Source organism: Nicotiana tabacum, chromosome 4, assembly GCF_000715075.1.
Source record: "Nicotiana tabacum cultivar K326 chromosome 4, ASM71507v2, whole genome shotgun sequence".
In the NCBI taxonomy this organism is placed as follows: Eukaryota; Viridiplantae; Streptophyta; class Magnoliopsida; order Solanales; family Solanaceae; genus Nicotiana; species Nicotiana tabacum.
The window spans coordinates 56383847-56455935 of record NC_134083.1 but is presented as its reverse complement, the minus strand read 5'-3'; the positions used below and the strand labels follow the sequence as shown (position 1 = coordinate 56455935).

The window sequence follows — 72089 nt, the reverse complement described above, 5'->3', positions numbered from 1 at the left end:
GAATCCACATGGAGCGTAGATGAGATTAGCGGTATGTATTTGGTCTAAGCACGTAAATTGTCTAAGTTGCACTTCCACAAACTTTGTTTTGATTTTACTTCTAAATTTATACTAAGGATTGCAATTAAAATATATGAAACTAGAGAATAATGTTTTTGTTGTTGTTTTTCAAATGTGTAAAATGTTTAGGGCTGTGGCTTCCACCTAGGTATTTTCCTAACGGGTTGTGGGATTTAGAGCGAGTTTTCATTAGTCGGGGTGTATTATAGCAATCAACACTCAAATAACTACTCAATACCTCTCGGTAAGTGAGTGGTTTTGTCCAATTTGGCTTTCTCAAGTCCAAATGGGTATTGAACTAAACAGTTGACAAATTTTTCAAGTCGGGTTTTACTATCTCTAGGTTCAACCCTTTAATTAGGACTATCAATCTCTTGATTTCATCCCAAACTCTTGTTAGCCAGGTTTTCCTAGACTAAGTCTCTCTTTCTCAAGTAGAGACCAAATCAAATAGGCTTGAGCTAATGTTTGCAACCATTAATTCTATAATTATAGCAAGAACTAGGCTAAATAATATACACACAACCATAAACAAGCCCTAAATCAAATACCCATTAGGTTCCCACACTAGGGTTGGGTCATAACCCTAGCTAGAAATTTAGCTACTCATAGTGGGTAATGAAGAAAAAAAAGAAGAAAAGATGATAAAACTCATATTGAAAGATAAAAAGATGAAAATCCAATGTAAAATCAACAAGATGAGCTAAAGTTGCCTAAAATAGTAAAGAAAAATGGCTATAGAATTTCTGGTATTCAAAACTTGACCTAATTTTATGAAAGTAGTCTATTTATACAAAGCTGGAATTTTCGGACAAAATTGTCCTTTCGAAGGTTCTGCGGTCGCACAATTCTGTGTGCGGTCTGCACTTTACTTCAGCCCTTGACAAGAGTTGGATCTACAGCTGCACAATTCTGCACTGCGGCTGCGTCTTCTTGAGTTCTGCGGACCGTACAATTCTGGGTGCGGCCGCACAATTATAGTGCGGTCCGCAGTTCTTGCTAGGCTTGGAGTTGGAACTCTCTGAATCTTGACTTCTGCGGACGCATAATTATTGTGAGGTCCACACCTTACATTGCAGATCTGTTAATTCTTCTTCATGTTCTGCGGCCGCACACAAAATTCTACGGTCCGCACTTTAGCTTTTTGTGCTTGATTTTTGTCCTTGTTCAAAAGCACTCCTCTTAAGTTTGATTTCATCGTAATGGCTCATTTTTCAATACTCCTGCAAGTAAGCATATTTCATCAGTTTTCAGGAATACCTTTAAACATTTTTGAACTAAAACAACAGTCAAAAAGCTCAAATAAGTGGTCAAAATCCCCACTTATCAACGGCCGCCTGCCTTCGATGCTTGTGCGAGGAGACTAGAGAAGAGATAACCTTAGCTCATATGATGAATCTCTATTCTCCCAAAATCTTCCGCGGGGGAATGATAAATCTCTGATAGTATGGCCACTATGCTTTGCTGTATAGCATGGATTATGATAACGACCGTGGGCAAATGGAATGGTTCGTTGCAGCCGCCACCAATGACATCATTCTGGCAACGGCTTCATCCTTTTCGGTCTCTTGAAACCGCACTCGTAAGCTCTTTGTTTAGTATTTCCTTTTACTAAATATTTTTCTATAGCTGTATTGATCCTCCATCCTTCATTTGTTTCAGTAACTCGATGGATCCCACCGGTGATGGAAGGCTTGGACCGGTGGGTTCAAAAGATCTTGGACGTCACGACATCTAAAACTTGTTTGTGGAAAGAACTGGCCCTTAAATACGGGTGGAAGGCCAAAAATCATGATAATTTTAACTTACCTTGCTTTCATTTTTTTTGTATATGGAGAACTTGGTTGAACCCTTCTGACTTGTTCACGAAATTAGGTCTACATGCGGGCTCTGTTGCTGTCCCCGAGGAGGATGTCTTGGCTGATCCTACTTCAGGAGGCACTTACTCGAACAGGTATCTCCGAGCCTGTTTCAGGCAGAAACACTTCTTTACGGAGTCCCTGGAAGGAGGATAAACAACCGAAGAGAAGACGTTCCTCCGCGGTCGGGGAAAAGAATAAGAGGGCAAAGATTGATGCCCCCGAGTCATCTCCGGTGGCGATGGTGATTGATCCTCCTTCTGGGCCAGTCATAGACATCGTGATGACTGATGATGATGAAGAAGCTAGTGATGAGGGAGCTTCTCTACATAGAAGACAATGATCCTCATTATCTCAACAGGATGCTCGACCTGTTGAGAGAGTTACACCAACTGAGGACGATGCCTCGGCACTTTGGGGAGAGTTCGATTTGGTAGATAATGCCAACTCCCGTTTTCGGTCCCCAATTGTTGTGCCCGGTACTGTGTTACTGAGTACCGGGTTCTTGACGTCTTTGGTTGGCGAGCATCCAACAACCAACACTGCATTTGATGTAGCTGCTTCTCACTCTTCAACTCCATCAGCTTCATCTCCATCTTCACCAATACCAACAACTGCTACATCACTTCCATCTTTATCCACTCTTCCACCAGCAGTTTTTACATCGCCTCTACCGACCGTACCTGACCATAAAGAGGGTGTTCCTCTTCCACAGTCCCTAGTTCATTGGAATTTAGGGCAAAATTCTGATGCCCCTTCTGAAGATCCACAAAGGAGGAGGAACGTTACTCTTTCGGTCTCGACCATATGCAACTTGCTATCCCAACCGGTGGAGCTTACTAATTATTTGAAGTATTTGGTTTCAAAGAAAGACTGGAAAAGATTCAGGCACTCTCGGGAGAGTGTTTGTTGAACAATGCCATGCGTAACACCGCAACGATACGTTCCTTTCTTCCCTTTTTATTTCTTCTACTTTTGTATGAATGTATTCTAAGTTTTACTTCTTCTTGTTTTGTAGGCCAACTTTCTTGCTTCTGAGGGCCTTCAGAGGTTGATTCGTGAGAAAGAGAAACTTACTTCTGAACGAAATCAGCTTTTGGTGGAACGGGACTGAATTGTTCTCCGCCTCTCGGAACTGGAAACCAAAGTTATTGAGGATATTGTTTTGGAATCTCATTTGCAGCAAAGCGAGCAAGAAATGGTAACCTTTAGCCAAGAAATTGCCCCGTTGAGGGTTAGATTTAATGAAGCCAAGGACAAATGGGCTGAAGTCCAGGACACCGTTCTTGCTGTAATCGAACGCGAGGCTGCCTCCTCTAAAAGAGTGATTAACTTAGAAGCATCCTTGAACTCTAACATTGAAGAGCTTGCTATTGTGGGGGCGAAACATGCCCAGCTAGAAGAGAAGTACAGAAAAACTATCGAGCATAATAGGCTCTTTAGTTCAATTGTCTGCGATCTTGATGTCAGCCTCAAATCTGCTAGGTCCGCACGGGAAAACCTTTATGCCGAGGTAACCCAACTCAAAGAAGAACTCAAGCACCGAGAGGCTTCCCTCTTTGTTGAAAAAACTTACGCCATGTACAGCATGAGGAGAAAAACCTTAGAAGAGGTCAAAGCTGGTGTCATTGACTTTGATGCCGAAATTGTTAAGGCACACGAGCTTGAGTTAGCTACTAAAAGTAGACTCCCATCAAGGTCTGATGTACCTGGCCCTTCTGGTTCTGGTTCCGAGTTTTCGGAAACTGAAGAAGAATAAAAAAATGATGATGTCGAAGGCCAAACTGATGAAAATGTTGAGCCACCAGTGGACCCACCTACTTCTCCTGGGGATGCAGACACTTCTCTTCCTCCTGGTTCCGGAGGCACTGCAGCTTAGATTTTCTTTTCTTTTTCCCATTTTGTACTTGTACCGTTTTGGCACGTTCTTGTAAATAAAGATATATTTTTGCTCAAGTATTGTTTGAGTATTACTTTCGTTTGAATATCCATGCAAGTCTTTAACCTTTGCATTTGCTTAAGAATTCCGCGCACGTTTTTTTGTTCGTGCTTTACTATGTGTAGTCTTGGATGCATTTTCCTCAAAGCACTTTGGTTCCGAGCATTATCCCTTTTACGTGAGGGTTTCTATAAGTATTTGCGTAAGTTTACTTTTTGCGTCTTTTCGTGTATGTCTTTGGGTGCATTTTTCCTCGAAGGCATTTTGATTTCGGGCATAAATTCTTCCAAAACCAACCCTTTAATGTGAGGGTTTTCATAAGAGAGGGCCCTTTTATGTTTACGGTGCTCTTAAAGAGGACGTCTCTTGTTCATTACGACACTAACATTTGAAGTACTTGTTTAACTTTCAAATGACAAAGTTAGTTCATCGTTCAGACAAGAAACAAGATAAAAATAAAAGGATTTCTTTTCATACAATTCCTTCTATTTTCAAAAGTACCCAAGCATTTATTATGCTAAGAAATTGCCATTACTTGTGGCTAGTATTTATTATGCTAAAAAGAAATTGTCATTACTTGTGGCTATCTTTGTAGAACTTATTTTTACGGGGCTGGCTACACAGTCCCCGGTCTCGATGATGCATTTGGTTTTCGGATTTTCATTTCCCAGTTGATGTGGCAGTCAATGTTTCCGTATCCTCATATCATTCCCCCCCTCCAGTGTTCGAATGCGAAGAATGCGAATTGGAACACTGGAAGTCTTGTGCCTTCAAAGATCCTACCAATGAATTGCTAGATAATCCTTAACTTGAAAACATACCTTACTTCCCCTTAGGAATCACTGCTATCGAGCGAAAGAATATCCAACAATCCTCTAGAGGTTTGTGCTCGTGAACGGCCGGGTAACTCCTGTTCGGTAGCAAACTTAACTTCCCAGTGGGAATTTGCTATCGAACCAAAGATTATCTAACTGTCCCAAAGTGGAAGCTTGTTTGTTTGCCTTTCTATCAAACGTCTTATTGCTATTGTCTTCATAGTATGTTTTCTATCGCAGCCTCATTAAAAACCTTGCTAGAAAAATCCAATAGGGACAAAAACTGAACGAAGAGAAAAATAGTGCAACACATACTTTCCGCTTGAGTAATGTTCATCAGCAATAATATCTTTTGAGGTGTGCCACGTTCCAGTTGCTAGGCAACTTGTCTCCATTCTGGTTCTCCAACTCGTATGACCTTTCCCAGTGATAGCTGAAATCTGGTAAGGACCTTCCCACGTTAGACCTTGCTTCCCCGCGTTGAGCTCCCGGGTATTTTGGGTTACTTCCCTCATAACCAAATCTCCTACTTTGAAATAACGGAGGTTGTCTCTTCTATTATAATGCTCCATTCTCTGCTTTTGAGATGCCATTCTTACACGTGCCAAGTCCCTGCGTTCCTCGAGCAGTTCAGAGTTGATTAACATTGCTTCGTTATTCGATTATTCATCTACCCGAAAATATCTCAAAATGGGTTCACCCACTTCCACCGGGATTAGGGCTTCAACACCGTACACAAGGGAAAAAGGAGTTTTTCCTGTGCTCGATTTGGCCGTTGTTCGGTAGGCCCATAGAACTCCGGGTAATTTTTCGGGCCATTTGCCTTTTGCTGCTTCCAACCTTTTCTTGAGGTTTTGTATAATCATTTTGTTTGTTGACTCCACTTGACCGTTTGCGCTCGGATGATACGGAGAAGATGTGATCCTCTTTATCTTCAAATTTTGGAGGAACTTTGTAACTTTTGCACTGATAATTGTGGCCCATTATCACATGCTATATATTTTTGGTATTCTGAACCTGCAAATTATATTTTCCCATAGGAAATTCACCACTTCGCATTCTCCGATCTTCTGATAAGGAACTGCTTCCTCCCATTTAGAAAAATAGTTAATCAGAATTAAAAGAAACCTTACCTTTCAGGGAGCCGGTGGTAGCGGCCCGACGATGTCCATCCCCCATTTTATGAACAGACATGGGGACGGAACCGAATGTAAGGGTTCTGCCAGTTGGTGTACTAGTGGTGCGTAACGTTGGCACTTATTACATTTTCATACAAAGTCTTTGGCGTCTTGTTCCATGCAAGGCCAGTAATATCATGCCCGTACCAACTTCAGCACCAAAGAATCTGCACCTGAGTGATTGTCGCATATCCCTTCGTGGACTTCTCTCATGACATAATTAGGTTCTGACGCTCCTAAGCACCGGGCCATCGGGCCTTGGAAAGATTTTCTATATAATTGGCCCCTCTTGAAGCTATAACGTGCAGCTTTGGCGCGTAACGCCGGTGCTGCTTTGGGGTCTTTGGGCAACTTCCCGTGCTCAAGATAGTCCATTATTTCATTTCTCCAGTCCCAGACCAGACTAGTCAAATTTACCTCATAGTAACCATCCGTATCCAGGACTGAGTTCATCAGTTGCACTACCATCCCGGACTCCGATACCTTTATTTCCGTCGACGATCCTAAGTTTGCTAATGCATCCGCTTCTGCGTTATACTCCCTCGGGATATGAGTAATTGACCATTCCTGTAATCGTGTCAAAAGAACCTGGACCTTTACCACGTATTGTTGTATTTGTTCTTATTTGGTATCAAAGTTCCTGTAGACCTAATTTACCACCAGCTGCGAGTCACATTTGATTTCAATAACCTCAGAATCAAGTCCCCGGGCTAATTCGAGTCGTGCAATCAAAGCTTCGTACTCTGCTTCATTGTTAGTTAAAGGGATCGTTCTGATTGCTTGCCTTAAGGTTTCCCCCGAAGGCGTGATTAAGACTATTCTGAGTTCGGACACTTTTATGTTGGAAGCTCCGTCTGTAATTAAGTTCCAAATCCCTAATATCGATTCCGACACCATTACTACCTCCATGGTTGCCATAGGCAGTAGTGCCGGACTGAAATCGGCCACGAAGTCAGCCAAGACTTGTGACTTAATTTCAATCCTTGGTTTATATTCTATGTCAAACTCACTCATTTCGACGGCCCATTTGGCCAATCTACCCGAGAGCTCGGGTTTATGGAGGATGTTCCGCAAAGGAAAAGTAGTCACTACAGCTATCGGGTGGCATTGAAAGTAGGGCCTCAGCTTTCGAGCGGCGACTACGAGAGCTAAAGCCAGTTTTTCCAAATGTGGGTAGCGAGTTTCTGCTCCCGTTAAAATTTTGCTAATGTAATAAATGGAAAATTGCGTACCTTCGTCCTCCTGGACTAAAACTTCACTTACCGCAACTTCTGAAATCGCGAGGTAGACTAGCAACGTTTCACCTTCTTTTGGTTTTGAAAGCAATTTAGGGCTTGATAAGTACTTCTGCAGGCCCCTCGGAGCATGCTGGCACTCCGGTGTCCATTCGAAATTATTTTTCTTTTTGAGCAGTGTCATGAAGCGATAATACTTTTTTGACGACCGGGAAATGAACCTGCTTAAAGCTGCTAATCTTCCTGTGAGCCTTTGGACTTCTTTTACGTTCGACAACTGATCCGGGATATCCTCTATGGCCTTGATTTTGTCGGGGTTCACCTCAATTCCCCTTTGTGAGACCATAAATCCAAGAAACTTACTAGAACTGATCCCGAACGTGCACTTCTCGGGATTAAGTTTCATGTTATGCTTTCTCAGGATGTCGAATGTTTCTTGCAAAACTTTAAGGTGGTCACCTGTATTAAAAGACTTAACGAGCATATCGTCTATATAAACTTCCATAGTCTTTCCTATTTACTTTTCAAACATCTTATTTACGAGCCGTTGATAAGTGGCTCTAGCATTTTTCAACCCGAAGGGCATCACATTGTAACAATATGTACCAAAATTCATTATAAACGAAGTCTTTTCCCGATCTTCTAGGTTCATCTTGATTTGGTTATACCTGGAATAATCATTGAGAAAACTCATCAACTCGTGCCCGGCCGTGATATCAATCATGTGATCGATATTTGGCACTGAGAACGAGTATTTTGGCCATGCCTTATTAAGGTCTTTATAGTCTACACACATGCGAAATTTATTGTTCTTCTTAGGAACTACTACTACATTGGCTAGCCAGTCCGGATATCTTACCTCTCGGATCGAGCTGATATTAAGCAAGCGGGTTACCTTTTCTTTGACGAATTTATTCCTGGCCTCGGCAATAGGGTGTTTCTGTCTTACCAGAGGTACGTTGGGATCCAAACTCAGCTTGTTCACGGCTACTTCTGTCGGGATACCTGTCATATCCTCGTGCGACCATGCAAAACAATCGGCATTAAATTTAAGAAATTCAATAAAACTAGACCTGAGCTCCGGGTGCAGTCCTATCCCCAAATAAAATTTTCTTTCTAGGAATTCTTCGAACAATGCAACTTGCTCCAGTTCCTCCACCGTGGACTTCGTTGTGTTGGTCTCTTCTAGAACATGGAAATATCTCGACACCTGATAATGTTCTGAAGACTCTGCTCCTGGGCTAACTTCTTCTAGCTCGGGAATATGTGTCGGTTCCTGTAATTGCTATGTCATGTGCTCCTACCCTTTGCTATTGAAAACCGAAATTGCATTCATCTTTTGTTCCCGGTTGATCACCTCTTATCTGCTTGATTCCTTCGGCGTTGGAAACTCCAGCAATTGGTGATATGTTGAGGGTACAACTTTCATCTCGTGTAACCATGGCCTTCCCAGGATGATATTGTGTCCCATGTCACCATCTACTACTTCGAAGAGAGTTGTTTTCATTACTCCTTCAGCGTTTGTGAGCAGCAAAATCTCTCCTCGGGTCGTTACACTTGCAAGGTTGAATCCAGCGAGGAGCTTTGTTGACGGAATAATGCTTCTGGTGAGTTTTGCTTGCTCCAATACTCTCCATTGTATGATATTAGCCGAACTTCCTAGATCTACTAGAACATGCTTAATCTTAAAATCCAACACATTTAAGGAAATTACTAGTGCTTCATTGTGTGGTAATAGCAACCCGTCTGCGTCCTCCTCCGTGAAAGTGATATCGTCTTCCCAGAGTTTTTTACTATGAGTTATTGATACTTTTGTCTTCTTCGCTGCCGAAAAGGTGACCCAGTTAATCTCACTCCCTCCAAAGATCATATTGATCATTTAGCATGGGGGTTTTTCTCCTGCTTTTGAAGGTTTCACGCTGTCTCTGTTACGACCATAATTGTTCTTAGCTCGGTCACTCAAGAATCCTCTAAGGTAACCATTCTTCAATAGTATTGCCGCCTCTTCCCGGAGGTGTCGGCAGTCCCATGTTCGGTAGTCGTTCGTCCCATAGTATTCACACTATAAGTTGGGATCCCTCTGGATGGAATCAAATCTCATAGGTTTCAGGAATCGTGCTTCTTTAATATTTCTCATGGCTGACACCAACTCCACTATATTGACGTTGAAGTTATATTCCGATAACTTAGGGTAAGAAGGATCCCGAGACCTCGACGTCTTTTTTATCCTGAAATGATCTATTGTTTCGACCACGATCTGTCCCTCTGTCAACGATGAACTTGTTTGCTACCCAGAAGTTTCTGCCACGGCCTTTGGTCTGCTCGTAAGGCAAAAACCGACCCCTCGAAGTCCGTCTGTCCGCATCGTAGTTATCCTTTGATTTTTCTCTACTCTTCTCATGTCCCTTGGCTGATGATATAGAACCGACCTGGTCATCTTCGATCCTTATCTTTGACTCGTACCGGTTGTGGACATCTGCCCTAAGTTGTTGCTTTAAACTCAAACAAGCTCTCCTTCAGCTTCCGGGAAGTATCTGAGGTTCTTGGATTCAATTTTTTGGTGAATGCTTCAGCTGCCCATTCATCCGGGATAGCCGGGAGCAACATTCTTTCTTTCTAAAATCGGGTAAAGAACTCTCATAACAATTCGGATTCTCCCTGTGAGATCCTGAATATGTCGGCCTTCCGGGCTTGTACTTTTCTGGCCCCGGCATGAGCCTTGATGAAAGAAGACGCATCTCAAAGGAATCTATGGAATACTCGGGTAATAATGAATACCACGTTAGAGATCCCCTCGAAAGAGTTTCTCCAAATTTCTTCAACACAAATTCAATTTCGTGAGGAGCTAAATCATTTCCTTTTACCGCCGTTGTGTAGGTGGTAATATGCTCCTGTGGGTCTGACGTTACTTTGGCATTTCAGGCATTTTGAATCGCTTTGGGATTAGTTCTGGTGCCTCACCCGGCTTGTATGATAATTGAGTATACTTCTTCGAGTCCAGGCCTTTTAATACTGGTGGTGCACCCGGGATCTGGTCTATGCGGGCGTTTACTTCCCTCAAAAATCGTAAAAGTTCATTCTTGAACGGGTCGTTCTCATTGTTGAGATCAAGTCTGTTCCCCTAGCCCCGTCGGAGCCAGCTTCACCCCTGGGAGTGTTGTTGTCGACTCTCTACGTTGTTTGATTTGCGGGAACACCGGGAGGAATTGAATCTCGTCTGTTTGCATTATTCGAAGCCCTCGATAGCGTCTTCTTCAGCTCCGTCATAACCTTATCCTGCCGCGTGAGATGGCCTAAAATGATCACATGTTGCTCTTGCAGGACCTTCACCGCATCCACGACATGCTCTTCATCAGCATCATCGGGAGTTGTCTCCCGAACCTGTCGAGGGTTCTGCCTGTCATGCACCGGCATGGCGTCATTTTCCTCATTGCGGGTGTCACTGATTGAACCCTCGAAATGAGGCTGATCCCCTCGAATTTCAGGGTTGTACGTGTTGTTAACAATGTTATGTGCCATTTTTGTGATTTTTTCTAAGACAAAATAATCAAATCACGTTAGTAAAAAAGGCAAGGATTAATTTAATTACACGACTGTCTAGGCCCCACGGTGGGCGCCAAACTGTTTACCCGTAAAATGGTACAGTTGAATTTATACGTGGTTTCTAGACAAGTGAGCTAATTTGATCCTGAAATAATGCAATAATTGAAGAAATGTATAATACTTAGCCTTAAAATGTAGATAAAACAACAAAGATGATAGTTCCGGGAACAAGCTTTCCGGGCACAATAATGATGAGATCAAAAAGCGAAAAAGTAAGATTGTATTAAGTTTTGTATAGAATGCGGTGTAAGTTTTGCCAGAAATTTTGTATCATTTACAATGATAACTGGGCTCACTATTTATAGTTGTGTCTAGGGAAGGAGGTCCTAGGATCGTGCCCTCCTTTAATGTCAATAATGAGGGTCATTGATGAAGATGTAACGGTGAACATAAATGTCAAATTCTCTCTAACGGGCCCGTCACTCTTAATAGTGCAGAATATTCCTTATTAAATGCTACCGGTAGCAGAGCATTTAATACACCTTTATGAATGTTATCCCTCCCGGTGGCAAGCGGAATGACTGCGTTCGGTATTCGGTCATCCCCATCTAGGGTTCCACGTGTCTTTCCTTTAGATGATCACATGTCATATCATATTTCACCCTATACAATCATAAAATTTAAATTATAGATCCGACTCTCTTTGTAAGCATATCTTCTCTCCCTCTCAATCTTTGTAAGCATATCTTCTCTCCCTCTCAATATATGTGTCGCTTTATCTTTTCAGGTTATTCTAAAATATTGACACTCTTCTTATTATGACTCTTGCATAAAATTTACTATTTTATTAAATAATTATATAAAATTTAGAAGATAGGGTAAAACGTGTCAAATTACATGAATTTTGGCATCTTCGCCGGGTGAAAGAAGAGAAGTTTAGGGCAGCATGGTAATTTAAAAAAATAAAACGAAATCAAATAGAGTACAGAAACAGATAATCCAAAATTCGAGCACTATTAGCTTTGGGAGGAGTAAAGAGCAAGACCGAGAGAAAAGACTCTCCGCTGCCTCTCTCGCTCTCCTTCTGCCTCTGACTTTTACTGGGTATGTTCTCTTTTCTCTTTTATTAATCCTTGATTTTCGATTCGCGTTTTCGATATTGTTGTTTGTTTTTTTAGAATTGTTAGACTAATTAAAGTTGTTTCTGGGTTTTGAATTTTGATCAGTGGATTGAAGTATTGTTTTGAGATGATGGGTTTAGGGTCTTTGGGTAATGGAGGATCTTCATCCTCCTTCTCCAATTTATCACCTTTAGCCCCTCCTTTTACTGTTGATCGCTCTAATTCCAAGCCCACTTCAAACCCACTGTTGAATTCCTCATTTGGACAGTCTTGGCAATATGCTGCTGCTGATCCTTCACCATCTGGATACATTTTTTTCTCAAAGCATGAAATTGTTACTGATTCTGTGCCCACAACTTGCTTGCCCGAGTTTTCCCCTTCTGATTCTGTTATTAAACCACACAACAGTAACAACCTTTGGTCAACTTCAAACCCTACTGCTAATACTTCGACTGACCCGTATTCTTCGTTTGGCTGTGAGGGATATTATGCCCCTTATGTGCCTAATTCAGTAGTGAGTAATGACACCCCCTCGGCATCATTCAATGAAACTTCATTCGATGTCTTGCCTAATTCTGGTGGTAATATCCCTGTTAATGTATCCTCTCAAGTTGATTATAGCCAGAGCTTGTCTGGTTTGGAGTACCCGGTACCCCATTGGAACTCTGTTTGGAGTCAAATGACTGATGGGAAACAAGATGAGAGGAAAGTTAATGCTAGTGCTTCATTTGGTTACAGGAATTGCATTTCTCAAGGTAATTTCCTTTTGTTTCTTATCGGTAGTCTCATTGTTCCACATTGCAAAGTAATTCCTTATATTGATTTAACAATGATGTGAATTTTTAACCGAGGTGTATGAATTCGTGGTACATCTGTGTGAATTTGCTTTCTGAGTAATTGACTACTGTGATGATTGAACTTATGTAAGTGTATCAAACTTTTGTTTTATTTTCCCTGTTTATCAACTTGTTATGTCAATGACAAATTATACATATGTGGAGTTAAACTCTTTATGTACTTCTACGTGTCTGATTCATGTGATTTACTAGTTCAAAATTGGAGCTTTAAAAAAGCATCTATCATTTGTTCCATTGTCTGAACCCGTTGTGCTGACGCAATCAGAGAGGGTTTTTTAATATGTGTCATTTTGTAGGTAATTCATTTGAAGGTGTGAACATAGCTGGAGAAGATACTCGTGCTCTCTCTGGAAATTTTACTGATGGAATGTACATTGGGCCCTCAAGTATGGGACATATGGATGACAAATCATATCTTGCTCAAGAACCAGTCTACCCATCTTTTAACCCCAAAACAGCTTGTACGAGTTCAATTCCTTCTGCATCTTGCCAAGCGGGACTTTCTTTAGGATCATCTAACAATTACCTGAACTATGAGAACCCTTTTACTCCACATGAGAAATTCTTCCAACCCCTTGATTCTTGTCTCCGTGATACTACATCCACATCAAAATCTTCTCCAGTAGTGGTTATCAGACCAGCACCTTCTGCACCTTCTGGAAGCCGTTTCTTGGCACAGAAAACAGACTTGAACAGAACTGTTGATATTTGCAAAACTGGAGCTAGTAAGAGCGAGAAATCAGATGTCTATGACCTCTTAAAAGGTGAGGAAACTCGCCTACCAATAGGTTTTCCGGTCAAAGGGTTTTCCTTGGAAACAAGCCTGCTGAACTTTGGTAAGGATCTCAAGGACAATATTGTTTTTGCATCGTCATCAATTAGCAATCAGCATCCTTGTGGTAGCAATACCGTAGAGATTACAGTTAAAGAAAGATCTGGATTTCAAGCTCCTTATGGTAGTGCACCACCTGTGACTTTTTCTGAGAAATGTTCAGATGCTTTAGATCTTCATAACTCAAATGAAGATTCACCCTGCTGGAAAGGTGCTCCTGCTTTTCGTATTTCTCTCTGCGACTCTGTTGAAGCTCCAAGTCCATGCCACTTCAAAAGCAAACTAGAATGCTCTGATTTTGGTCAAAGCAATCCTTTGTTCCCTCCAGCGGAACATTCAGGGAGAACTGACGATCTACATAAACATAACGTATGTGCAGCAGGAATTGGTCTGTCAGTTCCTTCACAAGGCACTGGAACTAATAACTACATTACAGAAGAACACAGGAACAATGATGTCACAAAAGAAACATTTGAGCATATGAATCTGTCCAGCGGCAGTAGGGTGCTTAAGTTTTCTGAAGATCTGAACAAGCCTAGCAAAGGATATGATCTACCTCAGTACTCTGAAAATGATTCTCAACTACAACCGCACCTTACTGTTGATGAACACAAATATGAACCCACAAATCATAGTTTGATAGAGGGTTTTATTTATTCTGGTCTGAACCTCAATGACTCATTAGAAGGTGGAGTAGTTGCACTTGATGCTGCAGAGAATGTTTTACGTTCACCAGCTTCTCAAGAAGATGCCAAGCAGGCCCAACCATATCAAATCGGGTCAAGTCCAAAATTGGATGTTCAAACACTTGTTCGTGCAATTCATAACCTTTCGGAACTGCTTAAAACTCAATGTTTAACTAACGAATGTCTACTGGAGGAACAAGACCATGACGCCCTTAAGCATGCAATTACTAATCTTGGTGCATGTACCTCTAAGAAGATTGAAACAAAAGAAACAATGTTTTCCCAGCATGACACTTTTGAAAAGTCTGGAGAATCTTGCCGCTCTTATATGGTATGCCTTCTCAAACTAGCCAGTCTTATTTTTAGGTGTGATCAATGTGTTCAAATTGTGGAAGCAGATGCAGTATTACCATTATTGGTTTGGAATTCAGACCTAAATTCTTGTGTGGTCCTGGACCACCTCTTCTCTGCATTGTGGATAATTGGATATATAGTGGATTCCAAAGATCTAATGGTCCAGATATAATGGACCATAGAAGAGGAGCTAGCAGATGCTCTTTGTCTATGTGGCAATTATTGTGTTAACATAATTTGACTTATTTTGTTTGTTAATCAACCTACTTTATCATGTAAGTGTGCTTGAAATGGATATGCTTCCCTTGCTTGCTTTACTCTATAAGCCTAATAGCGAAGAATAATCATAAAGATGAGATGTGTAACAATGTTATTGTTGCTGTTATTTTACTACTATTTGAATCTTTGTCGTCTCATTCTTCATATATACTTAAGAATGGATGTCTTATGTCCAAAAAATTTACAGTTAAATAAGAGAATATCAATCATTAAGCTACCTTTTGGCCATTGACTGGGTCAGTCCTGTTTTTGTTTGACCTTTGAATATTTTTATTATCATGCATTTCTGTTTTGTGTGCAAGAATATGAAACTAAGTTTTAATATTCCTTTTTTGTATCGACTTAATAGGCTTGTTTTTGTCAGCTTGAGACTTTTGATTGTGTTCCTTTGGCCATTGACTGGGTCAGTCCAGTTTTTCTTATGAACTTTGGGTATTTTCATGATTGTCATTCTGTTTTGTATGCGAGCCTATGGATCTAAGTTTTAAGTTCTCCTTTTGCATATCAACTTGATAGGCCGTGTTTGTTAGCGTAATTTTTGTAGATAACAGTAATTTTCTCATTCAGGGCACTGGGACAGGCCATCCCCAGTTTATGGAAGAAGTTGCTTGGGATGCTTGTGGACTTGGTTATCCGCCTATGCATGAAGATAAGAGCAAGAATGATGGTAAGAAAGTTGGTAGTTCATCCCTTCTAACTCCTTCTGCGGATGAGTTAAGGGATTCCAAGGAAGAACAAGTAGCCCAGGTTTGCTCTATGTGTACTTCGTGAAATTGCTATTTAAATTTCATTGAAAATGACTATTTTAGGGAGTTGTATCCTATTAGTGGCATGCTAATATGGCAGGCTTGCAGGCTATAAAGAAAGTCCTCAATGAGAACTTTCTCTGTGATGAAGCAATGCCGCCCCTAGCCCTTCTTTTCAAAAATCTATGGCTTGAAGCTGAAGCAAAATTATGTTCCCTAAGCTATAAAGCTCGTTTTGACCGTATGAAGATTGAAATGGAGAAGCATAAAGTGACCCAAGGAAAAAGTAAAAGTTGTTTGTTTTGATATCTGTGCTCCGACTGTGTTACAGTTGTGGTCTTTTCTCTATTCTGTTTCAGACATTTCAGTAGATGTGACTTCTGCGACTAAGATTTTGTGCTTCAAATTTTCTTCAGACTTAAACCTCAATTCCTCAGTGGCACCTGAAGCTGAAAATGACTTAGCGTCAAAGACTTCCACCCAGAGTCCGTCTACTTCAAGCAAACGTGTCCACATTGACGATTCTGAGGATTCTGTAATGGAGAGATTCAATATCTTAAATAGAAGGGAAGAGAAATTGAGTTCATCATTCATGAAAGAGGAAAATGATTCTGCTGTGGTTGCCGGTGATGCTGGGGATTCTGTTACGATGAGACTAAATATCTTGAGGCAACAGGGAAACAACATCAGTTCATCTTTCTTGGAAGAGAATAAAGATCAGGATGTGGTTGCAAATGATGCTGAGGATTCTGTTATGGGGAGACTCAATATCCTAAGACAACGAGGAGACGGCTTGAAATCATCTTTTGTGGAAGAGAAAAAAGATCAGGATGTGGTTGCCAATGATGCTGAGGATTCTGTTTTGGCAAGACTCAATATCCTAAGACAGCGAGGAGACAACTTGAATTCATCTTTCATGGAAGAGAAAAAGTATCCAGATATTGTTGCCAATGATGCTGAGGATTCTGTTTTGGCAAGACTCAATATCCTAAGACAGCGAGGAGACAACTTGAATTCATCTTTCTTGGAAGAGAAAAAGTATCCAGATTTGGTTGCCAATGATGCTGAAGATTCTGTTATGGCAAGATTCAATGTATTAACACACCGGGGAGACAACCTGAATTTACCGTATATGGAGGTTAAAAAAGATTCGGATATGGTTGCTGCTGGTATGGAGAAGCTTGGGTTATCAAAAGGTGAAGTATCAGAAGATCAGAGAGCAAATCTGGTCATAGAACCTTACTTTTACCATCACAATGTAAATGTGAGCGAAGGTAAATTTGGGTCTTATGTGGATGATTCTGGATATGACTCCATGAAACAGTTTCTTCTCTCTGTTGCGGATGATCCAGTTGTCCATTCGAATTGGAAGGCCAGACCGGGAAATCAAAACTCTTCAGGATTGTATGATAATTCTTCTTCAGATTGGGAGCATGTAGCAAAGGATGAGTTTGTGTGACAGAGTTGATGAAATGTTGGTTCAAAGATACTTTGATGTTTATGTTTAGTTCAAGCATGAAAACACTGTATATATTGTAGAGTGAACTTAATACTTATGCTTGTGTCTATTTTCTGATACTGCAATATGCGTATTTGGTTGTGCACAAAGTTCAATTTCTAGCTTAGTTGTATAGTAATTACTTGTATCGTGGTAACACATTTGTTGCAGCTTTGTTAGAACTTCGTCAGGTGAAAAAAAGGACAACCTTGTTAGGTTGTTTTTATCAAGTACAGTCAAATAATCAATTTCTAGTATGCCTCTGATTATCAGAACAACTTTGATTTTTCGTGTGATACATTCAAGTTTCAAAAGAATTCACGGTTCGCTAAGTAGCCGACCTGACTCGACAGTTATCTATATTATTATATCTATATTAATCTTTATCTATATTATTATAAAAACACAATATTTCATGCTAAATGTTGAACGATTAAAATATCCTCGTAACATTGATTGACTTTATTGCCTTTAAATATTTATATAATTTAAGAATATAATTGTAAATTATCCGGTGATAGAAATGGCTGACCCTTTCAAAATTGATATCGGGTATAATTCGTGGACCGCTAATCACCGCCACATCAAACTAACCCTTGTCTTACACGGCTGAACAAGACCAAGGAATCTTTCTTATTAATTCACTTGGTGATAGAAATTGTGTAGTTTGAAAACGGTAAGGAAATACTAAGTTATAGAGTAATTTAATTAGACATCTATGCAACTTTTGATTAAAGAGAACATAGACCCTAAGAAATCTGACGAAATCAACATATATTATTCCGTCAAATTATATAGCACGAAAGTTAATAATTTTTTCAATCTTCTTATATTTGCATATTTATATAGATATAGAGACGATTGCATCATCGCTGGTAATCATGCATTGTTTCGACTACCTTTGATCTATTAATTATTAGTTTTTTGGTGTTGGCCTTTTCTATAATGCAGCTAGACCCATGGACGTTCTTGCAACCACGTCAAGCGGCACACATTCTTGGAATGTTGGAGTACAAAATTGAAAATATTTTTGTTTCTTTTGGAGAAATTGAGGTATATTAAGGAATTAATATTTTATGTTATTTTACAGTTTTTATCTTTAATAGGAAAAAATAAGATATGGAAGGGAGTGCTTATCTCTTTGGAGATCAACTTAGAAAAATAGAATCGATTTGCAATTTTTGATTTCCTTCTTGCTTTAATTTTTATGTTGATTGTGTTTAGTTTCTTATGTATTAGATACCACCTGAAGGTGGTTTTCTTTGTTTTATTCTTTTGGTTTTGTCTATTTAATCTTTTGTTTAGTTCTTTTCTAAATGGTTATTAATGTTATGTTGTCTTAGTGTAGGTCAGAACTTTGGTTATAAGATTTTGCAAGATTGAGTTGACTCCGGGTATCAATATTATAAAAAATAGCTATATTATTTTAATCACACATTTTATTTTTTATATAAAATATTTTTTCATCGAATAAAATAGATGCACTTTAAATTTCCCATTGCTCAAAAACCAATGCCGCACTTAACAAGGCTAAAAGGATATTCTATGATTATTTGCCTGTCCAAATATTAGGTTTCTTCCCGAAAAATGAATTCCTTCAGTAATTCAGATTTATCTTTTGTAGTGCAAATTTGCTTGAGTTCATGTTTCTATATCTTTTTAGTTAACACGACTGAAATTATTAGATTTTATCACATAAAGCTTACTTTTCTTTTAACATAGAAAGCTTTACTTCATACTTATTAGAAGAGAAGTAATTAGAGGTTTGAGTTAATCATTCAATCCAACTAAAATAAAGATTACAGGTTACAACAACGAGTACAAAATTTGAATCATGCACAGGTATGGGTCAATCCTTATACATGGTATCTTATACTGTCTTAATGATAAAATTTCATTAACTACCATACATATGTAGTTGAATGTTTAATATTTTTGGTAAGATATTTCGTGCATCGCACGAACATAGAGACTAGTATTATTATAAAAGCATGAATACAATATCGATTTACAAAAATACCCTTATAATATTAAGCATAATAACTCATAATAAAAGGACATAACTGAAATTCTAGATATTAGCCTTATAGTCCTATTAGTTTTAGGACATAATACTACACGTTAGAAATCCTACATGATTACATTTAGGAATCCTATTAGTATAATTACTTTCGGGCTGTCTAATTTATATAAAATTAAACAAGTAAATATCTTTAGTCATGTAATCCTATTACGTTTAGGATATACTTCTTAAAAATTCCTATTACTAATTTAATTTGAAAACATAATATAATGTCCTATAACTAATTTAATTTGAGAATGTATTATTGTTCAAATCCATTTAGAAAAAGGAGAGTATATATTATTATAAAAGCATAAATACAATATTAATATACCCAAATAGCCCTAAAATATTAAACGGAAGAACTCATAGAGAAAGGACATGACTGTAATAACCTATCTTTTGGACGACAATACCTTATATGCTAATTTTTAATATTTAAATTTTTAAAATTAATAAATTTTTGTCTATTAAATTCTTATTAAAAATATGTATGAAAGTTTAACAAAATCAATTTCATAAGAACCCTCCGTATTGGCAATACATTACCACTTCATAATATCCAACACCATTGCATAAAGAGTTGAAATTGAGGGAAAAAATATCCCCACGATAATACATTTTTATATTATATTTAAACTATTTTTCTACTCAAATAATATTTTTAATCAATTTTTCGTGTAATAGTAAAAAATACCCAATTATTAAACAACAACTAAGAAAATATTTAAGAATATAAATGTGTGAGAAAGAGGAAAAAAATGATTGGTAAGAGTCAATACTACTAATGATTCTACAAACATAAAGATCTAAAAGTAAAATGTCATATCAACCGTTTACTCTTTGAAAATATAATTTATGGTGGAAATAATATAATTAAGATTAAATATTCAAAATAAGAGATGAACTAATATTAAGATCTGAGTTAACATAGAATAAATTATTTTTTATATTAAAATCAAATAATTAAATCTTTTAATTAATTATTTAGCAAGAGAATCCAATCCAATTATTTTTTAAATTTATCATATGAGTAAAATTCTTATTCAAGTTAAAAAATAATCTTAGGGTACGTACTTGTCACGACCCGAAATTTCCACCTTTGGGACCGTGATGGCGTCTAACATTTCACTTGCTAGGCAAGCCAACGTTAGAATATGATTAGCCATTTTAACATAATTTTAAATTAATTAATAACAAAGAAACAAATGCGGAAATAAAGTCTGAAATAAAGTGAATAATCCATAACAAACGCGATATCTAAATAGCATCCCAGAACTGGAGTCACAAGTGCACGAACTTCTAGAATAATACAAATAAGGGTCTGAATAAAATAAAGTTGTCTGAAAGAAAACACACAGCTAAAATAAAGTAGACGGGGACTTCAGAACTGCGGACGCTGTGCAGTTATACCTCAAGTCTCCTCTGGGTAGCTAAAATCCGAGCAAGTTTATGGTACGCCGCTGGGACCAATTCCAAAATCTGCACAAGAAGTATAGAGTGTAATATGAGTATAACCGACCCTATATACTCTGTAAGTGCCGAGCCTAACCTCGACGAAGTAGTGACGAGGCTAAGGCAGGTCGCTTACATTAACATGTAATAATAATAATAATAATAATAATAATAATAATAATAATAATAATAATAATAATAATAATAATAATAATAATAATAATAATAATAATAATAATAACAAGAATAGTAGTAAGACCGGTAAATAATATCAATAATTAAAGTCAATTCAGCAGTCTTAATCCCTCAACTTGTTTTCATTGCGGCGTGCAACCCGCTCCAACAATATAAACTTAGAATAAATTTGTTGCGGCGTGCAACCCGATCCCCCAATATGAACTTTAAATAAATCTGTTGTGGCGTGCAACCCGATCCCCCAATATATTTATTTTCATTTCCGTTGCGGCGTGCAATCCGATCCCCCCATATATTTTAACAACTCTTAAATGTAATAAACATACTCCAATAAATACCACGTTCAATGATAAACTATTAAACATCAAGGCGTACAATAATTATAATTTATTTATGAAACAAACAATGACAAGTAGCAATTAATTGTGGAAATCAGGGAGAAAATAGGCAGTTTAATTTTTAATATGCTAAATGTCAAGTAGCAATTAAGACACATAAATCAAATAAGCATGTAACAATTATTGCAGGAATTCAAGAATTAATATTTGACAAGGAATAGGAGAGAAACAATTATTATAATAATTAATTCGTGTCTTCAAATAATTTAAGATGTTTAAATAATTAAGACAATAATTAATTTGACAAAGTATAGGCACTCGTTACCTTGCCTATACATCGTTACACATGAAATTCACATAGCAAGTAATTCAAGGGTTCTATTCCCTCAAGTCAAAGTTAACCACGACACTTACCTCGCTTTGCAACCAAGTTCAAGAATCCAATAAACCTTTGCCTCGCAAATTCGTGTCCAAAATTCTCAAATCTACTCATAAACAATTCAATATACTCAATACAAATTGTAGGAATTAATTCCATATGAATTTACTAATTTTCCGAATTAAAATCCGAAATTCATCTCAAAAATCAACAGTGGGGCCCACGTCTCGAATCTCGAAATTTACGAAATCCGAACACCCGTTCCGAGACGAGTCCAACCATACAAAAATTATCAAATTCCGATGTCAAATGGACCTTCAAATCTCAATTTTTCGTTTTTAGAAAGTTTTACAAAAAAATCAATTTCTTCCATTTAAATCTGAGTTAAATGATGAATATAGACATGGATTCATGAAATATAATCATTATGGGATAAGGAACACTTACCGAATTCGAACCTTTGAAAAACTCCTTCAAATCGCCCAAAAACCGAGGTTTAAAAGTCTAAATGAAATGAAGAAAAATGATCATTTTCGACCCCTTAATGTTCTGTCAATTTTCGCTTCTGCGATGAAATGGCCGCATCTGCGGCATCGCTTTTGGGACTCAAAATGCCGCTTCTGCGCTGCCCCTCGCTTCTGCGGACTCGCAAGAGCGTCCATCTTTTCGCTTCTACGGCTTCTTTCCCAGCTCATCTACTTCCGCTTCTGCGACGCAATTCATGCTTCTGCGGAGCCGCTTCGCAAAAGCGAAGGCACCAGAAGCAGCAAAATTTCAGATTTTGCTTAAGTTCAATTTTTGTTCCGATTTCGATTCACACTCGGGGTACTCGAGACCCTGTCCGAGTATACTAATAAGTCCCATAACATAATACAGACCTACTCAGGGTCTCGTATTATGTCAAACAACAACGCTGAAATTACAATTCACATCTCGATTCGAACTTGAGTTTCAAACTTTTCAATTTACAAATCTTGTGCTGAAACATGTTAAATGAATCCGGAATAACTTCAAATTTGGCACACAAGTCATAAATGACATAATAGAGGTATTTCAATTTTCAGAATCGGATTCCGGTCCCGATATAAAAAAGTCAAATCCGTGGTCAAACTTTGAAAATCTTTAGCCTTTAAATTTTTAGTTTCCGTTAAATAGCCATAACTTGAGCTAGGGACCTCCAAATTAAATTTCGGACATATGCCCAAGTCCCAAATCACGAGACGGACCTACCGGAACTGTCAAAATATGGATCCATATCCATTTGCTAAATATATTGACCAAAGTTAACTTAATTGAGTTTTAAGGCTATATTTTATATTTTAATCAATTTTTCACATAAATATTTTTCGAAAAATTATACGGACTGCGCACGCAAATCGAAAAATAATAAATAATATTTTTTGAGGTCTTAGAACACATAATTAATTATTAAATTTAAAGATGACCTTTTGGGTCATCACATTCTCCACCTCTAAAACAAACATTCGTCCTCGAATAGAATTAGAAAAGTACCTGAGCTGGTAAAAAGGTATGGATATTTACTTTGCATGTCCGACTCAGACTCTCAGGTAGCTGTTTCTACCGGCTGACCCATCCATTACACTCGAACTGAAGGATAACTCTTAGACCTCAACTGTCGGACCTGCCGGGCTAGAATAGCTAACGACTCCTCTTCGTAAGTCAAATTCTTGTCCAATTGGACTAAGCTGAAATCTAATACATGGGACGGACCACCATAATATTTCTGGAGCATAGACACATGGAACACCAGATGAACCGCTGATAAACTAGGTGGTAATGCAAGCCTGTAGGCTACTTCGCCCACCCTTTTTTCAAGAATTTCGAAGGGTCCTATATACCTAGGGCTCAACTTGCCCTTCTTTCCGAACCTCATTACACCTTTCATAGGTGAAACCCGGATCAATACTCTTTCTCCAACCATGAATGCAATATCACGAACTTTACGGTCGGCATAATTCTTTTGCCTAGACTGAGCTGTGCGAAATCGATCCTGAATAATTTTGACCTTATCCAAGGCATCCTGTACCAAATCGGTACCCAACAACTGAGCCTCTCCCGGTTCAAACCAGCCAACTGGCGATCGGCATCGCCTTCCGTATAATGCCTCATATGGAGCCATCTGTATGCTCGACTGGTAGCTATTATTATAAGCAAACTCCGCAAGTGGGAAGAACTGATCCCAAGAACCTCCAAAGTCTATAACACAAGCGCGAAGCATATCTTCCAGTATCTGAATAGTGCGCTCTGACTGTCCGTCTGTCTGTGGATGAAATGCTGTACTCAACTCAACCCGCGTGCCTCGATCAAAACTGATAGACATGGGAATACCGTGAAGGCGGACAATCTCACGAATATAAATTTTAGCTAACCGCTCTGAAGAATAGGTAATTGCCACTGGAATGAAATATGCTGACTTGGTCAATATGTCCACAATGACCCAAACTGCATCGAATTTTCTCTGAGTCCGTGGAAGTCCAAAAACAAAATCCATAGTGATACGCTCCCACTTCCACTCAGGAATTTCTAACTTCAGAAGCAAACCACCAGGTCTTTGATGCTCGTACTTAACTTACTGACTATTCAGACACCAAGCTACATATGTAACTATATCCTTCTTCCTTCTCCTACACCAATAATGTTGCCGCAAATCTTGATACATTTTGGCGGTACCTGGATGAATAGAATATCTGGAACTCTGTGCTTCTTCAAGAATTAATTCACGAAGCCCGTCAACATTAGGCACACAAATACGACCCTGCATTCGCAGAACTCCATCTTCCCCCACAAGAACCTGTTTGGCATCACCGTACCGCACCGTGTCCTTAAGGACAAGTAAATGAGGATCATCATATTGCCGCTCTCTGATGCACTCATATAAAGAAGACCGAGCGACTGTGCAAGCTAGAACCTGACTGGGTTCTGAAACATCTAACCTCACGAATTGATTGGCCAAAGTCTGGACATCTACAACTAATGGTCTCTCACCAACCGGAATATAAGCAAGGTTGCCCATACTCACAGCCTTTCTACTCAAAGCATCGGCCACCACATTAGCCTTTCCGGGGTGATACAAAATAGTGATTTCATAGTCTTTCAACAACTCCAACCATATTCTCTGCCTCAAATTAAGATCTTTTTGTTTGAACAGATACTGAAGGCTACGATGATCAGTAAATACCTCACACGGGACACCGTAAAGGTAATGCCTCCAAATCTTCAATGCATGAACAATGGATGCAAATTCTAAGTCATGGACATGATAATTCTTCTCATGAACTTTTAACTGTCGCGACGCATATGCAATTACCCTACCATCTTGCATCAATACTGCACCAAGCCCAATGCGAGATGCATCACAATACACTGTATAAGATCCTGAACTTGTGGGTAATACCAACACTGGCGTCGTAGTTAAAGCAGTCTTGAGCTTCTAAAAGCTCAACTCACACCCGTCTGGCCATCCGAATGGAACACTTTTCTGGGTCAGTCTGGTCAATATGCTTGCTATGGATGAAAACCCCTCCACGAACCGGCGATAATAACCTGCCAAACCCAGGAAACTCCGGATATTTGTAACTGAAGTAGGTCTAGGCCAATTCTAAACAACCTCAATCTTCTTAGGATCCACTTTTATGCCTTCTGCCGATACAACATGCCCCAAAAAGGCAACTAAGTTTAACCAAAACTCGCATTTTGAAAATTTAGCATATAACTGATTATTCTTCAAAGTCTGAAGCACACTCCGAAGATGCTGCTCATGCTCCTCTCGACTGCTAGAGTAAATCAAGATATCATCAATGAATACAACCATAAAAGAATCCAAATAGGGCTTGAACACCCGATTTATCAAATTCATAAATGTTGCTGGGGAATTTGTCAACCTAAATGACATCACTAGGAATTTGTAATGCCCATACCTAGTCCAAAAAGTTGTCTTAGGGACATCAGATGCCCTAATCTTCAACTGATGGTAACCAGACCTCAAGTCGATCTTTGAAAACAGCTTGGCACCCTGAAGCTGATCGAATAAGTCATCAATTCTTGGCAGTGGATACTTGTTCTTGATTGCTGATAAACACATTTGCATTGAATCATCTTTCTTCTTTACAAATAACACTGGTGCACCCCAGGGCGAGACACTAGGTCTAATGAATCCCTGATCAAGCAAGTCTTGTAACTACTCCTTCAATTCTTTCAATTCCGGCGGGGCCATACGGTATGGTAGAATAAAAATGGGCTGAGTGCCCGAAACTAAATCAATACAGAAGTCAATATCTCTGTCGGGTTGCATCCCCGACAGATCTAAAGGAAATACATCTAGAAATTCACGGATAACTGGAACTGAATCCATAGAAGGAACTTCCGCGCTGGGATCGCGAATATAAGCCAAATAAGCTAGACACCCCTTCTCGACCATACGTCGAGCTTTCACAAAAGAGATAACCCTACTGGTGGAATGGCCAAGAGTCCCTTTCCACTCTAGTCGAGGTAACCCTGACATGGCTAAGGTCACCATTTTGGCGTGACAATCCAATATAGCATGATAAGGGGACAGCTAATCCATACCCAAGATGACATCAAAATCTACCATATCAAGAAGTAGAAGATCCACACTAGTCTCAAGACTACCAATAGTAACCACACACGAATGATAGACATGGTCTACTACAACAGAGTATCCCACCGGTGTAGATACATACTGTGATGACCCAAAATATCATCTTTAAATTTAATAAGTAATTTTGTGTTCTAAGACCTCAAAAAATACCATTTATTATTCCTCGACTTGCGTGCATAGTCCGTACAATTTTTTGAAAAGTTTTTATGTGAAAAATGGATTAAAATGTGTAATAGAGCTTTAAAACTTAACTGAGTTGACTTTGGTCAACATTTTAAGTAAACGGACCTGGATCAGTATTTTGATAGTTCCAGTAGCTCCGTATCATGATTTGGGACTTGGGAGTATTCCCGGAATTTAATTTGGAGGTCCCTAGCTCAAGTTATGATCATTTAACGGAAACTAGTAATTTAAATGCTAAAGAATTCCAAGTTTGACCACGGGATTGATTTTTTGATATCGGAGCCGGAATCCGATTCTGGAAATTTGAACATCTCCATTATGTCATTTATGACTTGTGTTTCAAATTTGAAGTCATTCCGGATTCATTTAATATATTTTGGCACAAGATTTGCAAATTGAAAAGTTTAAAACTCAAAGTTCAAATCAGGGTGTGAATTGTAATTTCAGTGTTGTTTGATGTGATACGAGACCCCGAGTAAGTCCGTATTATGTTATTGGACTTGTTGGTATATTCGTACGGGGTCCCGAATATCCCGAGAGTGATACGGATTGAAATTGGATCAAGAATTGAACTTAAGCAAAATCTGAAATTTTTGCCTTCTGTTGTAATCGCACCTGCAAATGTTTGACTGCAGGTGCGAGCTTGCAGAAGCGAGCCTTAGATCGCAGATACGCCCGGGCGTGGCTGTGCAAAATTCCATAGGTGCAGAAACCTGCACGCACACGCGCGTCCGCAAAAGCGGACCAAATGATCGCAGAAGCGAAGGCAGCGCAGGTGCGCATTTTTCCTCCGCAGGTGCGAGGCCTCGCCTGGCAGCCCCATTTCGCAGATGCGAGCTCTCATGTGCGAGCCCAGGCACCGCAGGTGCGGAAATGCCTGGGCAGTGTATATATCGAAGAGTCCGACATTTTTACTCATTTTGGTCATTTTGAGCTCGATTAAGGCGAAATTTTGGTCGATTTTCACAGAAAATATTGGGGTAAGTGTTCCTTATCCTATATTGATTATATTTCATAATTTCATACTCGTTTATATCATGAATCCGTGAATTTATGGAAGAAAAACTAGATTTTTCTAAAATCTTCCAAAAATTAGAAATTTAGATTTGAAGGTCCATTTGATATCGGAATTGGACAATTTTTATATGGTTGAACTCGTATCGGAACGGGTGTTCGGATTTCACGAGTTTTTTCGGGATTTGAGACGTGGGTCCCACTGTCAAATATTTAAATAAATTTTAGATTTTTATCCGAAAAATTTGTAAATTCATATGGAATTAATTCCTATGATTAGTATTGAATATATCGAATTGTTTGGGAATAGATTTGAAGCTTTCGGAGTCAAATTTAAAAAGAAAAGCTGTGGTTGAATAATTGATTAGAATTTGAAAACCGAGGTAAGTATCGTGGTTAACCTTGACTTGAGGTAATAGAACCCTTAAATTATTTGTTATGAGAAATACATGTGAACGACGTATAGGCAAGGTGACGAGTGTCTATACGTCGTGAAATTAATTATTTGTCTGCTTACTTGAAAAATCATAAATTATTTTAAATCATAAATTAATTATTATAATAATTGTTTCTCTCCTATTCTGTGTCAAATATTAATTCTATTCCTGCATAAATTGTTACATGCTATTTGAATTATGTGTTTTAATTTTCATTTGACATTTAGCTTATTAAATATTAAACTGCCTATTTTCTCCCTGATTTCCATAATAATTTTCTATTTGTCATTGTTTGTTTCATAATTAAATCATAATTAAATCATAATTATTGTATGCTTGTTGTCTTATAATTTTATATTAATTGTTGCATTTATTGGGGAAATTTTTTCTATAAGAATTGGTAAATGGATATATTGGAGGATCGGGTTGCACGTCGCAACAAAATTGATTGAAATGGATATATTGGAGGATCTGGTTGCACGCCGCAACAGACTTATTAAAAAGTCCATATTGGAGGATCGGGTTGCACGCCGCAACAGACTTATTAAAAGTTAATATTGGGGGATCAGATTGCACGCCGCAACAGACTTATTTAAAAGTCTATATATATACTTGATTGAAATAAATATATGACAGACTTATTAAAAAGTCCATATTGGAGGATCCACGCGCAACTGACTTATTAAAAGTCAATATTGGGGGATCGGATTGCACGCCGCAACAGACTTGTTTAAAAGTCTATATATATACTTGATTGAAATAAACATATGACAGACTTGATTAAAAGAAATATATTGGGAGAGCGGGTTACACGCTGCAACATAATTGAATATGAATATATTGTGAGAGCGGGTTGCACGCTGCAACAGAATTGGTTGAAATAATAATAGATTATGACTGTTGAGTTGGCTTCAATTATTATAAATGAGTTACCTGAATTATTTCTATTATTTGTTGTTATTATTAATATTGCGTACAGGTTAATGTCAGTGAACCGCCTTAGCCTCGTCACCACTTCGTCGAGGTTAGGCTCAGCACATACCAGTACATGGGGTCAAAAGTTGTACTGATACTACACTCTGCACTTCTTGTACATATTTTGGAGTTAGTCCCAGCGGCGTACCATAGACTTGCTCGGATTTCAGCTTACAGGGGAGACTTGAGGTATAACTGCATAGCGTCCGCAGTTCTGAAGTCCCCGTCTATTTTTCTTTAGCTGTGTGTTTATTTTCGGACAACTTTATTTTATTCAGACCTTTAATTATATTTATTCTAGAAGCTCGTGCACTTATGACACCAATTCTGGGATGGTATTTAGACACCATTATTTTTTTTGGATTATTCACTATATTTCAAACTTTGCTTCCACATTTGTTTCTTTTATTATTAATAATTTAAAAATTATTTAAAAATTAGTTAATATTATTCTAACGTTGGCTTGCCTAGCAAGTGAAATGTTAGGCGTCATCACGGTCCGAAGGTGGGAAATTTCGGGTTGTGATAGTTGGTATCAGAGCACTAGGTTACATAGGTCTCACGAGTCACGAGCAAGCTTAGTAGAGTCTGAAGGATCGGTACGGAGATGTCTGTATTTATCTCTCAGAGGCTATGAAGTTTAGGAACAATATCACTTCTTTCTTATTCTTTCATGCGAATTTATTCTATCATCGATTATTGAACCATTCTACTCTTATTCTCTCGCAGATGGTGAGAACACGTAATACATCTACCGATGGACAGGGACCAAAGCTCCGGTGGCAACTATGGCCAGGGGTAGAGGTCGAGGCCGAGGTCGTGCTAGAGGCCGAGGCAGAGGCCGAGGTAGAGCTCAGTCCAGAGCTTGAGCAGCTGCACCTATTGAAGAACCTCAGGTGGACCTTCAGGAGGAGGTTCCAGTTCAGAATGTACCAGTTGGAACAGTTCAGGTCCCGGAAGGATTCATAGCCACTCTAGTACTTTAGGACGCTCTAGTCCGTTTGGTAAGTCTTATGGAGGGCGTGGCCCAGAATGGTACATTTCCAGTGGCACCAGCCACCTCACAGGCTGGGGGAGGAGCATAAACTCCCACTACTCCCGCTCTAGAGCAGATGGTTCCCCAGAATCAGGCTCCACCAGCCCCGCCAGTTGGGGTAGTTCAGCCAGTTGTTGCGGCACAGACCGGTGATAGGCCCGCCATGTCTTTTGAGGCCTTATTGAGACTGGATAATTTCACTAAGCTCTTTCCAGTTCACTTCAGTGGTACACCTTCTGAGGACCCACAGGATTATCTTGAACGCTGCCATGAGGTGTTGCGGAACATGGGTATAGTTGAGACCAATGGGGTTGATTTTGCTATATTTCATATGACGGATTCTGCCAAGAGGTGGTGAAGAGATTATATATTGACCCAACTAGTTGGGTCGCCTGCACTTACATGGAAGCAGTTCTCTTAGCTATTTCTGGAAAAGTTCCTCCCTATCACACTAAGAGAGGAATTCGGCAAGCAATTTGAGCGTCTACAGCAGGGCAGTATGACTGTTACTCAGTATGAGTCCCATTTTGTGGATTTGGCCCATCATGCTCTCCTTTTACTACCTACGGAGGGAGAGAGAGTGAGGAGGTTTATTGAGGGACTCACTCACCCTATCAGACTTCAGATGGCGAAGGTGATCAGAAGTGAGATTTATTTTCAGGCGGTTGCTAATGTCGCAAGGAGGATCAAGATGGTTCTTGTACAGGAGAGAGGGTAGAGGTCCGATAAGGGGCCTCATCAGTTCGGTGGTTTCAGTGGTGCCTCGTCTGGAGGCAGAGGTAATTTTGGTAGGGGTCATCCTCCCAGACCATTTCATTTAGCACTTCATGTATCTCCCGGTACTTCAGGGAGTCACGGTCCTATTATGCCTTACTCTGGGCAGCCAGCATTCAGTGCACATTCAGTTCCTATCCGTGCACCACCACTTCAGAGTTACTATAGCGATTATCCGGCCCATTTGGGTCAGCTTCAGCTTCAGCAGCCACGACATCAAGATGGGTGCTATGAGTCTGGGAACATTGGTCACATCAGGAGGTATTGCCCTAGATTGGCGAGTAACAGATCTCGGCAATATTCTCGTTCCATCATACCGGCACCGGTTGCTTCACCGACTGCTCAGCCAACTAGAGGTAATGGTCAGGCAGCTAGAGGTGGAGGTCAGGCTATTAGAGGTGGAGGTCAGGACATTAGAGGTGGAGGTCAGACCGTTAGAGGTGGAGGCCAGCCAGTCAGAGGCCGTCCCAGGGACGCAGTTCAGAGTGGTGGGGCCCAACCCCGATTTTATGCTTTTCCAGCTAGGCCTGAGGCCGAGTCATCTGATGCTGTGATCATAAGTATTATTCCAGTTTTCCATAGAGATGCTTCAGTTCTATTTGATCCAGGATCTACTTATTCCTATGTGTCCTCCTATTTTGCTTCATATTTGGTTGTGCCTTGTGATTCTCTGAGTGCTTCTGTGTGTGTATCTACACCGGTGGGAGACTCTGTTGTATTAGATCATGTCTATCGTTCATGTGTGGTTACCATTGGTAATCTTGAGACTAGTGTGGATCTTCTACTACTTGATATGGTAGATTTTGATGTCATCTTGGGTACGGATTGGTTGTCCCCTTATCATGCTATATTGGATTGTCATGCCAAGACAGTGACCCTAGCTATGCTGGGGTTACCTCGGTTAGAGTAGAAAGGAACTCCTGGTCATTCTGCCAGCAGGGTTATTTCTTATATGAAAGCTCGACATATGGTAGAGAAAGGGTGTCTAGCCTATTTGGCTTATATTCACGATCCTAGTGCGAATATTCCTTCTATGGACTCAGTACCAGTTGTTCGTGACTTTCCAGAAGTATTTCTTGCAGATTTGCCGGGGATGCCACCCGACAGAGGTATTGACTTCTGTATTGATTTGGCTCCGGGCACTCAGCCCATTTCTATTCCACCATACCGTATGGCCCCGCCAGAGTTGAAAGAATTGAAAGAGCAGTTACAAGACTTGCTTGATCAGAGATTCATTAGACCCAGTGTCTCACCCTGGGGTGCACCAGTATTATTTGTAAAGAAGAAAGATGGCTCTATACGGATGTGTATAGATTATCGGCAGTTAAACAAGGCCACTATCAAAAACAAATATCTGCTGCCAAGAATTGATGACTTATTTGATCAGCTTCAGGGTGCCAAGGTATTTTCGAAGATCGATTTGAGGTCTGGTTACCATCAGTTGAAGATTAGGGAATCTGATTTCCCTAAAATAGCTTTTCGAACTTGGTATGGGCATTACGAATTCCTAGTGATGTCATTTGGGTTGACAAATGCCCCAACAACATTTGTGGATTTGATGAATCGGGTGTTCAATCCTTATTTGGATTCTTTTGTGACTGTATTCATTGATGATATCTTGATTTACTCCAGCAGTCGAGAGGAACATGAGCAGCATCTTCGAAGTGAGCTTCACACCTTGAAGAATAATCAGTTATATGCCAAGTTTTCAAAATGTGAGTTTTGGTTAGACTCAATTGCCTTTTTGGGGCATGTTGTATCGACAGAAGGCATAAAGGTGGATCATAAGAAGATTGAGGCTGTTCAGAATTGGCCTAGACCTACTTCAGTTACAGAGATCCGGAGTTTCCTAGGTTTAGCAGGTTATTATCGTCGGTTCGTGGAAGGGTTTTCATCTATAGCAAGCCCATTGACCAGATTGACCCAGAAAGGTGTCACATTCATATGGTCAGACGAGTGTGAGATGAGCTTTCAGAAGCTCAAGACCGCTTTGACTACGGCGCCAGTATTGGTATTACCCACAGGTTCAGGATCGTATACGGTATATTGAGACGCATCTCACATTGGGCTTGGTGCAGTATTAATGCAAGATGGCAAGGTAATTACATATGCGTCGCGACAGTTGAAAGTTCACGAGAAGAATTATCCTTTTCATGACTTAGAATTGGCAGCCATTGTTCATGCGTTGAAGATTTGGAGGCATTACCTCTACGGTATCTCGTGTGAGGTATTTACTGATCATCGTAGCCTTCAGTATCTGTTCAAACAAAAAGATCTTAATTTGAGGTAGAGAATATGGTTGGAGTTGTTGAAAGACTATGATATCACCATTTTGTATCACCCCGGAAAGGCCAATGTGGTGGCCGATGCTTTGAGTAGAAAAGTTGTGAGTATGGGCAGTCTTGTGTATATTCCGGTTGGTGAGAGGCCATTAGCTACAGATGTTCAGACTTTGGCTAATCAGTTCGTGAGATTAGATATTTCAGAACCCAGTCGGGTTCTAGCTTGCACAGTCGCTCGGTCTTCTTTATATGAGCACATCAGAGAGAGGCACTATGATGATCCTCATTTACTTGTCCTTAAGGACATGGTAGGGCACGGTGATGCCAAACAGGTTGCTATGGGGGAAGATGGGGTTCTGCGAATGCTGGGTCGTATTTGTGTGCCTAATGTGAATGGGCTTCGTGAATTAATTCTTGAAGAGGCACACAGTTTCAGGTATTATATTCATCCAGGTGCCACTAAAATGTATCAATATTTACGGCAAAATTATTTGTGGAGCAGAATGAAGAAGGATATAGTTGCATATGTAGCTCGTTGTCTGAATTGTCAGCAAGTTAAGTACGAGCATCAGAGACCTAGTGGTTTGCTTCAGAAGTTAGAAATTCCTGAGTGGAAGTGGGAGCGTATCACTATGGATTTTGTTGTTGGGCTCCCACGGACTCGTAGAAAATTTGATGCAGTTTGGGTCATTGTGGACAGGTTGACCAAGTCAGCGCTTTTCATTCCAGTGACAGTTACCTATTCTTCAAAGAGGTTAGCTGAAATTTACATTCGTGAGATTGTTCGCCTTCACGGTGTGCCCGTGTCTATTATTTCGGATCGAGGTACGCAGTTTACCTCACATTTCTGGAGGGCTATACAGCGTGAGTTAGGCACGCGGGTGGAGTTGAGTACAACATTTCATCCATAGACAGACGGACAGTCAGAGCGCACTATTCAGATATTGGAAGATATGCTCCGCGCTTGTGTTATAGACTTTGGAGGTTCTTGGGATCATTTCTTGTCACTTGCGGAGTTTGCTTATAATAATAGCTACCAGTCGAGCATTCAAATGGCTCCATATGAGGCATTATATGAAAGGCGATGCCGATCGCCAGTTGATTGGTTTTAACCGGGAGAGGCTCGGTTGTTGGGTACCGATTTGGTACAGGATGCCTTGGATAAGGTCAAGATTATTTAGGATCGACTTCGCACAGCTCAGTCTAGGCAAAAGAGTTATGCCGACCGTAAAGTTTGTGATATTGCATTCATGGTTGGAGAAAGAATATTGCTCCGGGTTTCACCTATGAAAGGTGTAATGAGGTTCGGAAAGAAGGGCAAGTTGAGCCCTAGGTATATCGGACCCTTTGAAATTCTTGAAAGGGTGGGTGAAGTAGCCTACAGGCTTGCATTACCACCTAGTTTATCAGTGGTTCATCCGGTGTTCCATGTGTCTATGCTCCGTAAATATCATGGTGATCCATCCTATGTGTTAGATTTCAACTCAGTCCAATTGGAGAAAGATTTGACTTATGAGGAGGAGCCGGTGGCTATTCTAGCCCGGCAGGTCCGACACTTGAGGTCTAAAAGTTATTCTTCAGTTCGGGTGCAATGGAGAGGTCAGCCGGTAGATGCATCTACCTGGGAGTCCGAGTCGGACATGCGGAGTAAATATCCATACTTATTCACCAGCTCAGGTACTTTTTTCTAACTCCGTTCGAGGACGAATGTTTGTTTTAGAGGTGGAGAATGTGATGACCCAAAATGTCATCTTTAAATTTAATAAGTAATTTTGTGTTCTAAGACATCGAAAAACACCGTTTATCATCTCTCGACTTGCGTGCGCAGTCCATACAATTTTCCGAAAAGTTTTTATGTGAAAAATGAATTAAAATGTGAACTAGAGTTTTAAAACTGAACTGAGTTGACTTGGGTTAACATTTTGAGCAAACGGACCCGGATTAGTATTTTGATAGTTTCGGTAGCTCCGTATCGTGAGTTGGGACTTGGGCGTATGCCTGGAATTTAATTTGGAGGTCCCTAGCTCAAGTTATGACCATTTAACAGAAACTAGTAATTTAAAGGCTGAAGAATTTCAAGTTTGACCACGGGGTTAACTTTTTGATATCGGATCCGGAATTCGATTCTGGAAATTTGAACAGCTCCGTTATGTCATTTATGACTTGTGTGCCAAATTTGAAGTCATTCCGGATTCATTTAATATTTTTTGGCACGAGATTTGAAAATTGAAAAGTTTAAAACTCAAAGTTCGAACCGGGGTGTGAATTGTAATTCCAGCGTTGTTTGACGTGATACGAGACCCCGAGTAAGTCTGTATTATATTATTTGACTTGTTGGTATATTCGTACGGGGTCCCGAGTACCCCGAGAGTGATACAGATTGAAATCGAATCAAGAATTGGACTTAAGCAAAATCTAAAATTTTTGCCTTCTGTTGTAATCGCACCTGCGGATTTTTGACCGTAGGTGCGAGCTCGCAGAAGGGAGCCTTCGATCGCAGATGGGCCCGGGCATGGCTGGGAAAAAGTCCGCAGGTGCGGAAACCTACACGCACTCGCGCGTCCGCAGAAGCGGACCAAATGATTGCAGAAGCGAAGGCAGCGCAGGTGCTCATTTTTCCTCCGCAGGTGCGACGCCTCGCCTAGCAGCCCCATTTTGCAGATGCGAGCCCAGGCACCGCAGGTGCGGAAATGCCTGGGCAGTGTATATATCGAAGAGTCCGACATTTTTACTCATTTTGGTCATTTTGAGCTCGGTTAAAGCGAATTTTTGGGCGATTTTCACCGAAAATATTGGGGTAAGTGTTCCTTATCCTATATTGATTATATTTCATGATTCCATACTCGTTTATATCTTGAATCCGTGAATTTATGGAAGAAAAATAAGATTTTTCTAAAATCTTCCCAAAACAAGAAATTTAGATTTGAAGGTACATTTGATATTGGAATTGGACAATTTTTGTATGGTTGAACTCGTATTGGAATGGGTATTCGAATTTCGTGAGTTTTTTCGGGATTTGAGACGTGGGTCCCACTTTCGAATATTTAAATGAATTTCGGATTTTTATCCGAAAAATTTGTAAATTCATATGGAATTAATTCCTATGATTAGTATTGAATATATCGAATTGTTTGTGAATAGATTTGAAGCTTTCGGAGTCCAATTTAAAAGGAAAAGCTGTGATTGAATAAAAGGAATGGAATTTGCAAAGCGATGTAAGTGTCGTGGTTAACCTTGACTTGAGGGAATAGAACCCTTAAATTATTTGTTATGAGAAATGCATGTGAACGACGTATAGGCGAGGTGACGAGTGTCTATACGTCGTGAAATTAATTATTTACCTGCTTACTTGAAAAATCACAAATTATTTTAAATCATAAATTAATTATTTCTCTCCTATTTTTTGTCAAATATTAATTCTTGAATTCCTACATAAATTGTTACATGCTATTTGAATTATGTGTTTTAATTGTCATCTGACATTTAGCATATTAAATATTAAACTGCCTATTTTCTCCCTGATTTTCATAATAATTTGTTATTTGTCATTGTTTATTTCAAAAATAAATCATAATTATTGTATGCTTATTGTCTTATAATTTTATATTAATTATTGTATTTATTGGGAAAATTTCTTCTATAAGAATTGGTAAATGGATATATTGGAGGATCAGGTTGCACGCCGCAACAAAATTGATTGAAATGGATATATTGGAGGATCGGGTTGCAGGCCGCAACAGACTTATTAAAAAATCCATATTGGAGTTGCACGCCGCAACAGACTTATTAAAAGTCAATATTGGGGGATCGGATTGCACGCCGCAACAGAACTATTTAAAAGTCTATATATATACTTGATTGAAATAAATATATGACAGACTTATTAAAAAGTTCATATTGGAGGATCGGGTTGCACGCCGCAACAGACTTATTAAAAGTAATATTGGGGGATCAGATTGCACGCCGCAACAAACTTATTTAAAAGTCTATATATATACTTGATTGAAATAAATATATGACAGACTTATTGAAAAGTCCAGATTGGAGGATCGTGTTGCACGCCGCAACAGACTTATTAAAAGTCAATATTGGGGGATCGGATTCCACGATGCAACAGACTTATTTAAAAGTCTATATATATACTTGATTGAAATAAATATATGACAGACTTAATTAAAAGGAATATATTGGGAGAGTGGGTTGCACACTGCAACAGAATTAAATGTGAATATATTGTGAGAGCGAGTTGTACGCTGCAACAGAATTGGTTGAAATAATAATGGACTATGACTGCTGAGTTGGCTTCAATTATTATAAATAAGTTACCTGAATTATTTTTATTATTTATTGTTGTTATTAATATTGCGTACAGGTTAATGTAAGTGAATCGCCTTAGCCTCGTCACTACTTCGTCGAGGTTAGGCTCAGCACTTACCAGTACATGGGGTCGGTTGTACTGATACTACACTCTGCACTTCTTGTGCAAATTTTGGAGTTGATCCCAGCGGTGTACCATAGACTTGCTCGGATTTCAGCTACCAGAGGAGACTTGAGGTATAACTGCATAGTGTCCGCAGTTCTGAAGTCCCCGTCTATTTTTCTTTAGTTGTGTGTTTATTTCCAGAAAGCTTTATTTTATTCAGACCTTTAATTGTATTTATTCTAGAAGCTCGTGCACTTGTGACACCAATTCTGGGATGGTATTTAGATACCTTTATTTTTTTTTGGGATTATTCACTATATTTCAAACTTTGCTTCCGCATTTGTTTCTTTTATTATTAATAATTTAAATTTTTTTAAAAAATTGGTTAATATTATTATAACGTTGGCTTGCCTAGCAAGTGAAATGTTAGGTGCTATCACGGTCCGAAGGTGGGAATTTCGGGTCGTGACACACACACAGAGAAGCACTTAGAGAATCACGAGGCACAACCAAATATGAAGCAAAATAGGAGGACACGTAGGAATAAGTAGATCCTGGATAACCCCTACCAAAATTACTCCTTCCTCCAGACGAGGCACCACTCAACCAACCGAACTGACGAGGCCTCTTATCAGACCCCTGCCCTTTCTCCTATACAAAAACCATCTTGATCCTCCTCGCGGCATTATCAGTCGCCTGAAAGGAAATATCACTTTCGGTCTCCTTGGTCATTTGAAGCCTGATAGGGTGAGTGAGTCCCTCAATAAACCTCCTCAATCTCTCTCCCTCAGTAGGTAGTAAAAGTCCGTGCCTGGCTGTTGCGTCGATGAGTTGGTCGATATGGGGTAATGGGAACGAATCCTTCGGACATGCTTTGTTCAAGTCTGTGAAATCCACGCACATCCGCCATTTCCCATTTTTCTTTTTGACCATCACTATGTTGGCGATCCACTCGGGGTACTACGACTCCCTGATGGAGTCGTTCTCTAACAGTTTTTCCACCTCCTCGCGGACTGCATCGTTGATGGCGGAGTTGAATTTATGCATGACCTATCTTACTGGGGGTGGAATGGGTCGATGTTTAATTTGTGTGTGGCGATTTCCTTTGGGATGCCCTGCATATCTGCATGGCTGACAGCAAACAAATTTGCATTAGCTATTAAGAATTGACTGAATTTACCTGGTTCTCGGAGTTTCCAGTCGATATAGTTCTTCTTTCTATGGTCGTTGAGGTCCAATTGAATGGGGTCAAGGTCTTCTATGGTCGAACCTGAAACCTCGACTGTGTTGGGATCCATGATGATCTCCCTAGTCTCTTCTTGCTTCGACCTCGACCTTGTTGATTGCTATGCCTCTTTTCTTTGTCTTGTTTTTGTTGGGTGGCCGTGATGTCCAAGGCAATGTGGTAGTATTCCCGGGATGTGCGTTGTTCCCCGCGTATGCTGAATATTCCCCATGGTGTTGGGAATTTAATTACTTGGTATAGGCTGGAGGGGATGGCTCTCATGGGATGTATCCATGGTCGTCCCATTATAATATTGTACGCAGTGGATTGGTCTATGATGTGGAATGTCGTCTCCAGAGTCACGCCACCGGCTAAGACGGGGAATGTAATTTCCTTGTATGTCCGCTCAACTGCATTATTCAAGCCGGTAAGCGTGATGCAACACAACACTATCTTATCCTCGAGTCCCATTTGAGTAGGGACTCGGGGATGGATAATGCATGCACCACTTCCATCATCCACCATGATGCGTTTGACATCGGTATCTAAAATGCGTAAAGTAATAACGAGGGCATCATTATGAGGAAAAGTCAAACCGTCGGCATCTGACTCATCGAAGATGATACTTTCTTCGAGTCTGTCATACCGTTCATGGGTGATAGACTGCTTGAGCTTGGAGTGGTGGTGAACTTCACGCCGTTGATAGAGGCGCCGCCGCCGCCGATGATCATGTTGATAGTACGAGCTGGCGATGGCGGCTTTGGCGGGCCTTGATGTTCACGTCCTCTGGCGAAGTTGGTTCTCCCCTTATCGCTTAATAGCTCTTTGAGGTGCCCTTGCCGTAACATGTTTATGACTTCTTATTTCAGGGCGATGCAATCTTCTATTTTGTACCCACGTTTTTGGTAGAACTCACAGAGGGCGTCAGATTTTATGATGCTCGGGTCTGATCTCATCTTCTACGGCTACTTCACCTTTTTTCTGAGTTGCTCAAGAGCGTAGACTATTTCTATAAGTGACATGCATAAAATGTGAGCAGATAATAAGGGGGACATACCTCTTTCGTTGCGATGAGTTCTTCTCCTTGTCCGGGATGAAGCTTTTTCATAACGGGGGGAGGTGTGGCGGCCGTTCTGACGTATGGTTGGTGTCGTTCCCTGTTAGGTCGGGGAACCGGGTGATCTCTTATGGTTCTGTCTCTTCATTCTTTTCTGGATTCGGCTTGTACCGAGGTTAGCTGGTGAGTTAGTCCATTGAGGTCGTCCTCATTTTCTTGGACCTCAGCACAATAAGCATTATGGATTTCATCACAAGTGGTTAGAGGATACTTCATCAATCGACTCAACAGTTTCCTAGTTGCTCTTGAATCATCTCTACTCAGCCCGTTCTGGAAAGTTGTGATCGCTATCCCTTAGGACACGTTCGGCAGAGTCATCCTTACTCTATTGAACCGGGAGAAGAAGTCCCTTAGTCCCTCTCCCAAGGACTTCTTAATAGCAAATATGTCATTTACTCTTGCTTCGGACTTCTTGGCTCCAGCATGGGCGGTTATGAACTTATCGTCCATTTTCTCAAAAGTTTTTATGGAGCGGACCGGTAGTTATGAATACCATGTTAATGCCCCTCCTGTAAGGATTTCGCCAAACTTCTTCAGCAAAATAGAGGACACTTGTTCTTTGGTGAGGTCGTTGCCTTTCACGGCGGTGACATAGTGAGTCACATGATCCTCAGGATCGGTCATTCCTTACGGCGGCATTTTGAAGGTCTTTGGTATGGCATATGGGGCTGTGTCATCGTTGTGCGGCTGCTCTATGAACCTTCCAACGTCCCTTTTTGGAAGTAGCTTAAGAGCGCCCGGTATCTTGTCAACTCATTCTTGGTGTTCTTTCATCTGGTCTCGGAGTGCCCTGTTTTCATTCTCCATTTCTTCCATCCTCTTTAGAATGGCAGCGAGGGCGATGTCATCTGCATTGTTAGTAATATTATGAGTTGTACCTGTCGCTGGAGGGTTTGATCTGTTGCACTGCTCGTCTGTTTGTTGTATCATGCAAGCTCTTGCGGCTTCTGCAGTCATGCCTGGAGCGGATTTGTTGAGGACACTTGTTAGCGTGTCGGTCAGCCATGCTTTGAGGAGTTTTTTCACCGGTGGGGGCGTCCCTTCTTCTGCAGACATGAAGGCCCATTTTCCGTTGGGTTTTGTTATGTTGCAGTGTGGGGGAGGTGACCTCTCTTACCTAGGAGACGCGTTCTGCGTCGTGTCCTCACCTATTGTTTCACATCTTTCGTTAATGATATTCATGAGGTTAGTTGAGAAGTCACTTGTTATTTTTGTCCTTTCTCCTTGGTTACCTGCCATGTAGGGTCTTGTATGCACAAAGAAAGGAGATCTCGGGGTTTTTGACGTTAGTGACTTGTATTAATTGTAGATCTAGAGGAAACACAAAATTTGACTAAGAAATCCTCACAGACGGCTCTAAATTGTTTGACCAAAAAATATAGATCTTGGTTCAACTAATTAAATTTATATATATGAGGTTGGCTAACAATAATATCCCAAAGATGGAGTTCTCAAAAATGTAATAAATACTACGTTGGTATATCTTGATAACATCGGCAACATACAATCAGTATTCAAGAAATTAGTGGCAATAATATAGCATTAAATATTGGTGAATAGCAATAAATGGCATTTAAGTAATAGAAGGAATGAATCACCTAAGAAAGGATAGAATCGGTGATGTTCTTTCTGACAATGATTAGTGATGGGCAATCTTTTGAATATCTGAGTTATTCTCGGATCTAGTGAAAAAGTGTAGACAGGAATCTTAGTGAAAATGTGATATTTGTATGCTTGAAATGAAATCTGATTCTCTCTCTAAAGTCAAAGTGTATTTTTACAAATGAATATCACATATCCCCTATCATTGTATCTTTTTCTATTTATAGGGAACCTGTTCCTAAAAACCCTAACAGTACAAGTGTAGAGAATATGCGCTAGAATATTCTCTTTTGTGTCCTATCTTAAAACTAGCCGTTATAACTCTATCAAGGGTGCTCGACCTCGGCCTCGATAACTACTCCTTCAGTCTTGTTGACTCTTTGACCGCGACCTTCGCTGATAATTAGATTACTTCGATGCGTGGCATCCCAGGAATATTTTACTAATACCATTTCGACTAAAGATGGATTTTGTCCCATACACCTTCCTATACCCAGCATTCATATTTTCTTTTCTGGTTTTTTTGTATTTTTTTTTTACTTCTCAAGCTTATGAATTAAAAAATAAAAAAATAAAAAAGTCCTCTTGAAAAGGCCATAAAAATTTTGAAAAGTGGTCTTTAAGAGGCCATCAAGCCCCATAGTTTCTCTCGACCGATGCGTCTCTTTAACTCCATCAGTTACAATCCATAATCTCTATAATAACTACTCCATTATATATATATGTGTACCAATAAATCATGATGTACCATTATCTCTTCTCATATACAAAACACACATAACCTAAAACCTTAAAAAGTCATTTCCATGGCATAATTGATTTTGTTGATTTTGAGTCCTTTAGATTGTGTCTGTTAAATGGAATTTTTTACAAGGATTGGTGAGTTTCTTTTTGCAATCTTGAAGAGCTTCAGTCTTTGCAACTCTTTTTCTTTTTTCTTTATTTACTTGTGTAGAATTCTCTCTCAAATATGGGTGTTTTGAGATAGTAAAGTGCAGATTCAATATTGAATTGATTTTTAGTCCTCGCTCCGTCATCAACAATGATGTAGATTTTTAAAATTCGTATAAGAAAGGTGATACCGCACCTTCCTATGCCCGGCATTCATATTTTTCTATTTTCTAAATTTTTTTTTTGTATTTTTTTCTTTCACTTCTGAGGCTTATGAATTAAAGAAAAAAACAAAAACAAAAAAGTCCTCTTGAAGAGGCCATCAAAAAATAAACTGAAAAGTGGTCTTTAATAGACCATCAAGCCCCATAATTTCTCTCAACTGATGCGTCTCTTTAACTCCATCAGTTACGATCCATAATCTCTATAATAACTACTCCATTATATATATGTGTACCAATAAATCATCATGTACCATTATGTCTTCTCCTATACAAAACACACACAATCTAAAATCTTAAAAAATTATTTCCATGGCATAATTGATTTTTGTTGATTTCGAGTCCTATAGATTGTGTCTGTTAAATTGGATTTTTAACAAGGATTAGTGAGCTTCTTTTTGCAATCTTGATAAGCTTTAGTCTTTGTAACTCTTTTTCTCTATTCTTTATTTACTTGTGTAAAATACTCTCTCAAAGATAGGTATTTTGAGATAGTAAAAGTACAGATTCGATATTGAATTGATTTTGAGTCCTCGCTCTGTCATCAACAACGATGTAGATTTCCAAAATTTGTATAAGAAAGGTGATGTGGCACCTTCCTATGCTCAACATTCATATTTTTTTATTTTCTGATTTTTATTTTTATTTTTGCATTTTTTCTTTCACTTCTGAGACTTATGAATTAAAAAAAAAAACTGAAAAAGTTCTCTTGAAGAGGCCATCAAAAAATAAATTGAAAATTGGTCTTTAAGAGGCATCAAGCCCCATAGATTCTCTCAACTAATACGTCTTTTTGACTCCATCAGTTACAATCCATAATCTCTATAAACTACTCCATTATATGTGTATGTGTGTGTGTGTGTATCAATAACTCATCATGTACCATTATCTCGTCTCCTATACGAAGCACACATAACTTAAAACCTTTAAAATCTATTTCCATGGCATAATTGATTTTAGTTGATTTTAAGTCTTTTAGATGTCTGTTAAATTAAATTTTTGACAAGGATTGGTGAGTTTCTTTTTGCAATCTTGAAGAGCTTCCGTCTTTGCAACTTTTTTTCTGTTTTCTTTATTTACTTGTTTAGAATACTCTCTCAAAGATAGGTGTTTTGAGATAGTAAAGTGCAGATTCGATATTGAATTGATTTTGAGTCCTTGCTCCTTCATCAACAACGATGTAGACTTCTGAGACTTATGAATTAAAAAAAAAACTGAAAAAGTTCTCTTGAAGAGGCCATCAAAAAATAAATTGAAAAGTAGTCTTTAAGAGGCATCAAGTCCCATAGTTTGTCTCTACTAATGCGTCTCTTTAACTCTATCAGTTACAATCCATAATCTCTATAAACTACTCCATTATATATATGTGTATCAATAAATCATCATGTACCATTATCTCGTCTCCTATACAAAACACACATAACTTTAAACCTTTAAAACCTATTTCCATGACATAATTGATTTTGGTTGATTTTAAGTCTTTTAGATGTCTGTTAAATTAAATTTTTGACAAGGATTGGTGAGTTTCTTTTTGCAATCTTGAAGAGCTTCCGTCTTTGCAACTCTTTTTCTGTTTTCTTTATTTACTTGTTTAAAATACTCTCTCAAAGATAGGTGTTTTGAGATAGTAAAGTGCAGATTCGATATTGAATTGATCTTGAGTCCTTGCTCCTTCATCAACAACGATGTAAATTTCTAAATTTCGAATAAGAAAGGTGATGTTGCACTTTCCTATGCCCAGTATTCATATATTTTTTTTTGATTTTTTTTCTTTAACTTCTGAGACTTATGAATTAAAAAAAAAAAAAAAAAAACTGAAAAAGTCCTCTTGAAGAGGCCATCAAAAAATAAACTGAAAAGTGGTCTTTAAAAGGCCATCAAGCCCCATAGTTTCTCTCAAATGATGTGTCTCTTTAACTCCATTAATTACAATCCATACTCTCTATAATTACTACTTCATTATATATATGTGTACTAATAAATCATCATGTACCATTATCTCTTCTCATATACAAAACACACATAATTTAAAACCTTAAAAAACCATTTCCATGGCATAATTAATTTTGGTTGATTTCGAGTCCTTTAGATTGTGTCTATTAAATTGGATTTTTTACAAGGATTGGTGAGTTTATTTTGCAATCTTGAAGAGCTTTAGTCTTTGCAACTCTTTTTCTTCTTTATTTATTTACTTGTGTAGAATACTCTCTCAAAGATGAGTGTTTTGAGATAGTAAACGTAGGTGATGTGGCACCTTCCTATACCCAACATTCATAGTTTTCTTTTTTCTGGTTTTTTTGTATTTTTTCTTTCACTTCTCAAGCTTATGAATTGAAAAAAAAAGATTGAAAAAGTCCTCTTGAAGAAGCCATAAAAAACTGAAAAGTGGTCTTTAAGAGGCCATCAAGCCCCATAGTATCTCTCAACCGATGCTTCTCTTTAACTCCATGATTGATAATCCATAATCTCTATAATAACTACTCTATTATATATATGTGTACCAATAAATCATCATGTACCATTATCTCTTCTCTTATACAAAAACACATAACCTAAAACCTGAAAAAATCATTTCCATGGCATAATTGATTTTGGTTGATTTCGAGTGTTTTAGATTGTGTCTGTTAAATAGATTTTTGACAAGGATTGGTGAGTTTCTTTTTGCAATATTGAAGAGCTTCAGTCTTTGCAACTCTTTTTCTTTTTAATTTATTTACTTGTGTAGAATACTCACTCAAAGATGGGTGTTTTGAGATAGTAAATGTGCAGATTCGATATTGAATTGATTTTGAGTCCTCGCTCCGTCATCAACAACGATGTAGATTTCTAAAATTCGTGTGCAAGGTAAAAGAGAGTTAAATTGTAAGTGCCGAATTAGGATTTTAGATAAGGAATTTGATAGTTTCTTCTTTTTTTTTCAGAGAGTTTAGTTATTAGGAGGAAGAAATATATTTTTTTCGCTGAAAGAATTGTAGCAAAATCTTGAAAAGATTGGGATAGGCCATTGTTAAAAAATAAAAAAACATTATAGAGAACAACGAACAGAAAGACTGAAAAAACATTATGGAAGAGGCATAAGGCAATCTCCAAGTTATTTTTGGGACTAATACATATTACGTACTTACCGACTACCGTCGTTTGTTTTTTCTTTTCGATTTATCTTAAAGATATTAGCAGTGTTACTTCCCCTTATAATTGTCGATCCCTTAGTAGTTTTAACACCCATTTATATCATATTTATGGTTTCAAACTTTTCACTTTCCTCCATAACTATTTACTTAATATTCTTATATCCATTTATGTACTTCCTTAAATTTCACAGTGCTTGACTTTTTTTTCTACATGCTTTCATTTCTAACCTATTTAACATAACATAACAGAGGTAATGTTGCGAACACACCCTTGAAATCAAAAGTTCATGTTTATCCTATGCCTTTTATAGTTTCTCCTTTTAAAAAAAAAAATCAAAACATGCGTTTCTTTTTCATGGAAAAAGAAGCGCCAAAAGAGCAACATTGATTGTGCAATCTCAATAATGTATTTGTAAAATCTTTTTCTACTTGTGTGCATATTGGTCATTATTAAGTTTTAGTTTTAATGATGAAAAATAATATAATTGCTTTTGGTGCAGGGATTCAAGGAAATCAACCAAGATCGAAGTGCACAAAGAGAAACAATCAAAGGTGAAGGAAGAAATCAATCAAAGATTGATTGAAGCATTCAAAAGGAAAAGAAGTACTGACGATCCGGCGAGATAATCAATCCGAGATTGATTAAAGAGTTAAAAAGGAAAAGAAGCATTGAAGATCCGACAAGATAATCAATCAGTAGCTATTATTGGAAGGACCCAGAATTAAGGAGTAAATCCGGCACTATCAAGACTTAAAAATGAAAAGTTGTCAAAGTCCACACATCAAGGAAGAGTAACGAGAATTAACCTTATTTTTGGAAAGAATCAATTTCTTTCCAAGAATTAAATCTCTTGGGTTGGCAAATCTCTTCAGTAACAGTCTCCTACAAAGTATTTATACGCAACCTTAAGTCTTAGAGAGACATACTTTGATCAAACCAATTACCCTCTCTTTATTCTACTTCAAACAAATATTGTAGCTCTACTAGATCTGCTATGTAATAAGTTAGAGAAGAAAAAGAGAAAAATACTGGTGAGGCATTGTATCAAGAAAAGACGAGTGACATAGAAATTGAGCTGTTGGTGTAAACTACACCATTCAGTTTGTACTTAAGAAACTCAATCACTGAAAGAGAACTCTCTTGCAACCCAAGGGGACTGGACTAGGATTCACATTGAATCCGAACCAGTATAAAAGCTCTAATGTCTTTAATTCCTGCACTTTACTTCTGCATTTTAATTTTGCACTTCTTATTATCTCGCTATTACATCTAGTCGACTAATTGGAAAATCAAGTCAACTTATAATAATTAATTTTAAAATAAGCAATTCACTCTTGTACTTTCAATTGGTATCAGAGCAAGGCTCACATTTTTCTTTTGCTTAACAGCTTGTGAGAAAAGATCATGGCTAATCAAGTTATTGTCGGAGCACTCTTCCAAGAAGGAACATCGCAAGTAAGGCCACCATATTTTAATGGATAACATTTCTCTCACTAAAATATGCGTATGGAAATATACGCAAAGTCTTATGATGTCAAGGTCTGGCGAGTTATCCAAAAGGGGAACTATCCTTTGCCGGCTGCTGCTCAACCACCTGTTGATCCTGAAAATATAGATGAATATACTGATGAACAAATGGCAGTTGTGCAAGTTAATGCTAAAGCAAGGAATCTGCTTTATAATGCTATAAGTGGTGAGGAATATAGAAAAATCTCCAGTTGCGATACAGCCAAAGAGATGTGGGATAAACTTGAAGTTACTTATGAAGGAACCAGTAAAGTGAAAGAAACCCATATCAACATGTTGGTTCATGACTACGAACTCTTCCATATGAAAGAAGGAGAATACATTGAAGAGATGTTTGCCAGATTTAGTAAAATCATTAGTGATCTAAAAGCTTTTGGCAAACCATACTCAAGTGGTGATCAAGTTAGAAAAATTTTAAGAAGTCTAACCACTACTTGGCAGACAAAAGTGTTTACACTTGAATCACTGGATTTGAACAAATTATCATACTATGAACTTCGAGGAGAACTTATAGCCTTCGAGAAAACTCATCTCAAGAAAACAAACCGAGAAGAAAAGAAGAAAACAGTTGCTTTCAAGGCTACAACTGAAAGAGCAGACAATGATATTGATGACGACCCTGAAGCTCTTCAAGAAGAAATTGCCATGGTATCAAGGAACATGGATAGTTTAATGAGGATATATAGGAATACAAGAAGAGGCAGGATACCACCTAGGCGAACTAGGCAATAAAACGAACAAGACAAAAATGATGGCAAATGCTATGAGTGTGGAAGATTTGGACATGTTCAAGCTGAGTGTCATGATCTTAAAAGAAAGGTTTCCAGAGGTTTTAATAAGAACAAATCATTTGGAAGCTGGAGTGATGAAGACAGTTCAGAACACGAAGAGATAGCAAATCTATGTTTCATGACAATTCTGGAAAACGACATGAACAAACTCTCAGGGTGCTGGACAGATGAGGACACTTCAGATGACAATGAGAACTGTTTCATGGCGCGAGGTGAAACAAGCAAGGTAAGATCTTATAACTGTGAAAGATATAATGAATTGCAGGATATTCTTGACCTTACTTTGAAAGAGTCTCAAAAAATGATGAATGAACTAAAGAGACTCAACAAAGAAGTAAAAGACTGGAAACTCAAGCTTGAAGTATGCAAAATTGAAAAAGTACTTCAAGATGAGTTTCAGGAATTGCAAATGCAACTCAATGGCTTGCGCAAATCCACCAGTCATAGTTCTGTCAAGTCGAACCAAGCGACTTACAAGTCAACTGGAGAAGGACCAGCCAGAACAGAGTCCACTAGTAATAACACAAATGAAAGATCCAAAAATGGATTAGGACTTACGTGTCACTACTGTAACAAAAGTGGACATAAATATTCTTTTTGTCGATTTCGTAAATCAAATGACTCATGATGGATTTAGAAACCCAAAAACAATCCTGAGTCCAGTAATACTAATCAACAAGGACCCAAGCAAGCTTGGGTACCTAAAAGGAAGTGATAATTATGTTTTGCAGGAACACCACAGAAGGAGTTGCAAAGGAAAATGGTACTTAGATAATGCGTATTCCAATCACATGACAGGTGACAAAAACCTGTTTAAAGAAGTTACAAAAATAGATGGAGGAAGTGTCAAATTTGGTGATGACTCAAAAGGAAAAATAGTCGGTACCGGAACAGTTCCTTTCAATAATAATTGTGATATCACTAAGGTTTATCTTGTTGACAGACTTAACTACAATCTTCTTAGTATAAGTCAGCTATGCGACTCAGGGTATGAAGTAAAGTTCAAGAAAACATGTTGTGCTATTGAAGATAAGACAGGTAAAATAATCCTCCCAGGTAAAAGTTATGAAAATGTATATATTCTTGATGGTTTTGAAAATATAGATGGTCATATTTGTTTAACATCCATATCTGATGATCCATGGTTATGGCATAAGAAACTCGGTCATGCAAGCATGCATCTGATAGAGAAACTTTCCAAGCATGATTTAGTTATTGGTTTACCTGAACTCAATTTCTCTAGAAATCATGTATGTGATGCATGTCAGATTGCTAAACAAACTAGAAACTCTTTAAAAAATAAAGATATTGTATCTACTTCAAAGCCCTTGCAATTGCTTCATATGGACTTATTTGGACCCACTAGAACTGCTAGCATAGGAGGAAAATGATATGCCTTTGTTATTGTTGATGATTACTCACGCTTTACTTGGATGATTTTTCTATATCACAAAGATAACGCTTTGAAAAATTTTGAGATCTTATGTAAAAAGGTCGAAAGAGAAAAGGGGTATCTTATTACAACAATTCTAAGTGATCATGGAGGAGAATCTGAAAGCAGAGCATTTGAAGATTTCTGCAATGATCAAGGATACACCCACAATTTCTCTGCTCCAAGGTCACCCCAACAGAATGTAGTTTTCGAGCAAAAAAATAAGACTTTACAAGATATGGCAAGAACTATGATACTAGAATATTCGTTGCCAAATCACTTCTAGGCAAAAGGAGTAAGTACAACATGTCACATTCTCAATCGATGCCTCATAAGACCAATCCTGAAGAAGACTCCTTATGAATTGTGGAAAGGTAAACGACCCAGTATAAGTTACTTTCATCCGTTTGGAAGCAAGTGCTTCATTCACAATAATGGTAAGGACAATCTTGGAAAATTCGATGCAAGAAGTGACGAAGGTATTTTTCTGGGTTATTCATTAAATAGTAGATACTTTAGAGTCTATAATAAACGCACACTGTGTGTAGAAGAATCAGTACATGATATCTTTGATGAAAATAACACTTCGGCCGAGAAAGGAACTGTTGCAGGTGATGAAGATCAAATTCAAAAAATTCAGGAGACAAGCAAATCTCAAGAGTCGACTAATAAACCTGATGGTGTAATGGAGTCAACTAATGAGATTAGCAACAGTCAATCAGAATCTCCGAAGGAGTCAAATACTCATACAAGTACAATTCGTCCAAATAAATGGAGAGGTGAACCAGAATATCCTCAAAAGTTTATCATAGGAGACCCAAGCGAAGGAATGAAAGCCAGGGGAGCTCTCAAGAAGAAAGCAAACATAGCACTGATTTCCTAGATTGAACCAAATAAAATAGCGGAAGCTATGAAATACTCAAGTTGGTTACAAGCAATGCAGGAAGAGCTAGATCAATTTGACAAAAATCAAGTGTGGAAACTGCTGCCTAAGCCTGAAAACGCTCTTATAATTGGAACAAAATGGGTTTTCAGAAATAAGCTAAATGAGGATGGAAAGGTTGTGAGAAACAAAGCCATATTAGTAGCTCAAGGATACTCACAACAGGAAGGAGTCGACTACGACGAAACCTTTGCTCCAGTAGCTCGACTGGAATCAATATGAATTCTTCTTGCATACGCATCCTTTAAAAGATTTAGGCTCTTCCAGATGGATGTCAAAAGTGCCTTTTTAAATAGTTTCATTGAGGAGGAGGTATATGTAAAACAGCCCCCTGGAATTGAAGATTCAAAGTTTTCTTGTCATGTGTACAAATTGACCAAAGCATTGTGTAGACTTAAACAAGCTCCACGAGCATGGTACGAAAGACTCAACTCATTTCTTATTGATCACGAATTTACAAGAGGTAAAGTAGACACTACCATTTTTATTAAAAGATCATCGGAAGGTAATCTCATTATTCAAGTTTACATTGATGATATTATTTTTGGTAGTGCTAATCCTCTTATGTGCAAGGAATTTTTAAATCTTATGCAAAGTGAGTTTGAAATGAGTATGATGGGAGAACTAACGTTCTTTCTTGGACTTCAAATTCAACAATCTGAAGAATGAACATTTATATGTCAGACAAAATACATAAAGGAGTTGATTCAGAAGTTCGTTATGAGTAATGCTAAATCTATTGGCACACCAATGAGTCCTTCAACAAGTCTTAACAAAGATGAACAGGTAAATCCTGTTGATGGAACTAAATATCGTGGAATGATTGGCTCCCTTCTTTATCTAACTGCTAGTCGATTAGATATTATGTTTAGTGTTTGTAAATGTGCCAAGTTTCAGTCAGCTCCTAAAGAATCACATCTGACTGCAGTAAAGAGAATTATTCGATATCTCATTGGAACTATTTCTCACGGATTATGGTATCCACGCTTTAACAATTTTAAACTAGAAGATTTTTCAGATGCTGATCTTACAGGTGATAAGGAAGATAGAAAAAGCACCAGCGGAACATGTCAATTACTTGGAAAAGCACTGATATCTTGGAATAGTAAAAAGCAAGGATCATTTGCACTATCCACAACTTAGGCTGGGTATATCGCCATTGGACAATATTGTGCACAATTACTATGGATGTCTCATCAATTGGGTGACTATGAACTATTCTTTAAACCCATTTCAATTTTCTGTGATAACTCTAGCGCTATATGTCTCTCAAAAAATCTTGTGCATCACTCGAGGGCAAAGCATATAGACATCAAGCATCATTTCATTAGAGATCATGTTCTTAAGGGAAATATAGAATTATCTTTTATTGGAACTACTGATCAATTAGTAGATATTTTTACTAAACCTTTACTTGAAGACAGATTTTGCTTTTTAAGAGAATTACTTGGTATTATTTCCATTGATCATTAATATTAGGACCTATGTGATGTTTTTATGTTTTGTATGCCTAATGTTTAAACTTTGTCTTTTCATAGTCATTAATAGAGCCTCCGAATTCCCTCTCTTTTCTTCTCTTTTCACATCAGTTGCAGCATTCAAGAAAGGAAAATCAATCATCACGCCTGTTCAACTGACACCCCTTCCTTTCCTGTAACCAATCGTCAGAAACCCCTTCTTTTAATCTCTGAAACCCTCTTCCAATCTCCATTGTTCCCATAGCCTAGAAAACCTCTCCGAAACTCTCTTCAACCAGTTTCTTCCATGGCTAAACACTCTAAAAGTCCCTCAGACTACACCGGAAAAAGTACTCACTCCATAGCAAAACCTTCTTCCCAGCCTCCAGAACAAGTAGACCTAAGGTCCGACCACTTAGAAGACTTTGCCTCATCTCAGGCAGAACTCTCAGATCATTCTCATCCTCTAGGACAAAAAGCCCTAGGAAAAAGACCTTTGGAAGAACCTCCTGAATCCTTTACTCCAAAGAAATTGAAAATAGATCTCTCAAGTTCTTTAGAGTATCACTCAAAAAGAGGACAAATCGTATTGTTGACTAATGACTATACAGTTCCTCTTCTTTGTTTCCCACCCTATGTCTGGTACCTGCATTGTGTCTCGATTAAATCTGGATTCGTGCCAGAAAATTTCGCAGTAAAGCAGAGTAGTACAATTAATTTCTTGTCATGATTTTATTTTTTTGGTTAAACATGATAGAATATGTTAATAACGATAATAGTGTTTCTTTAAGAATTTTTTTCTCAAACAATACTTTCTGTCGCAAGTTGATTTTTAATATTGTATAACAAAGTTATATTTTTTCGAAGGTTTCTCTACCACGAACCCATTTGTCTTTGAATTGATTAATTATATATTAAGCTATAAAATACATGTATTTTAAAGTGCAAAATGTGCACAAGTTTTCGTAGAGATGTGCTGAGTTGTACTCGTATAGTATTTTACTCTTCAATTGAAACTTAAAACTTTGAGGCTCATTGTGTATTCTAGATATATTGGCACTGTAGGTATTGTAATATTCAGCTGGCATCCGCATACAAGGGGTCCTTTTCTTTGTTTCCCTTTTGCTGCACAACACTTACTCCTTATATTTGAGAATATTTTCTTGTAAAAGGAAATAAAAGAAAAACATTTCTTATTTTTTACAAACTTTAGTTTTCAGTTAATATGAGAAAATTTTAAATATATACATGCTTTTAAGATGAATTTTAATATGCTTAAGCCTCCAAGTTAGACATTGCCTCGATCTTAGGGTTGAGGGCTAGCTCACTTAGTGAGTTGTCACCTTTCCACAGTTTAGGTGTGCAATATTAAATCCATCAGTAGCGTAGCCTTCCCTTCCCTTTTCCCCCTCCCCACCCCTGATATAATTAAAAAAAAAAATTAAAAAAAACATTGCGTTAGGGTAGCTCTTTTGACCTATTCTTGATTAAATTCGGAAAGAATGCCATGCTAATTGACTGATCAAAGAAGGGTATTTAGCTGTGTCGTGAAGAAATAGCAAAAACAAGAAGCCATTCGGTTCGGTGATAAAATGATAACGAAATTATAGTAGGGAGGTTAACATACAAAGATTAAATAATATGCATATAATAAGTTGTATGTACATTTTCTCCGTAGTGTCTGATTGCTTGTACGTACAGCTTTTAATGCAATACTAGTATTTTTTTTTGTTTGGTTAAGATTGCTTTTACAAACAGTAACTCTTGATAAGGACACCTCACATTATGTGCAAGCTGGATCCTAATTGAATTAATCATCTTGTCATTTATACGATAGAAACCGCAGATAGTTCTCAATACTAGATGCTTGTGATATTACCTTGATTTAAATTTTATTTCAAAACCATCATTGCCAACTTATTCAATAGATATCGTGTTAAAATCTACAAAAATCTCCCAAGTCACGGGTCCAATAAGATCTCATATACACTTTGTAAAACCCTTCGACTCGTTTCCTGTCTTCGGCAAGTCTTTGTTGTTTACGTAACTCAATGATTAATAATATTTGATGAAAGAAAGAACTAAAGAAAAGAAAAGACCCACTTGCAAAAACAATCCATTAATTAGCAGAAATCTAGAGTTAATCAATGTCTAACCACTACACTTTGTTTTTTCATGCAAAAAAGTCAATAAAAATGGACTGGCTGACTCAAGCTTGTTTTGTTCCTACATAAACCCTAAAAGACAGTTTAGTTCAAATATATATACGTGCAATCATAGTCAATCAACCAAATCCAGTTGTCTTTTTCCTTCCAAAACATTATGCATCTTTGCTCTCGAATACAAGGTTACAGCTTACTGCCTTCTCACCATGCACTAAAATATGGATTTTACCAGCGAGATTAATAATAGTGTATTAGTAAAGATAAGTTAACATCAGGTCCATTTGATATCAACGTGTTGTCCCTATATATTGACATCGTGGTTGAAGCTACTCAAGCTCACTAGGAAACAAAGAAGTTTGTACTAAGGTCTTAAGGAAAATGAGTGCAAGAATGTTAATGAGCGGTGTGTGGGCAGCACTAATATTCGTGGTTCTATGTGAGTGCATAATGTTAGAAGCACAACTTCAAGTGGGATTTTATGGTAGTTCGTGTAGTATGGTTGAGTTCATAGTGAAACAAGAAGTTACAAAAGCGTTTATTAAAGATAGGGGAGTGGCTGCTGGCCTTGTTCGCATGCATTTCCATGATTGTTTTGTTAGGGTAAGTCAGTTTTCCAATAGCCTTTCATGGGTCAAAAGTGTGTGACCATCTCATTATGCTTTTAGTTTAGATAGTTATACTGTTCTTATGGTATTATAGCACGCTTTTATTGAATATATTATGTCATTTACATATCTCTTTACATGCATGCCTGAGTTATTATCTTTTATGAGTCAACCACGTAAAAATTCTACTATCCGATAATAAGTGACAATTCTACCTACTCTCTGCAACCATACTAGTACGTGATCATCTCATCATGAAGTTTAAACGTAAGATGAGATCACAAAATCACACAGTTCTCATCATAAATGCACTCTGTATATAGAGTAGTGAGTTTTACGTTATTTTTGAAGTTGTTTCCCATTGACGAGATTAAAAACCATATAAGAAGGGCCAAAGACATTATACATCCAGCATATTGACTAGTAACTCTGTACTTTGTTAACTTTTTGGTTCTGGCATTATAATAGGGTTGTGATGGATCAGTGCTAATCGACTCAACTCCATCAAACACAGCAGAGAAGGACTCACCAGCAAATAATCCGAGCCTTCGAGGTTTTGAAGTCATTGACAGTGCAAAGGCGAGGTTGGAATCTGTTTGTCGAGGAGTTGTTTCTTGTGCTGATATAGTCGCTTTTGCAGCTAGGGATAGCGTAGAGATCGTAAGTACTAAAGTTAATCAGGCCAATTAGCTTTATTAAACATACACTACCAAGGTGTATTTAATTACTTGCACGCTTAAAATTCCTGCAGACTAGAGGGTTTGGCTATGCCGTTCCAGCAGGTAGAAGAGATGGCAGAATCTCATTAGCTTCTGAGACAAGAAATTTGCCGTCTCCTGCATTCAACGTTGACCAGCTCACCCAAAACTTCAAAAATATGGGACTCACCCAAGAAGAAATGGTAACCCTCTCCGGTAAGTAGCAGTGTAGTATAAAAAATCTTTTACACTGACAATGTATATAAACTTGTTAATTGTTACTACCAAACAAAGAAACGAAAAAGATTGTGAAATTTCTAATCCATAAGAAGAATCTTGGGATCTTTGATGTCTAGGAGCACACACGATTGGTCGATCTCATTGTGGGTCCTTCACCAGCAGGCTATACAACTTCAACTCAACAACAAGCCAGGATCCTAGTCTAGATCCTGGCTATGCAGCTCAGTTGAAGCAGCAATGTCCACAAGGCAGCACGGACACAAGTTTGGTGGTGCCAATGAACCCTGCAAGCCCAGACATCACTGATGTAGGTTACTACACCGATATTCTGGCTAACAGGGGCTTGTTTACCTCCGATCAAACTCTTCTCACAAATCCAACTACAGCTATCCAAGTAACACAAAATGCTAGGAGTTCATTACTCTGGAAAAGTAAATTTGCTTTCGCAATGGTGAAGATGGGCCAAATTGGTGTTTTGACGAGCACTGCTGGTGAGATCCGAGCTAATTGTAGAGTCATCAATAGCTGAACAAATGATAAAAATCTATGTATCATAAGCGGGACTGCTCCTTTCAAGCTGGAGCTTTCTCACCGCTGTATCTTCTTCAACCTGTTCTATTCCCCTATTGGTTATTATAGTCCTGTGAGAAGCATTATCCAGGAAATAGATGTTTTGCTTTGCTGCCCTATTACTTCACATTATCTTACTTCCAGCACCATTTCCCGGGGAGATTTAAATAGAATTGCATGCATTAAATTCTTATCAACCAAAAGAATGAAATTGCCAAGTACCTATATCTATATTAACACATTTATTTACCTTTTAATCTAAAGCCACGGAGCTGCTCAGGCAAAATGGAAATGCTAGATAATCACTTCGCACAAAAATAGAGGTTCTGAAACAACCAAAATAAAGAAAGAAAGCCCTTCATTTCTTGATTTAGGCCAATGAGATTCTACATCGGACTACCTCTCAATAGGTGGTTCGCCAATTAACAAGGGCAACAAAAATAGAATGAGAGAGTGACTTCCAAAATTCATCATCAAGCAAAAATTGAAAGGCGAATTTTTAAGCATACTCAAGTGGTAAGCTCCATAATAGCACTGACTATGTCTCCATTGTGGCACTTCAGAGCGTTGACTGCCTTGCTCCTGGACACTCCTGCTTGTGTCATAACCAAATCAATGTCCCGAGGTTCAACACCAGTCTCATCGACCTCTTCTTCCTCATCTGCCTCAGCAGCTGCAGTAGAGGGGGACACATCTGACTTTGCCATCACAGATCCCATGTCTGGCATCCTAAACTGCTGAGCTGCTTGTGTCTGCAACTGCGAGCTCAAATCCTCAATCTTAGCCTCTCCAAATATGACATAGGTCTCGGAATTTGGGCTTTTGAAGACGTCTGGTTTTGAGATGAAGAATAAAACCTGCAGTGTTGTGATTGAGCTAATTAGCATAAATTCACATTTTTAAAAGTGTATTAAATTGAATACAGATGAATGAAGAATGAAACAAGGTGATTTACATTTTTGGTCCTCTTAATAGTGACCCTGCTAACCCCTGTAACAGGTTTCATGCCAAGCTTCAACATGGCTTTCCGACTCTTCTTCTCACTCCTGCTCTGCTTAGAACTCTCACTACCTCCTGCATCAGTTTCTATTCAGATTCTTCCAGAAAATGTATTAACAAACACCATACTGTGTGGCCTGGTTATCTCAAGCGCGATATAAGAATGTAACAACACTAAACAGGTCGAGTGCAATTTTGTACATAAGCAAAATAGAAATAAATAATAAAATAAGCACAGGAAGATAAGTAGCAAGTTCAGAAACATCATACTGGTAAGGACTGCACACCAGGAAACACATTGCATATAGTAGCTAAGAACAGGGATAGCTAAAACTTAATCTACTGACATCAGTTAGAATAGGGATGGAGAAATCAGACAGAAAATGCATACCATAATTTCGTACGAATGAACAAAAGCCTGGAAACAACAACAACAGCCAGTCCAGATTGCAATTATGCAAAGTATAAATAAATCCTACGCCAACTAGAGGTTTAATTATTCTAGCGTTAGAAATGCATGGTCAAATGGTCACTGGTCAGATAACTAATGTTGCATTCATTTCTCCTGCCAACAAACTTTTAAAAACAGCAGCATTAAGCAACTAAATAGTTGCAACTACGAAAACAAACACCAAATAGTTTCTATCTAGTGTTACATTATCCAAAATGAGTTCAACTGGAACTGAAATAGCTAAGGTGCTGTAAAGTAGCTCATCCAATAAAATACTCTGAGCCTTAAAATACTACAGATGATATCTAAAAGGAATACCGTCTCAGTATATATATTTCACAAAATGCCAAGTTCACAAACAGACCATACTAAAGACCAGCATTCTTAGACCATGTACGAAAGACAAAAACATAACAAGCAGTATGAAACCATAAAAAAGATGAGGAAAGGAAAACAATACCAAGGGCGCCATCTTCCTTGTCATCGTCATCGTCATCGTCGTCGTCAGAATCATCGACGTCATCATCGTGGTCGTCTTCCTCCTTCACGTCCTCAACGATTGGCTCATCCTCCTTAAGCTTCTTCTCCGCTTCTATTTCTTCGATGACGGGACCAGGCATGGTTGCAGTCGTAGTATGGTTGCAGTCGAATGGAGGAGGTTCTCAGTGCTTTTTGAGGATAGGATTCGTAAGCAGAATAAATGGAGATATAAAATGGTGGGGTTTTACCCTAGGGTTCCTCTCTATGGACCTTGCCTAACTAAAGCCCAATTTCATTAGCCCACTTATACCTTTATCTTTTCTCTTTTAATAAAGAAAATTAGTAGTATTATGAAGTTATAGTCTCTCTTTTTTATCATTTGGGTATAAGACATATTCAAGGTGAAAATGTTTCAAATGACTTTGTGAATAAAGACAAAGTTTTGTAACTAAATGGTGTTAAAGTTGGAAAAAAAATCTCCTTTAACTCGCTGAAAATCTAACAGTATATTACTAGGTTGCTGAAAATGTCACATACAATATGTGATTAAATATTTTTGAGGATATGACCTCCTATGATCAGTTGTAATTCAAATAAAGGAAAATAACTCTATAAACACCCCTTGGGTTTTATTGACCAGTCTCTGAGTGAAATTAAAAAATAGCCAGATTTACAAGTAGTAATTGAAAAATAGCCACAATTTTAAAAGTAATCGAAATTTAGTCATTTTCTTATAAAGATAAATCTGAACAAATGTTAAAGTTCGAATTGTTTACATGTGAACTTCCAGCATAACATGATGAATTTCATAATGTGTTGGAGTTCCAACATAATATGCTGGAAGTTCATACACAGGTGCTCCAATCTCCAGTATATTATGCTGGAACTTTCCGTGTTGCAGTAAAATAGTGGCTATTTTCAATGATTTTGCAAACACTGGTTTTTTTAATTACCAGTCCGAAAACTGGTTAGCCGTGCTATTTTAACTTGTATTATTTGTTACTAATCTCTTGTGAAAATGGTCACATAATTAATAGAACATTTATAATAGATCATAAAACTGATTGTCTCAACAAAAAAAAAAAAAGAGGCTATCTGGCTCCCTATAATCATTGAAATTTGTAAGGCCTCGTTTTGCTTTGAATATAAAATTGGGATAGAGTTATAACATCTTACTATAGGTTGCTTGTTAAGGACTGAACAGGATTATGGTGTTTATTTCGATTTTTTTTTCTTGTAAACTAAGTATTTTTTTTCTTTATAACTTTCTTTTCGGATTATGTATAACCTTCTTATACATGCAAGTATACAGAGTTAAACAATTATTATAGATTGAGTAGAGTATCATTTTCACAAAAAATATTCATTAACCAATAACCAAATTAAACCATACCTAGTTATTTAGACAAGAAATATACCAATTTAATTGGTTGATTTAGATTCTAAGTATTGCAAGAATTAGTAAAATAAATAAACGGTTGCGTGAGCTTTAGCAAATGGATGAATGATTCTAAAGCTATAGGGTTCACCTTGACGATCCTATTATAGTCCTAATTACGTATTGACTACTCACAAGACACAAGAAAACAAAAATAATTGCAGCAAACAAAATGAGCTATAGCAACACAAAAGAAACGCATAAAGGCAATGTATTCGGTGTAAAAATATTACAACCGACAAATTAAAAAAAATAGTTAATACCCTAAAAGGCCCCTAAACTATTACGTTTTTATCAGTTACCTACTTAAACTATTTGGTGTCCCCAAAACCCCCCTGAACTATACTCCTCTATATATTAAAAACTCCTAAAAGAGTACAAGGTAATGCCTGAGTTAGGGGTGTTCATAAAAATCTGAAAAACCGAACCAACCCGATTAAAAAAACTGATATGTTTTAGGTTTGGTTTGGTTTTAGTTTTAAATTTTAAAAACCAATCAAATTTGGTTTGATTTTAATTTTAATAAAAAAAAAATCGAAAAAACTGAACCAAACCGACTATAAAAGTAGCTATTTAAATTTATTATTACACCTATATATATTGTGATGACCCAAAATGTTATGTTTAAATTTAATAAGTAATTATGTGTTCTAAGACCTCAAAAAATACCATTTATTATTTCTCGACTTGCGTGCACAGTCAGTACAATTTTTCGGAAAATTTTTATGTGAAAAATGGATTAAAATGGGAAATAGAGCTTAAAACTCAACTAAGTTGACTTTGGTCAACATTTTGAGCAAACGGATCCGGATCAGTATTTTAAAAAATTTAATAGGTCCGTATCGTGATTTGGGACTTGGGCGTATTCCCGGAATCGAATTCCGAGGTCCCTAGCCCGAGTTATGGAATTTTGATGAAAAATTAAAAGCTTGAAAGTTTAATGATTTTTAAGAAATTACTGATGTTGGATTTATTGACCCCAGATCCGTGTTTTAGTTCCGGAGCCCGGTATAGGTCCACTATAATATTTATGACTTGTCTGCCGAATTTGGTGAGAATCAGAGTTGATTTAACGTGATTCGACGTTCGGTTGTAAAAATATAAGTTTTAAAGTTTTCTTGAAAACTTCCTTTGATTTGGTATCCGATTCATAGTTCTAGGTGTTATTTTGGCGATTCGATCGCGTGAGCAAGTTTGTATGATGTTTTAGAACTTGCGTGCATGTTTGATTTGGAGCCCCGAGGGCTCGGGTGAGTTTCGGATAGGCTACGGGATGATTTCGGACTTAGAAAATCTGGTTTTCTGCAGACTTCAGGCTTCTGGAGTGTTCTTCTTCGCGTTCGCGAAGGTACTCTCGCGAACACGAAGAGCAAATTGGGCTGGCACGTTTTGTGCTTTGCGTTCGCGAAGGCTTGAGGTTCAAAGCTTCGCCTTCGCGATAGAAGCCTCGCGTTCGCGAAGGGAAAGAGACTGGTCAGGAAAATTAGCCTTCGCATTCGCGAAGGCCAAGCTAGGCATGCTATCGCATTCGCGAGGAGTAAAATTTGACAGCACATAATTGTGCTTCGCGAACGCGAGGCACGACCGCGTTCGCGAAGGGTAAAAATCCCAGAAACAGAACTTTAAGTTCTGGAAATGGGGTTTCGACCCATTTTTGAGCTCGGGTAAGGCGATTTTTGGGCGATTTCACGGAAAAATATTGGGGTAAGTGTTCCTTATCCTATATTGATTATATTTCATGATTTCATACTCATTTATATCATGAATCCGTGAATTTATGGAAGAAAAATCAGATTTTTATAAAATCTTTCAAAAATAAAAATTTAAGATTTGAAGGTCCATTTGATATCGGAATTGGACAAATTTGGTATGGTTGAACTCGTATCGGAACGGGTGTTCGGATTTCGTGAGTTTTTTTGGAATTTGATATGTGGGTCCCACTGCCGAATATTTTAATGAATTTTGGATTTTTATCCGAAAAATTTATAAATTCATATGGAATTAATTCCTATGATTAGTATTGAATATATTGAATTATTTGTGAATAGATTTGAAGCTTTTGGAGGAAAATTTAAAAGGAAAATTTGTGGTTGAATAATTGATTTGGAATTTGCAAAGCGAGGTAAGTGTCGTGGTTAACCTTGACTTGAGGGAATAGAACCCTTAATTTATTTGTTATGTGAATTGCATGTGAACGACGTATAGGTGAGGTGACGAGTGTCTATACGTCGTCAAATTAATTGTTTGCCTGCCTTACTTGAAAAATCATAAATTATTTTTAATCATAAATTAATTATTATAATAATTGTTTCTCTCTTATTCTTTGTCAAATATTAATTCTTGAATTCCTGCATTAATTGTTACATGCTATTTGAATTATGTGATTTAATTGTTATTTGACATTTAGCATATTAAATATTAAACTGCCTATTTTCTCCCTGATTTCTATAATAATTTGCTATTTGTCATTGTTTGTTTCATAATTAAATCATAATTGTTGTATACTTGTTGTCTTATAATTTTATATTAATTGTTGTATTTATTGGGGAAATTTCTTCTATAAGAATTGATTGAAATGGATACATTGGAGGATCGGGTTGCACGCCGCAACAGACTTATTAAAAGTTAATATTGGAGGAACGGGTTGCACGTCGCAACAGACTTATGAAAGTTAATATTGGAGGATCGGGTTGCACGCCGCAACAGACTTATGAAAAGTTAATATTAGAGGATCGGGTTGCACGCCGCAACAGACTTATTAAAAAGTCTATATATATACTTGATTGAAATAAATATATAACAGACTTGATTAAAATGAATATATTGAAGGAGCGGGTTGCACGCCGCAACATAACCGAATGTGAATAGGTTGTGAGAGCGGGTTGCACGCTGCAACAGAATTGAATGTGAATATATGGTAAGAGCGGGTTGTACGCTGCAACAGAATTGATGAAAATGATAATTGATTATGACTGCTGAGTTGTCTTAAATTATTATAAATGAATTACCTGATTTATTTCTATTATTGTTGTTATTGCTAATATTGCGTACAAGTTAATGTAAGTGAACCGCCTTAGGTTCGTCACTATTTCGTCGAGGTTAGGCTCAGCACTTACCAGTACATGGGGTCGGTTGTACTGATACTACACTCTGCACTTCTTGTGCAGATTTTGGAGTTGGTCCCAACGGCGTACCATAGACTTGCTCAGATTTCAGCTTCCAGAGGAGACTTGAGGTATAACTGCATGGCGTCCGCAGTTCTGAAGTCCCCGTCTATTTTACTTTAACTGTGTGTTTATTCCTAGACAGCTTTATTTTATTCAGACCTTATTTGTATTTATTCTAGAAGCTCGTGCACTTGTGACACCAATTCTGGGATGGTATTTAGACACCATTGTTTTTATGAACTATTCACTATATTTCAAACTTTGCTTCCGCTTTTGTTTTCTTGATTATTAATAATTTAAAAATTGCTTTAAAAAATTGGTTAATATTATTCTAACGGTTGCTTGCCTAGCAAGTGAAATGTTAGGCGCCATCACTGTCCGAAGGAGGAAATTTCGGGTCGTGACATATATGTATATTTTTATATAAAGTTTCTGAAATTTTATGGTACATATTAGTCATTTGTATTTTTAGTCTAGTTCTTTACTATTATAATAATCTAATTCTCTGCCTTCTAGTTTGATTGGTAGTTTTCTGTTGTTAAGTACAATAATTTATTTCAAGTTAAAAATAATCGATTTTTAATTGAGTACTTAAATTATTCATCACTATTTGAGTCAATTATCATCAATATATCTTGATAAATGATAAATTTCTCAAAGAGCAATTAGTTTGATAGCGTTACGTTGAAAATGTAGTCGTCGGAATATGCGTTTGGTAGTGTATGTCTCATATTTAAGAAAAAACCGATAAATAACCAAAAAAAACTGAAAAACCGATAAAAACCGAATCGATAAAAAACCGACATAATTGGTTTTGGTTTGGTTCCAATATTTGAAAAACCGACTTACTTGGTTTGGTTTCTTTTTAGGGAAAAAGCGACCCAAACCGAATTACTGTTTGGGAAGGGATACTAGACATTCATTCAGATTTATAGTTAGCGTTTAAGATTTTCTTCCAAAATGTATGGGTTTTCTATTGAATAAATGTCGAATTTCATTTACACCTTTTCATTCCAAGTTAAGGTTTCATTTTCATCCCCAAGAAGCTACCGAGTTTTCAAAGAAGAGAAAATAAAATGAAGAAAAAGGTATAAAGAAAGGGTGTATTTGGTATAACGGAAAATATTTTCCAAGAAAATATTTTTTTGGAAAACAAGTAGTAATCTTATTCATTTTCTAGTATTTGGTACGCGTAAACTTCCAAACACATAAACCTCCGAACTCATAACTTTGGAACTTATAAAATTTTAAACATGTAAACCGAAAGATGAAAAAACTAAAACTGAAAATATATATATAAAAAAAAAATCCCGGGGGAGGAGGGGTGGGATGGGGTGGGGTGGGGGTGCAGAAATTTGAAATTACAAAAAAAAATAGTAAAAAAAAAAAATTGTGCGGGGGGTGGGGAGGTGTGAGTGCAGAAAAACGAAAAAACAAAAATTTGAAATTACAAAACAAAAAGTAAAAAAACAAATGTGCGGGGTGGGGTCAGTGGGGATGAGGGTGCAGAAAAATAAAAAAACAGAAATTTGAAATTATATAAAAAAAAGTTTAAAATTTTTTTTTCGGACTTCGGGGGTATTTTATTATGGGTTCATTATAGCTCAGGGGTAATGGAAACCCCCAATAGTTTAAGTATGAAAGTCTAGTTTAGGTGGGTTTTGATGTATTAACTCATTAAAAAAGCAGTCAAATGAATAGTAAAAGAAAAAAGAATTAGCCTTTTTTTTAATGCAAAAGGATACTTTGTAGTATTACGCTTTTAATTGGTACTAGTCTTAGGGTACGCGCTTCGCGTGTGTATCTATGTATATATAATTTAACAATTTACAATAATATTTTTGAATAATATATTTGAGTTATAAAATAAAATTATATTACAATTACAAAATATAACTTTGAGAAAATGATAGAATATTGATCCTAATTAGCTAAATTGTCTAATGTAAAATTTATTTTTGAAGGGTAAAAATATCGATCAATACTTCGCGAAGGGCACCCTTTTAGAGTACACTCTTAACATGTCTACCCATATTTGATATTCAATTCTCATGTGTCATTTTGAAAGTATTTCTTGAAGATAACATTGAGCTAAAGAGTATTATAATTATGGATAATGCGTTAGTTATATCTAATTATAGTATTTAATAAAACGTGTATTTAGATTTTAGTACATAAAATTTATCGAAGGAGTGTTAGATTAAACATTAATGAACATATTATTATATACTCCAAAAAATCAAACATATTATTTTTCACAAAAAAGTATTTTTCTATGTCTTATTAAGATAGAATTAATTGCTTATAATTCTACAAGTAATTTAAACCTACCACAAATAATAACTACTTTTTACTTATTCTTTAACTTAAATTCTCGAGAAAAAGTCTTATTTAGTGGTAAAAGAGTGATAAAAGAAGTCTAATATCAAACAAATGGTTAATGTTGTTATCTATTATATCCGTGTTTCAATTAGAAATTGATAAGTTAATTACCTTTTGTTTGTCTTAGTTTAATAACAACTTTCAATATATAAAAAAAGTCTTTGAAAGTGCATGTCAAGATTGTGCATATTTAGTTTTTATCAGATGCAAAATATAGTACCATATTTATAAGTAGAAATACGTTGATTTTGAATTCTTACCTAGTTCAAATATGGAAAATATTATTAACAAAGATTAATTGAAATCAAAGTCCTTAAATTAGGAAAATAATTAAATAGTTATTCCTAAATATTAGACAATTAATTAAATGTTATTCTTAAATATTAGAAAAATAATTTAATATGACTATTTTGTCCAGTATGAACTCCATTTTTAAAAGGTAAAAAAAGCGAACGATATTTTGCTAAAGACCTTCGTGCTTTTAATATAATAATATAGATAAAATAGGGCATTTTCTGTAGCGCCCGGTACACAAAATAATGCTATTAGTACCTTCAAAACATACATGGGGGAACTAACAAAAAGTTTACTATATTAGTAGTGCTATTAGCATCATGCATCCTAGTTCCAATTTTTTGTCAGGAACGCCATTTTTCGCCAGAAGAAGGGTTAGTCAATTAATTACAATCATCCACTAAAATTTAGTTCCCCCACCCCACAATTAAAATTGTAAATAGTGCCCGATGCACGCGAAATAAAATCAAGTACGGTGAAGAGAACTCCCTCTAGCAGCTGCGTCTGGCATAGGTGTATCTCCCGCCTCAGCTGGTGGGATAACCAATGTCGAGATAGAACCAGCAGCAGTAGTAATACCAGGTGCAAAAGAAGCAGGAGCTGGATACACAGCTGAATTAGGGGCATCAGCAGTAGTAGCAGCATTAGATCCAATAAAAACAGGAGGAACATCAACGGCAGAAACAACAGGTGCCAGAGTAGGTGGAGAAAAGGTGGAATCAGGCAGAGATATTCCAATATCCACAGTGGTATCATTCAACACCGTCTTCTGATCAGCAACAACATCCTCAACTACCTGAGTTGGGGCATCAGTGGTGGGAGTGGGAGTCGGGGCATGCTCATCGGACCTGGACAGACTCGCTCGAACCTCGGCTAGCTTGGCTAGAATCTCTGTACCATCAGTGCCCATAGCCTTGAATACAACTTCAATTACTAGCAAGGTATGCCTCCACTTCATCTCAAAGTTAGTCAATTGCTCCTCTATGGATGACTCTACGAGTTAGAAATGCATGCTCGAGTGGTCAGTTAAGCATCATTTTCTCCTTCTAACAAGCTTTTGAAAACAGCAGCATTAAGCATTTAAATTGTTACAACTGCCAAACTCAAACACCACATAATTTCTTTGTACTATTACATTATCCACAAAGGGGTCTTGCAAGGTTTTAGCTGTGCAGCAGCAAAATAGCTCAACTAATAAAATCCTCTAAGCCTTGACATAGCACATTATCCCTAAGAGGTCGTTTGGTAGGGTGTATAAGAATAATGCAGAATAAGGTGTATTAGTAATGCATGGGTTAGTAATGCAAGCATTAGTTATGCAGATATTATTTCTTATCTACTGTTTGGCGTGGTGTATTAAAATTATAATGCATTGCATAATTTTTAAGAAAAATAGTTGTTTACAAAAATGCCCTTCATATTCTCAAGCTTTAAGGGACTTTAAGGATAATTTTGTCTTTAATCAACCTAATGCATGCATTAGTAGCCTTGGTATTACTAATGCCATGGTTTTCTATGCATTACTTATACATAAGATAATACCAAGTATGATGTATTAGTTATACACAGGTTGGAAAAATGTACCAAACAAGGTATTAGTAATGCATAGAGCTAATGTTTGCATTATTTTTTCTAATACCTCCTACCAAACCACCTCTAAAAGGAATGCCATCGCAATAGATATTTCACAAAATGCTGCAAAAAATTATAACCTTAAAAAGGGTTAGGTAAGGCAAAGAATACCTTGAGTAGGAGTCGGGCCAAGCTCATGGGACGCGGACAGACCCACTGGAAACTGAGCTAGAATCTCTGTAATATTTATGCCCTTATCCTTGGCTTTAGTTTCTATTACTAGCCATATCTGTTTATGCATCCTCTCAATATTAGCCAATCGCTCCTCTGGGAGTTAGAAATGCATGCTCGAGTGGTCAGTTAATTGAAGTAGCAGTGGCATTAAGCATTTAAACTACCAAAACAAACACCAAAATAGTTTCTATAATTTACTTTGTCCACAAAGGGTTGAACTTGCAAGGAATTAGGTACATAGCAGCAAAATAGCCCATCCAATCAAAAACTCTGACCCTTGAAATACCACATGTGATCTTTAAAAGAAATGCAGTCACAATTGATATTTCACAAATTGTGTTAACTAGGACACCATATTTAAACCAGTATTCTTATACAATGTATGAAAGACAAAAATTGAATAACAAGAAGCAGAACGAAATACCTATGGCGCAAGCGTTCTTGTCATCGTCATCGTCGTCGTCGTCGGCGTCAGAATCGTAGTCGTCTTCAGACATTGACTCATCCTCCTGAAGCTTCTTCACGATGAGACCGGGCATGGCTGTTTTTGTACGGTGGATTTGTAGAATATAGAAGTAGAAGGGGTTCTCAGTGCGTTGAGATAAAATTGGCAAGCAGGAAGAAATTTGCTTTACCATATGGTGCGGTTTTTTTTACCTTCGGGTTCCTCTCTATGGAACTGCCTAACTAGAGCCCAATTTCATCAGCCCATTTATTCCTTGTCTACTCTTTAATATATTAAATAAAAGAATTAAGGGTAATATCACTTTTAGCTTGCGTAAAAATTATAACATACAGAATGTATATATATACAAAAAATATAGTATATTTTTCCGACTATTATTTTGAGAGCGGCTATACAATGTCATTTTGCGAAAAACTAATGGGAAATTACCAGTTATGTCAGCTCATAAGAAAGTTAGTATAAAAACTAGCCAATTCATAAAATATTACCAATATTAACCAATTAGCTATTTGTAGCCAAAAAAATATTAAATTTTTGCTTTCTTTTGAGTGGGTGTTGTTGTAATAGATTGGATACATCTTAAAGAGTTTAAATCTCAGTTTTGGGATGACTTGGTAAAGTTTTGAGATGGTTTGAATTGAAAATTCGAAATAGAAGATGAACTTGAAAAAAGATCATATATGTATCACACTTGTATTATTTATGTATCACACATGTATCAAATGTGTATCACATGCATATCTATGTCTACCTGTGTGTGAGATACATGCGTAATACATGTTTAATACTTGTGTCGTAGAAGAATTATTTCAACTTGATTTTAACTACGAATTTTGACACCAAGTCACCTCCAATCTTCCTCAAATTTTGTATAGTGACTCAACTATATGTTTTCAATGATATTCAATCATACCCATTGAAAAGATTTCTTTTTGCTTAGATTTTTGGAATCTTATATATATATATATATATATATATATATATATATATATATATATATATATATATATATATATATATATATATATATATATATATTTGTATTTCATCACCTTATTTGCTACCTCATCCATGAAATTTTCTTTTTGTCTTGCATCTAATGTTGTTGATCACGCTTAAAAATATGGAAAGAGATCTTTGGATTTTCAATTTTTGTATGTGTTTGGCTGGTTTTAGTAAGTTTATGATTAATGACTAGAGATTGGTAAGTTAGGACTTACTTGGCATATTCCCGTTAGATTTCCAAAAAAAAATACTTTGTCAATCTTCTGTGCCGTTTATAGTGTTGTGTTGTTATACGCCTATAACTAAATTTGACATTTAGATGTATTTGACTGTAACAAACAAAAAATACCCCAAAACTTAATTGTTTAAATTTGTTTGTTATAAAAGATAAATAAGGTTATTTAATTTTAAAATCTCGAATGACATTCATATTTCGTTAATTTAATATTTTTTAAAAGCTAAAACAGTATTAATAAGGTGGAGTGTGAAAAAAAATGACAGAATACAAAAAGTCTCCAACTTTATCTGTTTATTTCTTATGTTCAATTAACAAGAGTTTTTTTTATTTTTGGAACTTACAATAAGTTATGCCTCTAATAAAATATAATTAATATATTACTTTTTTATTATGATGAAATAATAGATAAATATATAGATATGTAATTTTATAAAGAATATTATTGCAATAATAGATGTTATCGGCGAAATGCTGTTATAGAGAGTAAATATAACATAAAAAATCAATTTTATTTGTTACCGTAATATGTTTTTATGAAGAGAAAATGTCATAGAGAGGTATTATATAATGAAATGCCAAAGTTCTTTTTCATCTTTCCGGTATAAGACATGGAGTAGTACTTAAGACGAAAATGTTTTAAATGACACTCTGAATAAAGAAGAAATTTATCTATTACAATAATATGTTTTTATGAAGAGTAGATGTTATAGAGAGGTATAATATAATGAATGCCAAAATTCTTTTTCATCTTTCCGGTATAAGACATAGAGTAGTACTTAAGACGGAAATGTTTTGAATGACACTCTCAATAAAGACAAATGTGTATAATTAAGGGAAAATCGTGTATGAAGTTAGATTTTCTTTTCTTTTTCTCCCTTAGCTTACTAAAAGTCTTAAAGAATATGACTAGGTTGCTTGCTGTAAATCCTACACTAAAATATGTGATTCAAGTTTTCCGTTGACTATCTGTTTGACCCAAAATTTAGATCCGGGTTAAATCAATTAGATTTAAATTAGGTGGAGTCATTCTTAGCTGATATCAATATCCAAAAGATAAGATAATCGACTTTATAGTAGATAAGGTGTATATTTAACCGAATGGCGGTAAATGTGGACAACACTAACAATATTCAATGACCCAAAGGTGGTAGATAACATTAAATAATGATAAATAGCAATAAATGACATTTAAGTAAATAAGAACATGCGAATCACCCGAAAAGGGATGGGATTTGTGGATATTCCTTCTGATAATGATGAATGATTGATGAGCATTCGAATATTCAAGTAGTTCTTGGATCAAGTGAAAAAGTTATATAAGAATTTTAGTGAAAAGGTATTTCTCGTGTGTTTGCAATAAAGCCAGATTCTCTCTGTAAAGTCAATGAGTTTTCTTACAAGTGAACATTTTATGTCTCCTATCCTTGTGTCTCTTTCTATTTATAGGGAACATGTACCTAGAGTACCCTAATAGTACAGGTATAGAGCATATCCACTCGAATATTCTCCTTTGATGTCTTATCCTAAAACTAGTCATTATTTACTCTATTTACGGTGAGTGCTCGACCTCGAACCCGATCTTCGCTGACTCTTTAATCTTGATCTTTGTTGACTCTTCGAACTTGATATTCAATAGCTTTATTAGCCCTTCACTTCTTAAGAGATCACTTCGACGTCGGGAAGGCCTTTATCGAGGTCGTACTAGAAACACGTGGCAGTCTGCGAGTGCCTCTTTAATGTTAACATGGTTTGATCATATCAAAGGTAATTTTTGACCCATACAGTTAGTCCCTCTGCTTATTGAGATCGTCCTCGCAGGTGAGCTCAATGAGCGGATAATGTCATTTGTGGTCGAACTTATCGAGTAGGCTGCAATAGTCGTAGTCAGCATGACGAACAAGCAACGTGGCCCTCTATGGGCCGCATATTTCAAATACTTCATGTTTCTTGGGTAATTTGTTGGATTTATCTTGTCCAAGGATTAGAGTGACGTCGTGATATCATGCGTCATTATGACACATATTCCCGATACGCTGTTTCGATTTGTACTTGACCCTTGATTGGATCTACCGTTTCGATTCCGGTGCCAATTATGATGAGCCATTTTCAGGTTTAGTGCTATGATCTCTATAAATATAGGTTCTTGGACCTGGGTTTGAAGTTTGTTTCTTTTAACTTTTCAGAGCATCAACCTTCTTCTCTGCATTTTCTTCTCTGAACATCATTTCCTTATTTTGTTGCCCTGCATCATTCCCCATTCTTTCCCATTTGTTATTCTTCTTCATCACCTCGAATCATGTTCGATTTACCCTCAGATGCTGGTGAAGGGAGTCGTGTTGCTCCCTTGGCAGTTGTGTTTCCCTTCCATGGGGAGGGTGTTTATGCCATTGTCGAGGATGAAACTTTCCCGTCGGTGGAGAAAATAATCCCTTGTAACCCGACGTGAGGTCTGACCTCACTCGATCATCGTACGATGCACCCGAGATTTTCCTACCGACGATGATGTCCAAAGAATTGGCGGAATTCAAGGCCAAGTTTGGTCTTCCAAATCACGTCGAATTAGTCTCGGCCGAAGGGGATGTGGTGCAGGTTCATCGCGCTGGATACTATGCTCTATACGCCTACCCCTTCCTCATCAGTTATTCGTTCCTACTTCTTCTATTGGTGAAAGAATTTTATCGTCATTACGGCGTCTTCCCTGCTCAGCTTGCACCATACGTTTACAAGATTATTAGAATGCTGACTAAATTTGCCGAGCTAGCCTGGGTCAAACTGACACTGCAATATTTGGTGCATCTATTCGCCCCTAGCTTCTATAGGGGAACGATGCTGAACATTCACCACCGTGGAGGCAAGTACTTGGTGGTGAAGACGGACGACAAGGCCAATCCTTAGTTCTGCCTCAACTTCTTCTATGTAAGGACTGAGGACATTGTGGCTAACATCGATGGCTTTTCTGAGGCCTGGAACTACACATGTAAGTGCACGATTTCTGTTTTTATTCTTTTATTTGCTTGGAATTAGTTGAAGGATTTTCCTTTTCTTGCAGCCAACAACCAGTCTCCCTTTTTAGTTACGCGCATTTCCGATTGGGTCTAGCAAATCCTCCCTCATGTCATAGGACTGGTCGAGCTTCTTCAAGAAGTTCAAACCGGCTCTTCCTTCGACATGCAACTTCTTCTCTTTGGCCGTGGTCGTTTTACTTTCCGTTGTGTGTCGATTCGTTCTACTAACTTAGTATTTTTTCTCTTTCCCAGGCAGGGGGTCCTCTCGGAGGAGCCGGGCACCAGTGCCCTCTTTTCGGAGGAAGGCTGATGCGCCTTCAGCTTCTTCCCCAGCTGCGACTACTGTACCTTCCATACCGGCCCCTACCTCGGCTGTTGTAGTCCGAGAACTTGTCTTCATTCTGTCTGCTACTTCTGCTCCTCAACTCTTTTCGCTGGTGGATGGAGACGACGTCTCTCCAGATGATGGGGGTCTAATGCCCCATAAGAGGAGAGCCGTAGATGCGGGAGGAGAGAGGCCGATAGCTGACGAGCGCAAAACACAACAC

The 72089-nt window shown here is 37.6% G+C and overlaps 4 protein-coding genes across 5 annotated transcripts; 2 read left to right on the top strand and 2 right to left on the bottom strand.

Moving 5' to 3' along the window:
• Positions 1–11602: 11602 nt before the first annotated feature.
• Positions 11603–17112, top strand: LOC107770282 (uncharacterized). The gene is made up of 6 exons (XM_016589573.2): positions 11603–11733; positions 11856–12505; positions 12904–14456; positions 15326–15505; positions 15613–15790; positions 15921–17112. Exons 2-6 carry the CDS (start codon positions 11878–11880, stop codon positions 16961–16963), a joined length of 3582 nt encoding a protein of 1193 aa, XP_016445059.2. The 5' UTR covers positions 11603–11733; positions 11856–11877; the 3' UTR covers positions 16964–17112.
• Positions 17113–53837: 36725 nt separating this feature from the next.
• Positions 53838–55932, top strand: LOC107770279 (peroxidase 5-like). Its single transcript, XM_016589570.2, has 4 exons — positions 53838–54297; positions 54771–54962; positions 55054–55216; positions 55357–55932. Exons 1-4 carry the CDS (start codon positions 54076–54078, stop codon positions 55767–55769), a joined length of 990 nt encoding a protein of 329 aa, XP_016445056.1. The 5' UTR covers positions 53838–54075; the 3' UTR covers positions 55770–55932.
• A 219-nt stretch (positions 55933–56151) lies between these two features.
• LOC107770281 (nascent polypeptide-associated complex subunit alpha-like protein 2) lies at positions 56152–58016 on the bottom strand. Its single transcript, XM_016589572.2, has 3 exons — positions 57721–58016; positions 56766–56884; positions 56152–56667 (listed from the first exon to the last, which is right to left on the bottom strand). Exons 1-3 carry the CDS (start codon positions 57878–57880, stop codon positions 56320–56322), a joined length of 627 nt encoding a protein of 208 aa, XP_016445058.1. The 5' UTR covers positions 57881–58016; the 3' UTR covers positions 56152–56319.
• A 7169-nt stretch (positions 58017–65185) lies between these two features.
• On the bottom strand, positions 65186–67513 carry LOC107770280 (uncharacterized). Of its 2 annotated transcripts, XM_016589571.2 has the most exons (3): positions 67252–67508; positions 66765–66920; positions 65186–66014 (listed from the first exon to the last, which is right to left on the bottom strand). In XM_016589571.2, exons 1-3 carry the CDS (start codon positions 67463–67465, stop codon positions 65488–65490), a joined length of 897 nt encoding a protein of 298 aa, XP_016445057.1. In that variant the 5' UTR covers positions 67466–67508; the 3' UTR covers positions 65186–65487. The 2 variants fall into 2 exon arrangements, with proteins under 2 accessions (XP_016445057.1, XP_075108002.1); XM_075251901.1 differs by lacking the exon at positions 66765–66920 and having other exon boundaries at positions 67252–67513.
• Positions 67514–72089: the final 4576 nt, after the last annotated feature.

Bases quoted from the DNA above. Each gene is read 5' to 3' on its own strand.
- LOC107770282 (XM_016589573.2), top strand. From the start codon at position 11,878: ATGATGGGTTTAGGGTCTTTGGGTAATGGAGGATCTTCATCCTCCTTC. The intron at 12,506-12,903 runs GTAATTTCCTTT...GTCATTTTGTAG, and splicing joins CAGGAATTGCATTTCTCAAG to GTAATTCATTTGAAGGTGTG. The intron at 14,457-15,325 runs GTATGCCTTCTC...TTTCTCATTCAG, and splicing joins AATCTTGCCGCTCTTATATG to GGCACTGGGACAGGCCATCC.
- LOC107770279 (XM_016589570.2), top strand. From the start codon at position 54,076: ATGAGTGCAAGAATGTTAATGAGCGGTGTGTGGGCAGCACTAATATTC. The intron at 54,298-54,770 runs GTAAGTCAGTTT...GCATTATAATAG, and splicing joins TCCATGATTGTTTTGTTAGG to GGTTGTGATGGATCAGTGCT. The intron at 55,217-55,356 runs GTAAGTAGCAGT...TTTGATGTCTAG, and splicing joins AGAAATGGTAACCCTCTCCG to GAGCACACACGATTGGTCGA.
- LOC107770281 (XM_016589572.2), bottom strand. From the start codon at position 57,880: ATGCCTGGTCCCGTCATCGAAGAAATAGAAGCGGAGAAGAAGCTTAAG. The intron at 56,885-57,720 runs GTATTGTTTTCC...AAACTGATGCAG, and splicing joins CAAGGAAGATGGCGCCCTTG to GAGGTAGTGAGAGTTCTAAG. The intron at 56,668-56,765 runs GTAAATCACCTT...ACAACACTGCAG, and splicing joins CTATTAAGAGGACCAAAAAT to GTTTTATTCTTCATCTCAAA.
- LOC107770280 (XM_016589571.2), bottom strand. From the start codon at position 67,465: ATGGTAAAGCAAATTTCTTCCTGCTTGCCAATTTTATCTCAACGCACT. The intron at 66,921-67,251 runs GTATTTCGTTCT...TCTAACTCCCAG, and splicing joins CAAGAACGCTTGCGCCATAG to AGGAGCGATTGGCTAATATT. The intron at 66,015-66,764 runs GTATTCTTTGCC...TCTAACTCGTAG, and splicing joins TGGCCCGACTCCTACTCAAG to AGTCATCCATAGAGGAGCAA.